We start from the raw sequence: 72,089 nt of genomic DNA, 5'->3' as shown, positions 1-72,089 counted from the left end.
TCATCGGGGTAGTACGCGAGTGAGAGGGCTTAGCCGTTATCTTAGCATATGTATGGATTCCCCGAGAAATCTTGACTTGAGTGTGAAAATTCTTCTTCAGCGAGAGGATTGAATCTATTTTGGAGTGGTGGCGTATAATCGCTTCTTATGGGAGTGTTTGACGTTGGACTTGGGGTGCTCATATTTGGAAAATTGACAAAGTCAAGCCTTGGATCGCCGGGCAGTTTAGCGCCCTTGACCTTTCTTCTAGCCTCTATATACGATATGTTTTCGGCGGCGGCCAGCGCATTTATTTGCTTTTGTTGCAAAATGATCGGACACTCGGTTGATGTAGCACGGTGCAGTCTGTCACAATTAATACATTTCGGGGGGGTTGTTCTTATGGGGGTACTCTTCGTCCTTGTCATGCTTGTCTTTGCCACAGAACAAACATCGTGGACGTCCCTTGCATTGATTGCCGATGTGGCCAGGTCTAAAGCAGAAATAACATATTCGAATTTTAGGGATGAATGGATATACCTTATATCTAACCTTAAATAAGCTAACCGAATTTGGGAGGATTTGACCCGCAAACTTAATTCTTAATGTACGGGACGGAAGGAACTGAAATTCTTCGCCTACTTTAACCCATCTATTTAGTCAATCTATACCTTGAATTTTTGCAGACGATTCGATGTAATCTGTAAGCGAATCCGTGGGAAATTTCTTAGGCACGTCTTTAATTATGCCTATTCTTTGCACCTTGAATGACGGAATATAGGCTTTGAGGTTAGCTGCTTTTAATATAGGATTATCAGCTAGATTGTTTGCGGCTTCACGACTGCGAAAGTCAACCGTGACTCTGCCGCGACCAGTTTTACGTACCTCTATGACATCTTTATACGCAAATTGCGAGATTAGTCTACTAACATTAAGGGGGTGTAGGGAGGGGTCGCCTCCTTCCTTATTGTTAGATGATTGGACGAACACCGAAAATGGCGCCTCATCTTTGTGGGAATATTTGAAAGTCGACTCACCGGGCAATTAAACACGTGCGTCGTCCGACGGCACACGTTTGTCCGACCCTTTCTTAATTATTTTAAGCATGTTACCTGAGTCGCTGGGCATTTCCGAGTCCGAGATGGCGACATTCTTTTACGGTCGTTGCCTGTGGAGGGGAGGGGGGGAAATTGTCTTTAGGGTTAGTTATGATAGGCGACAAGGGTGCAGTCTTGTCGCTTGTCGGCGACGTATCCATGTATTCGTCGCTATCGTCCTCATCCATGGGGAGAAGGTTGTCCCGTGGGTTGTCCTCTTTATTGTTTAAAAGCTGGTTGCGCAATTTGAGGAGGTTCGGCGCAGATGCACGGGGATGCGGGATTGTTATGTGTGAGTTTGAGTCCTCGCTCACATGTTGGGAAGCGAAACTTTCGAATTGACTTAGTGGGGCTGAGATATGTGCGGATGTTGTACGATTAATATCAGAATGGGGAGGGGTCCCAGGATGCTCCCTGGGACCCTCTGTGCTGGTGCAAGAGGCCGAAACCCCTCGCATTCTGTTTCGCGACACCAGAATCCGAAGAGTGTGGATGTCTAGTCGGATCAAAGAAATCTCACTACACGCTGGTAAATATAACCACAGAACGTATAAAGTAAACTTGTAGCCCGCGTATTATAACACAATCCAGCTACTAATAAAAGATTCGCGCGATCTTGACCGGGAACTGTCTCAAATGAAACTGTACGGGAAAGCTCTCGAACACGCAGGAGATAACACGTCCGCTCACTTCCGAAGTCCGCGCGCGAATCCGTGGTTAATCTATTTCTGCAAGTCAGGTAGAAAAACACAGAGAGACTCGTTTTATAGAACAGAAAAATACCATAGAATATATGATCAAGTTAGTTCAAGAAATTGACGATAGATCGCACTGTTCTCTACATTTTTCTCATATAACACCTTTCGACAACGAAATGAGAAATTATCTCTGTTCGACTTTAATTTATTATTGTACTTTGGACAATATATTTTGTTACTTATCACATTATGTTCTATTAAATAGTTTATTAATTTGTCTTTATCGTGAGTCAATGCCAAAAACTCGTGCAGCATTTTGGCACGATAACTTATGATAAAACAAAAGAATATAATTTCAAATTATGTTACACTTCTGACTTACCAACCAAACAGTTGTCACGTGACCTCTTGCATGCGCATGTGGTCGCGGGGCATGCTCGATCGTAGTCGTTACATCTTATCGGTATGACAGGTCTCATAACCTGATAGTCGTCAACTTTAACTGTTAATATCTCGCTTCGCGGAGCAGAGCGACACTTTTTTCTGTCAGATTCGGTCGTTTTGTGCAAAAGCGCGTCGATTAAGCCTAAGTTCAACGAAATCGGTGAGGAGGCCACTATTCTACATATTTACTTTTTTCAACAACTACAATGCAGATGCATAACGATGCAACGCTACAAGGAATCAAAAAGTTTATAATTGACTGGTTAAGACATGCTAAGGAAAGACATGCAAGACATTTAACAGGCAATGAGTAAACAGTGTGACCCATCAGCAACATTACTTTTATTTTATTTTTTTAAACATTTCATACATTTTTAACATTTTTGCTTTTTAAGTTTTTTTTTAGTTTCTTGAAAAATTGTGTTATATGAGAGATATGTACTAACACGTTAACATATATATATGTACAGTTATATTTTACAAATGTTAAAAAAGTACTATATATGTACCTCTATTTTTGTACGGTGTTGTTATGCCGCGTCGCCGGTTGGTGACGGCTTACGGCAAAACGTTTATTATTTTCGGGATCTCTTGACCTTACGAGTTGGGACTCGGTAGGCACAGGCGGGCAGACTAGGAAGCGGTCGGGTTCGCAGGTGGAACGGGGGTGTAGGCGTCGTTAAATGAACTTCACTTCGTTTTACTTTATATTGGAGCTTTATTTCAGCGCCCCTTTTACACTCACTAACTTACACTTGTATTTGCCTTTCACAATTACTATAACTCGCACGCGCTTTGTTATAATGTAAACCTTCGCGACACGACTTACGAGAACGGTCACGGGCAGAGTCTCCGGTGTATTACTCTCCGTCGCGGCTTCTTCGACGGTCCCTTATATTGCTTTGAGTTATGCCCTGTCGGCACTTTTCCGCCGGGTTCGACGGTCCCCCGAATGAGGTCGGTCAGTGACCGAGCGCATTCGCAATCTCGCTGTACTCCCGCGGTTCCGCGATTGTCGAAATGCGTTGTCGCACATTCCTATGCATCTCGCAATATTGTGTCGAAATGCGTTGTCGCACATTCTTATGCATATCGCAATAGTTCGATTGACGCGAAAGCTTGATGAACTTCCGCGTCCGCGTCAGCGTAAATTGAGAAGTCTTTCGAAAGACAATTTCCTCGAAGTCTTTCGAAAGGCTATTCTGTAATTTTATTATAAATAATTTAATAATTACCCGTTGTAATTTTAGATTACAACAGTGTACTAAATTTTTTTATCTTTAAAACTTAAAGTAGTTTATATGTATTTTTATTTTTACTCCTTGTAATTTTTTCCCCAAAAATTAGAGGTACTTTGTTTAAAAATTATTCTTTTAATAAATAAAGATTATTAATCTTTTAGTTTTAAGATATATCTTATGCAAAGCATAATATATCAATTCAAATTAATATGCAATGTATAAATATACTTATTTTTTCATGTACATCATAGACAGAAGTGTTAATTTTTTTGTTATACGTTTTGGAATGTGTTTGTTTAATTCTATAATTTATTTTCCAAACGAAGAATTATTTTATTGGACAAGACGAATGCATTCCGAAATTTATCACAAAAGAGGAACAATATTTCTGTCCACGATTGTACAATTATCCTCTTTCTGGTTAAACCGTAATTTCCGGCTCATTGTACATAGAATATCCATACAATATCGCAAGTGTTATATAATTGTGGCGGTCTACGCCACTCATCATGGTACACGCCCGCGCGATAACTCTACGGTACTTGTATTACCGGCGGCGACTTCGCATCAACGTCGCTAGGCGCCGCATCGCCTGTACCGTTTCGCGTATTTCAGATTCGACCACGACCTGTATATAAGGGGACCTCCTACGCCGCCTGACAGATCTTCTTAGGCGCTAGTCGCCTACGCACACCTATACCCAGATAGCCAAGCGTGATAGAACATACTGAGCAAACTAATACATTGCATGTGTTTTCATATATTTGCTGGTGACATTGAAATAGAACACGTTACAAATATACAGCTACATGACTGCTTATACATGCAATCAGTTGACGCAATTTCAAGAGCAAACGGTACGCAATATTGGTACGTTATGTTGTCTGCAACCTGTCAGCAACATGACAGCAATGAATGATTCATCGTTCCATCTTGAGCATCATGATGCAAACGTGACAGCAACAACATATATATAATGATTTCCATCCGTTATTGTGTATATGTCATCAAGCTGTGAAGTTTTTTAATTGTATCTCATATGAATATCTCATTGCTAACGAAGTGTTGACAATATGAAATTGTCACAAATCCCTCACAATTGATGCTGTCACGTTGCAATCAATTTCCTGTTAATAGAAATATAATTTATATGAGTTCAAACCGACAAGCATAATGCTGTCTCACCTCGTCCCGAATTTGTCAAAATTAGTTGCATTAACGACAAGCTGTTTGTTGGCAACATGGCAGCAAATTCACTGCATTTGGCTATCTGGGGCATATAATGTAAATATACGTTAATTGTTTAAAATACAAACATATGTCACCTTTCTTTTCTACTCTTTTGCGATTCACAATCCAATAAGGTAGATAATCGCTTAAATATAAAAGTAGCAGCGCCTATATAATTAATATCTTGCGACATTTTTCGACTTCTAAATAGTCGACTTATAGAAGTCGATTTTCCGTCGACTTTTAAATAGTCGACTTATAAAAAGACGGAAAACAGTCTAGCAGTCATTTTTATTTTATATTAAGCGCATCATGCATCATCAATATGGCGGCGAATCTCGAGGAGGAGCAGAGCTTATGCGAGTGCGAGGAATACGTGCCGCAAGACAGGACACGATAAGACGTCGTAAAGCGCCGCGCTATCGACCGCCGCCACGAAACGTCGTTGTTGTTGTCATTCACAGTCCTCATCATCATTGTCTTCCCGTTGACTTCCTCCGATACTTCCGATAGTTTCTCCAGCAGGGGGTCGATTGTGTATCTTGAAATGATGAGGTAAAAATTACAAAAGTGAGAAAATTCATTAGCGTTCTACAATTTTATTTATCAAAATCTAGTAAAATCTGTTCACTTTTGTAAATTTTACCTCGTTTCAAGATATATAATTGATCTCCAGACGTACGCGGCGGTTTATTTTATCGACGTTAAAAGTTGGCGGGAAGTCGATTTTTCGTCATGACGGGAAGTCGACTTTTAATCGGCGATTTTTGAGACATTCGCCGACTTCAAGTCGACTTGAAATCGACTTTCGTCCTTAAAAAAGTCGACTTCTCTGCCAAGTCAGTTTCGATAAAAGTCGACTTCAAGTCGATTTAAAGTCGACTTTTTGCTATTGTAGGGGAGGCCGGGGCTGGTTGTGACATTTTTTTTATAAAATGTCTCAACTCTTTGATTATGTTGTTCTTATAAATGAATCTAGACTTGCTAGATTCAGTAACTAATCGGGATTTAAATTTAATAATAATTTTATCTAACCGCTCATTAGAAATTATATAAATTAAAAAATTCTGAAAAAAGAAACATGTAACTTTTTATCCCACACCAGGGGCTGGTTGTTACAACACACGGGGTAAATTGTTTTAATTTTAAGATTAAATATTAAAACACAAATATTTGTAAAGTTTATAAAAGTAAGGTTTATTGTAAACAGAAGAAATTAGAGAGTATATACCACAACATACACATTTCTGCTTATTTAGATAACAAGTGCTAGACCAATAGACAAACCTGCGTTTTTGACGGCTGCTTGTCCTGTGACGGCTCCTCTCACAAGAACGCCAGCGCCACTAGCTCGCGCGGTATGTCTTCCGACACTGGCGTGATCATTTTCTCTTTCTAACGTTACTATAGCGTTCTCGGTTTAGCTACCGTTGGCACTGTAACAACCTACCCGTGTAACAACCAGCCCCAGTCTCCCCTACTCACGCTTATTAAAAACATGATGGCAAAAATAGACACAGATGCGGGCTTATATGTTGCTCAGAATGCAGACAAGTTATGAAATCTATAAAAGTTTACAAAATAGTGACATAATAAACACATAAATGTTCAATGAAATACTGCATATTGTGTGCATATAAAGCTCAAGAAATGACAACAATTTTAAATATTTCATGTTTGATAAAATTATTTAAAAACATGTAAATAAATAAGTAAGACGTATCCCAAAATTTATCAAAAATTGCTTCGCAGACCTCTGCACTATGTGATACCAGAGGTATCACTTAAGCTGATCTGCAGCAAAGAACATTGTAATTTAGGCTTCTCACAAGCTCGCCTCTTATACTAGCGCGTGATGATTTTTGATTACGAGAAAGCGACGCGTGGTATAGCCGCGTCGCGACAGCGTGCGGTACTAGCGCTCGCGGTAATTGTTGTGAAATTATTTCCACCAGGGTCAGCATGTGATTATCATGAGTTGGCTAAGTAACGTCATTATCTGAGCTCATATATTTCCTCATATACATGTTAACTTGTACTCATGATGTGTATTATCACAATATTGTAAACGTAGTCTAGGATCGCGCCTAGCATTCGAATTTCCCGCGCGACAGACGATATTACCGCCGCGCTCTGCGCATGCGCGCCTCGCGCCGAGAGACACCCAGAGCCTTAGGCCGGGTCTACATACAAGTCGGAAGACAGTTATCGGACGCCGCTACTCGTATTTCGTAACCGCTCGCAAAATCCCGTCTACAAGATTAGTCGTCTGTCAGAGTCGTCTATTGGCGCATGCGCACAACCTTGATTTTTACGTGTAGGCTACCGGAGAGTTGCGTGATGGCCACCGTAGCAAACACACGCGTTTTAACCTAGCTAGTGACCGCGAAAGTTTTTATTTAGTTTCGGGGTTCTTTAGTGGATACGGAGAGTAAATTAGGAGTTTCTTAGGCCCAGTTCAACAGTGGCCAGTTAGCTTAACTAGTAGTTAAGTAGTGATGCCAACCACTGAAACAAAAATCGGTGAGGGTTTTTCAGTCGCTCTCGGGTGAGAGCTGTTTACGAGGTTAGATTTTAACAAAAATCGGTGAGCTGTTTACGAGGTTAGATTTTAACAAAATTCGGTGAGCTGTTTACAAAGTTAGATTTTGACAAGTTGCATTTTTGCAAAATACATAAGTGAAATATTGACAATATACATATTAAACATATATATTGAACACTGAAATAATTAATTTCCAGCTTTGTTCTCATTACGATATTGCATCGTATAACAAAAATGGATATCAAAACAAACCGAATAAGAGCACCAAATTTTTCTCAAGATGAAAAACTGATACTTATATCATTAATAAAAAAATACAAATTGATAATAGAAAATAAGCGGACTGATGCTGTGAGTGTTAGAGACAAAGAAGAGGCTTGGCTCAAGATATTAGACGAGTATAATCAGCAAAGCAACTGTCGCCCTCGCGAATTAGGAAACATAAAAAACTTCTGGATCAATGCTAAGAAGGACGCCAAGAAGTTGTTTGCAAAAAATAAAAGAGAAACATATCTCACAGATAATTTAATTAACATTCAATTATTTAGGCGCTTTTGATTACGAGCAAGAATTTATTTTTATCACATATATTTGTTAGGTGGTGGATCCTCAAATATTGTGACTGATGTTGTGGCCGATGCCATTTATGAAATAATTGGACCATCCATCGATGGATTGATCAATCCGTTCGATTCTGACAAACCAACACCCAAATCAAATGATGTAGAAACACCATCAACTGTAATAAATCTACTAGATGATGATATGGAGAATGATGATCCAAATCACACAAGTGTTTTTCAGGTTTGTCAATATCATATAATATTTTTGTTTATTGTTGTTTTACATATAGAAACTTATACTATTTTAATGAGATACAACAATTTTCAGCATTTAGTAAAAAGCAGAGAATTAAACAGTTGGGCGGAATATAATCCTCAAAAATTGAAAACAATCATCAGTCCTCCGCTTTCCAATGCAAGAAAAGGTATCCAGTGTAAATATAGGCGCCCAAAAACGGTTCCAGTGGAGTCAAACAGTTCCAACGAAGAAACATTAAATCTTATGGAGACAAAAACAGCACTAGCAAAGTTAATGCTGAAGAACATTGAAGCTAAGCAGCGAATTGAAACAAAAATACTAAAAAAAAAACTCGAAAAAGAGCAACTTGCAGTTAAATTACTTAAAATAAAATGTAGAAAGGCGAATAGAGGAGAGCCTGTTTCTTCCTATTCAGATAGTATGTTGTCATCTGAATCTTCAGAAAAGATTCTTCTTTAACCTACGTGTACATATAAACGGGCAAAAAAGACATGATGGTGACAAGAGAAATTAACTTATGTTCAGTTTTTTGTTAATTTAGTATGTATTCCATGGCAATAATTGTGGGCTGTGTCAATAGAAAACAATGTGGCTATGCGATTAATGATGCATTAAGTTATTTTATTTTTTTTATTGTCATTGATTACGCATATACATATATTTCATGACAATAATTATGGGCTGTGTTAATAGAAACGTTAAAACGATGTGGCTATGCGATTAATGATGCATTAAGGTATTTTATTTTTTTATTGTCATTTATTACTCATATACATATATTTCATGACAATAATTGTAGGCTGTGTCAATAGAAACGTTAAAACGATGTGGCTATGCGATTAATGATGCATTAAGTTATTTTATTTTTATATTGTCATTGATTACGCATATACATATATTTCATGACAATAATTAGGAACTGTGTTAATAGAAATATAAAAACGACGTTTGTACGATCAATGACGTATATTAAGTTATTTTTTTTTATTCTTGTCATTGCGTGTATATATATATTTTTTAATAAATAAAAAATATGAGCTGTGTTAATAGAAACAGGTTTTCCATATGACTGCGTCTCCGTTTGTTCATTATAATAAGCTGCAAAATTATTAATACGTTATTTCACAATATATCTTTGATTAAACAAAAATAGAAATAAAAATATATACTTATGCTATATCAATTGTATAGTATGATTACCTCTGGAAATAATTGTTTATCATATGTTGTCTCGCATCATTCCTTTCGCCAGGCAAATCTATATCGCGAATCTGTGGTATCTCATCGTACACAATTCCATTGATCAGTGGATCTGGCGGCTTAGCTTGCCTTGCGATGTTATGTAGCACCGCGGTCGCTACAATTACTGGTAATGTTCGTTCAACAGTAAAGAAACGAGAACCGATGTTGAGTACGGCAAATGTTCGACTCCATATGCCGAATGTGCGTTCTACTACACACCGTGTGCGAATTTGAGCTTCATTGTATAATTGTTCAGCAGGTGTGATTGGATTATTCAGAGGTGTCATGAGATAGGGCAGATTTGGGTAACCGGAATCTCCAAGTAAAATTCCATCACCAAATCTCCTAGCTTCAAATAAAGTTTTTATTCGCGAATTATTGAATATGGTGGAGTCATGCGTTGCTCCAGGCCAGCGCGCTACAATGTCGATAAATTCTAATCGTGCATTTACCACAGCTTGCACATTTATCGAAAAATAGCCCTTTCTATTTCGATATAACTCTGCGTTTTCTCCACCTGATACAAATAAAACAAAAATTCAATTAAATGTATTAATCAAATATGAATCATTGTGCGATATATATATATATATTAATGTTTTTAGTTACCATATGATTCAACTCGTACGTGCTTACAATCTATAGCTCCTATGACTCGAATGAAGCCAGAAACTTCAAAAAATTCCTTTTGAGCTTGGCGTATTTGGTCAGGCTGTGCAGGAAATCTAATGAAATCCTCACTCAAAGTTGCAATTGCTGGGGAAACGCGATGTACAATCGTATAAGCCGAAACTTTACTTATTCCGCAGAAATCTCCCACCGTGATAAAAAATGATCCAGTTGCGTAGAATCTCAGTGCAACCAGTAACTGGATCATTGGAGAAATGGCATAATTCCTATACATATATATATAAGATAATAAATATCATTATTGAAAATAATGAATCATTAAGTCAAATACTTTTCAAGCATTTTATCATAGAACCATATTTTATAGTTTTATATACATACCAGCTAGTAAAATGTTCTAATTGGTGATGAATCCTATTGAGCAACATAGCAACACTCTGCTTTGATAATCGGAAACGATCAATAAATGCATTTTCATCTAATTCCTCAAAATAATTGATGCGCAGTCTTATCCTATGTTGTAATTGCAAAATTCTTGGAACTCTTGCGCCTTGCTCCATTTCCTCATCGTCATCCTCATATAATAAATCCCACAGTCTTTGCATGCTGATACTAAAAAATATAATACATTTTCAAATTTTTTGTTACAAATTAATTTTTACATCCATTCATGTTGTTTCTCCAAAATACAATTAAAACTGACTATTGACTTACATTTTAATATGACGTTATATTGCAGTACTTTTCAAAATGTTATTTCCTATTTTTATTAACAGCAAAAAACAATAATCAAACTATATATACCTTTGCTAATATAATAATGAAAAAACCACTTTGTGCAGGAATTCAAGAGGATGTACAAGAAGGACCTGAGCCCCAACAAGAGGGCCCTGAGACGCTTGAGGACCGCCTGCGAGAGGGCGAAGAGAACGTTGAGCTCGTCAACGCAAGCGAGCATTGAGATCGACTCGTTGTTCGAGGGTATCGACTTCTACACGTCCATTACTAGGGCTAGGTTCGAAGAACTCTGCGCAGATATGTTCAGAAGCACTCTCGAACCTGTAGAGAAGGCTCAGGGACGCGAAGATGGACAAGGCTCAAGTTCACAGCATTGTTCTAGTCGGTGGCTTTACTAGGATACCAAAGATTCAGAAGCTATACTTCAAGATTTCTTCAACGGCAAAGAACTGAACAAGTCTATCAATCTGAACTGGAATGGAATAAAAATATTAAATATAGTAAAAATAAATCACATTTATTTACAAAATTTATATATTTTCAATATTGTCAAAATCTAACCTTGTAAACTGCTCACCGATTCAATATTGTCAAAATCTAACCTTGTAAACTGTCACCGAATTTTCTTAAAATCTAACCTTGTAAACAGCTCACCGATTTTTGTTTCAGTGGTTGGCATCACTACTTAACTACTAGTTAAGCTAACTGGCCACTGTTGAACTGGGCCTTTAGGGGTTTACACGACCTTTAGGATAGCTAGACCGAAAGGGGAAAAAATAATTTCCCCCCGTGAAGGGGGGAATAAGGATAAACATAAGTTTAAAAAGATTAAGGACAAACAGAAAGCGAGAGAACGTCTGCCGATAAATGCTATAAAGAAAGCAGCAATGGAAAATGCAGCGGCTAAGCTAATAAACGAAAAGAAAAGAGCAGCCGAGGACGGAAATAATGAAGATGGAGAAGATGAAGATACACAGGGATTCTCACAGAAGGAAGGAGAATGGCAGATTGCAGGACAAAAAAAGATGGCAAAGGATAAGCGCGCCAAAATTTTACAAGAAATGACTACTATGAAGATAGGCAACAAGGAAGAGGGGACTAGCCAATCAGGTAACGATGACGTCAGCACGGAAGAGTCAATGCACGAATCAGGAGATATCACCACGGAAGATTCCAGGTATACATCGGCGAGTGAGATGGAGATAGATATGGAGGATATACAGCACGCAAATACCACGTGTACCGCTAACTCGAATCTGAACGCGAAAGTTAATAAGAACACAGGTATGGCTGAAAATAATAGAGGTATGGAGAGGACGGCACGAGAGGAATATATGAATCGTGCAGGAACACTGGAAAAAGTCAGTGAGTTAGACGCATCTGAATTGGCTAATCAGAAGCAGGTTAAATTTAACGAAGGGACCAATATAACATATAGATTAGTACTCAAATTAAATAAAGATAGAGTACAGACAAAAAGAGGTAAGAATCATTTTAAAATTTGGAAAATAGCTACAAGGGTTAAAATATTCCTTTACGGCTATTTGTAAATTTAAGAACTGTAATGACGCAAATATTTGTTTAGAAGCAATCAACAATATTACAGGAGAGACAGGGTTATCAGCAGAAATCGACCAAAGGAGATCGAAATTCGTAGGTGTGATCTCTGATGGGGAGATAGCATTATGGATTTATGGGACTCAATGGGACGACCACGAAGATGTTTTGAAGATCGGACGGATGTACAGGAAAAAGTGGGACAAAGAAAAAAAGACACTGATTGAAGAGGACACAGGAAATCTGATTATCACTTTTACGGGTGACAAAGTCCGTAAGAAGCTAGATTTATTTGGACGGAGAACTGCAATTAAAGTTAGGCCGTTTATTGCGTCGATCAAACAATGTTTTAAGTGTTTTAGGTTTGGCCACATAAAAGCGCTGTGTAAGAGTGAAGAGAGATGCATAATATGTGGAGAACTAGCACATGGAAACTGTACAAGAGTAGCGAAATGCAGAAATTGCGGAGGCAATCACAGATCTACTTGGAGAATGTGTAGAGAATATGAGAGAAACAAAAATATAAACCTTGCTATGGGATATAATAATGTTTCACGTAGGGAGGCAGAAAGAATATTGGCGGGAAAAGAACAAGATAAAGTACCAGAACAAACATACGATAGGTATGAAGCACCAGCACAATGGCCAAAACTTCCTCCGCCAAGAAAAGAGATGGAAGGAAGATGGTGTTGTGCCGGTGCCATGAGCTGCTCTCAGGGTCGGCACAGGATTCGGGAATCTCGGGTCGGAGAAGAAACACTCGTCACGATGTATAAAATTACAGCCCAATATATTTCTCTTCTAATCTTCAATACAATTCCTTTTATTTGAATTATGATACTCGCGAAATTACGACCTTTTATATACGCGACGCACGTTATTGTTTTATGGTTGACTGGCGACTGCCCGTCGCTCGTCGGAAAAGCGGGCGCTTTATCCACTCGGTATGGCTGACTTAGTTGTCAGCGTTTTTGATACCTTGATGTCCGGGATGACCATATTTGGTCATTCCCGAGACTGGTGCAGATCTTCGCGTCAGCGGTCTTTGTCGCTAGGGTCGGATTTCGTATCGGAGGCACTTGATGTTGCCAAGTGCATTCTTTATTCTTAACTACGATGTGCGCTCACAACAATGGGAAGAACCGCAGACATCTAGAAAGTTAATTACATATGAAGAGGACAGGGAGGATAAACAACGGAGAAAAATCAATACGTATAAAGACAAAGTGACTATTCAGAAAACTAAACAAGAGAATTATTATAAACAATTCGATAATAGAAGTGAAGAAATAACAAAGGACAAAAGAGGAATAGCCTTAAGACAAACGGATAAACAACCGGAAGAAGGATGGGACATCAGAGGAAGAATCGAATAATAATTCTCCAGAGGAAGAAAGACAAGGCCAGAAGGAAGAAGATTCAAATTTCCCGGAAGGTCTGAATAGGGAGCGAGATATTATCACAAGTTTGGCAGCTAAATTAATTTATTATACAAATCAGGATTGGGAATTTAGAAGAATTATACAAGAAATGATTCAAGGACCAGAACAAAAGAAACTTGAATGTGGCGGTCAGCTGCCCGCCTGCCGCCACGTGCGCGCGACCGTACATACGCTACACGAATAGTATGACGGGAGGCGCGCGGCGCGCAGCACGGATAGTAGCGTAATATCGATCGGCGCGCGGCATGAGATCGACCGGCAGAGTAGTTCGGCGCGCACCGCTGCGCGGCGTATCTCTCTCGTAAGTAAGGTTCGACATCGATCCTTATTTAAAGGGCAGCTCAGCGGGACCTCTCCAGCGATCTTCGAGAACGCCAGTCAGGGCGTGCTACCTTTCGGGGCCCCTGACATAAGTCTCTTTTACGAAGTGTTGCTCTACAGTGGGCCTTCGTAAAACACCTGCTTGGCAGGGCGTTAATACAGTAAGAGACAACCAGCATCCTGCCGCGGAAAGGTTTCCGGGGTCGTCGCGACCCGGCCCGTCGGGCGACTCCTTATCCGGCTCCTGAGTCCAAGACGTTGCCTGCAAACCTGACTCCGGCTCCTGAGTCCAAGACGTTGCCTCCTGCGAACCTGACTCCGGCTCCTGAGACCAAGGCGCTGCCTTCTACTACGGCCTCTGCTCCGAGTACTCCGGCTCTCGTGACTCCGACTCCTGCTCTTGTGAACCCGACTCCTGTTCCTGTATCCAAGACGAAGGATCGCATCGTGATCACAAAGGTAGAAACTCTACCACCTGGGAAACGTCTCCTACAGAACAAATCCAGGACTAAGTGGAGATTTACCCCGATTGCCAAGTGGGGTCATACTGACCCAGCAACACTACAATCGGTGGAAAACAGATCACCATCCATTTCGAGACCGACTCCAGACCAACCGAGCCCTACACCAGCTCCTGTTCCTGAGGCTACATCGAGAGATCCGAACTTGTCCTCCAAGGTAGAAACCTTTCTACCTTGGAAGCTCATACCTATCACAGTTCCGGCTCCCGAAGACGTATCGGCTCCTGAGATCCAGGCGAAGGACGCTATCCCGATCTCCAGGATAGAGACCTTTTTACCGTGGAAGCTCCATCCCATTGATTTACCACCAAGAGCTCCACGTGTCCGACGCCCATTGATTCAGAGAACTCTGTGGCGACTCAGACCGACCACCTCTTCAAGACGCCTACACGACCACGATTCCTGAAGATCCGACTGAGTCCTATTCCGTCAACCCCAATAGGCAAACCTAGGACTCCCGGACGGAACCTAGTGGTCCCGCTAGAGAATTTCTTCGAGAAGAAGAAATCCATTACGAAACAATTATTTAAAGAACCGTAATGCGTATATTACACTTCACAAAGATAACCTACACCAACACACACGACCATCTACACATTCACATAGAGGATATAATTATTTTGTACATAGAGCATGAATAAACATAGCGAGACTTTATCCAATTGAACATTTCGTTATTTGTGGGAACGACGCACCTTAACCTAATCCTGATCAACAACCCTACATTGAAGTAAGAAGTCAGGGAGATAAACATAATATCAAACAAGATATTTTACAAAAGAAGAAAGAATTGGAACTAGATGAAAAAATTAGAAGACAAAGAATGATAGTCGGCAATATCAAAAGAGATTTTTTGAGAGATCAAGGGAAACAAATAGCGCGTGCAAGTGTTCGTTCGGACACTTCACAGTGCTAACCAGATATCGGCACATTCAATATAAAAATAGTTAATTGGAACTGTAGAGGATTTCAAGGCAAGAAAAATGAGATAATCAAAAAAGCACAGGAATTCGATATAATTATATTAACAGAAACAAAGTGTAACAAAAATAATATATATATTCCAGGATTCAAATTGTATTGTAAACTGAGTAGAGGTAATAGTGGAGGAGTAGCAATCTGTGACAATGAAAATATAGAATTTGAAATTATAAATGGTTGGCAAAAAATAAATAATATATTTGATATCATAGGAGTAAAACTTATTAATACAAAAGAAAAAATTAATGTAGTTGCAGTATATAGAAGATCAGGAGATATAAAAGAAAGGATATGAAAAGATATATATAAATTCGAGACCAGAAATCTAGAGACTATTATTGCAGGAGACTTTAATGCACATCACACTCTATGGAATTGTTATGATATTGACAAACATGGAAAAGATTTATATAAAAACATGTACGATAATGAATATATATGTGTAAATGTAAATACATTAACGAGAACGGGAGCAATAGGACACAACATTCAAATAATCTAGATCTATTTTTTGCCACGTCGAGAATATGTGACGATATTGAATATGAACAAATCAATGATACTTGGGATTCAGATCATTATCCAATAAAAATTCGGCTGGCAACAGAAATAAAAAGTTATCTTAAGAAAACTAATAGATTCTCTACCAAAAAAACAAGATGGACAGAATACAAGAACACGATGGAGAAAATAATCAAGGAAAACATAGAAGAATATAGAGAGACATTATTTGGAAACAAGACCAATAAGGAAGAAAAATACTCTGCGTTTATTAATGTAATGAAAGCAACGATTAAAAACATCACGGAAGACGGAAGAAAAGAAAGAGGTCAGAATAAAGAAGATCAACAGAATAGAAAAACAATGGGAGATAAACCAAGAGGAAGAAAAGTTATGTGGTGGGATGCAGAATGTGATGAAGCGATGACAAGAAGACAAAGAGCACTAAAGAATTTTAAAAATAAGAAGGATTTACACTCATTAGTAGAATACAATAAGAGAAAAAAAGCGAAGAAGATTATCAACACTAAGAAAAGGGAAAGTTTTGATAAATTTTGTGCATCAATTAATAGATTTACGAGCCAGACATACGTATGGAATAAAATAAGAATTTTCAAAAGTGTAAAAAAGAAAATAAATTAGAATAGTTGGACTAACAAAAATAGAGAAGAAGAAATTAGAAAAGAAATTGATAAACTAGCTCCACCAAGTGTTCAAGTAGAAATGATGGATCAGGAGGGACTAAACAACACGGAAGACAGCTTGGAAGATAAGTTCACAAGAGAAGAACTGAAAAGAGCACTACAAATGATTAAGAAAAATTCGGCACCAGGAAGAGACGGAATAGAATATAGTATGCTGAAAGACATGACAGAAGAAATGGAGGAGGTGATGTTGGAAATATGTAATGAAGTGTGGACAACGGATTGGTTTCCGGAAGATTGGAGGAAATACCAGACGATGTTTATAGACAAAGTAGGCAAAGAGAAAGTCAGACCAATTGCATTATCATCGTGCGTAGGAAAGTTTATGGAAAGAATGGTGAATGAGCGCATGGTTTGGTGGGCGGAGCGAAACAACAAGCTAGCGAGAGACCAGAATGGATTTAGGAGAGGAAGGTCATGTGCAGAAAATCTAGTCAGGTTAACTACAGATATAAGGAACGGTATTTATACAAATCAATATATTTTGGCGGCCTTTTTAGATGTCTCATCAGCATACGATAACGTAATATACAATATATTAATGACAATTAAAGAAACTTAATTGTCCAAAAAATATTAGGAAATATATAGGTAAATGGCTATATTATAGGGATACGGAATTTATTATTAATGGTCAGGAATCGGAATATAGAAGAGTATATAGGGGATTACCTCAAGGGGCAGTACTTAGTCCACTATTGTATGCGTTATACACGTATAATGTAACTAACAAAGAACAGGTAGAATATGAATCGGTTCAATTTGCAGATGATATAGCAGCGTATATCAAGGGACATAATAGAGATGATAATAAACGAAAATTAGAAAAGGCTGTGAATAGTATTAACGAATAACTTACAGAGTTAGGACTTCAACTAGAACCAAAGAAAACAGTATTAGTACAATTTTCTAAACATGGTGGTTGTGATAATACTTATATAGAATTACAAAACACGAAAATATATGCACAAACAGAGGCTAAGTTTTTAGGAATATGGTTAGATAAGAAGTTAGAATTTCTAAAACAGGTACACGAAGTAAAAGGCAAAGTCAGCAAAGCGAAGTCATTAATGGTAAACTTGAATAACAAAATCTAAAGGTATGGAAGTGAACACAGCATTAATGTTACTTAAAAGCTTGATTAGATCAATTACAGACTATGGGAATTTTGTTTATTTTCCTAAAAAGGAAAATCAAAGATTAAAATGGAAAGAACACAAAATTTAAGAATTTGAACAGCGTTAGGATATAGAAACAGTACTCCAAATAATTTGATAATAGCTGAAGCAAAAGTCACTTTACTCAGGAATAGAGCAGAATTATTAGCTAGGAACTTTTTAAGTAAGATCAGGATATATGGAGAGGAGGATTTATGTATGTACAAAGATAGAAGAGTTAGTTCAAAATGAAGATTACACCAGATACAGACAACCGCGACATCAAAGAAGTATAATAGGAGAAGCTTGGAAAAGAATAAAATGGTGTAAAAAAAGAATGGGAGCAAGAAGAAAATTTGAAATATTCGATATGAAATATAAAACAGTAACGAAACAAATAAACGTAGATTTAAGCACGAGATATTGTCGGAAGAAAAAAGGAGTGACGGATGAACAGATGTTGGAGAAGATTAAAAGATTAAATAACACATGACATGGAAGCAGGATTCACAGTAATATACACAGATGGATCCAAGAAAAGGATGGGCAAATCGTTAGGTGCTAGTGTAATAATAGAAGAACAAGAATTGGCCTATATAATATTAGCATCCCGATGAACTGTTCCACTTTCACCGCGGAAGCAATAGCAGTCAAGGCAGCTTTAGAAATAATGGAAAATGAAGCGGATAGCAGACCAAGAGATATAGCGGTTTTGACAGATGCCAAGGCAGTATTACAAGCATTACGTAATAATCACCTAAGTGTATACAAAAAAAGGTATATAAATGAAATAAGAGAAAGACACTTTAGATTGATTAAAGAGAGGAAGAAAAGGATAGTCTATGTGTGGATCCCAGCTCACGTAGGAATAATTAGTAATGAGATGGCGGACAACTTAGCAAAGGAGGCGACAGAAGAGGAGGCTGATGAACATATAGAAGTACCATTTTTGGATTTCCGACAGGAATTTAAAAAGGAAATTTGGAACAAAACACAAGATTCATTAGTTAAAGATGCCAGTTACAAAGGAATTTATTATTTTAAAAATTTCTATAACAGAAAAAATGAGAAACCATGGTTTTACACAGAGGTCGAAAATAACAGTTATTTTAAAAATTTTTTGTAAAAAAGTCATTGAGTGTAAAAATTAATTTTTATTCAAATGGAAGCAAGTTATAATTAAATTTCAAAGAAATTTCTCAAAAAATGAAATGTAAAAAAATGTTGATTTTTAATTGTTCTGACTACGAATAACCATTATAAATGATTAAAATTGTATTTTGGTTACGAATAACAATTATCAATGACGGCAATTAATTTTGGTTATCAGTAACCATTATCGATGACCTGAATTTTATTTTGGTTACCGATAACCATAATCGACAGCAAAAAATTTTTTTTGTTACCGATAACCAATATCGACGGCAAAAATTCTTTCTGGTTACATTCATATTTTCAATTGTTATTAACATTACTAATAATTAGTATTCATTGACAACATAAAGAAAATTAATTATAAAACTTATACATTTTATTTTAAGCAAACAAACGGGATGAAAATAATATATAAAACAAAGAATAGAAAAGAAATATTAGTACAATATTTCTATTAACACTTGTATATATTATACATATATTAATATTTAATATTGAAATTCTGCATTTAATTTTACAAACATAAGTTTTTGCAAATTTTGTGCAGATAATTTGCATCGTCTGTCGTCTAGCATCACTTTAAGAGCTGAAAATGCACTTTCTACGCTAACTTGCGTGGCAGGTACCGCATGAACAATTGTAGCTAATTTTGCTATATGTGGTATCGCATACTTTTTCTCCTTCCAGTAGATCATTAATTCGGTGTCGATGCCGATACGCTTTTCCTTGTAATTTTCGATTTCATTGTACACCGATTGGAGTTCACGAGAATTATTTTCATTCACGAGATTCATCATTGGAAGAAGAGTCTTCTTCCATTTCGCTTATTGATTCTTCTAAGAGAGATAAAGAAGTACTACTTGTGCTTGGAATTGCTATATTATCAGTACAAGTAGCATTCACCTTTATTTCGTTAAGTGCCCTATCATCCTAAAAATTGAATGTTATTAATGAGAAAATTACATTATTTAACAGAATTAAATAACAACGATGTATGTACATACCTGTTTTAACGAAATCATTTGGTCAGCGACTTTTTTCAAATATCTCTTTGTTTTTGATTTTTGTTCTGACGATAACAAACGTTTAAGTCTGGGATCTAAAAAAAGTGCAGCATTAACTGCCTCATTATTTAAAAGCTGTGTTTCTCGTTTCTCTAAGCAATGGAGAACTACTCCAGCTGTATTTGTATTCTTTATTTTCAATTGCAATTTGAGATTTAACCACAATTTATAAAAATCTCCGAAAAACAATTGAGTTGTTTGTAGCTGTAATGTGGCTTCATTCAGCGGTAGTAATGTTTTTACTATATCTTCGATTAATATCCACTCCTCTTCTAGTAATGCCAGCGGTTTCTTCAAATTTTCATTACAAAAGTCTTTATATTTCAGAAGCCGCTGCAACATATCAAATGTTGAGTTCCACCGAGTGGAAACATCAATCCGTGGTTTTTTTAAATTAAGATGTTGCAGAGAGTATCTGAAAAAACAATATTATTGTTGGAGTAAGCGCTTCACTAACAGTTCGAATCGTTAGGCTACTATCCGGAAGCGTCAGGCGGCGCTTTCTATTCAATGGCGCTGTCCGCTCTATCTACACTTGCGCGCTACACACATATACAGAACTTCACTTCCTGTATTCTGTTCTCGTCGCTTGTCAGAAAAATATATAACCTGCATTATATTGACTAAGACTGGTTTGCCTGTATTTTACCTCCTCTCACATTACAATTCTTACAATTAGAAGAATGTCGAATGTAATCGAATGTAAATACCGAAGTATACAAAAAAAGTAATGCGAGATTGAGGATACGATGTCGAGGCTTAGCCTCGACGCTAATAGCCTCGACGCTGCTAGCCTCGACGCTGCTAGCCTCAATCTTGCATCACTTTTTTTGTATACTTCGGTATTTACGGTAAAGTAAGTTGACTTCGTTCACGATAGATTGTTGCTTTGAAGCAATTATAAATTATTAAAATATTATTGGTATATTCGGTGCCAGTGTAGATTATAAAATTATTAGTGACCACCATGGGTCGAAAAAGGAATATATATTTATACGCGAATTTTTTCACTTTGACGTGGAAAAAAATGAGTGCACGTGCAAAACGTGTGGATTGTAGTAGAACTTTGGGACTAGTCCAATTAAATTCGTGATTGCAAGAGGTCTTATGTTTGCTGACCAACGAGAAACATTTTAAAAAGAGAGAGATAGCCGAAATGGTGTTTATTAAGAAAAACAATAACACTATTAATTTACAAAAAGACACCGATAACCTTCCTGTCATTTATGACAAAATAATAAACTTAATGTGAGCGCTTTCGGTTACCTCTGCCTTTGTTTCTCACTCAGTCGTCTGTCGTCACCTATAGTGAACGCACCACCGAATTTCACGTCTGTTAAATATGTTACGACTCGCATATCTTTTATCGCCTTTGACACACAAAACATGTAAGCGTTGCTATTTTATTCCTGAGTTTACTCTTCGTACGTCATTTTAGTTTGTTAATTTATTATTTTACTTTTTTTGTATTTTAGTTCGTAGACTCATTGCTGCCACATTGTGTATAATGAAGTGTTTTGCAAGCGTTAATTTATTGTACGCACTTGAGAAGGACCGGAATCTCGGTTGAAACGCGTTGTGCTTGTTAAATAAATATTAGCCAGTTTGGTCGCAGCAAAGGATTTTTGTAAATATAATAAAAACATTACTACCGCTGAATGAAGCCACATTACAGCTACAAACAACTCAATTGTTTTTCGGAGATTTTTATAAATTGTGGTTAAATCTCATATTGCAATTAAAATAAAGAATACAAATACAGCTGGAGTAGTTCTCCATTGCTTAGAGAAACGAGAAACACAGCTTTTAAATAATGAGGCAGTTAATGCTGCACTTTTTTTAGATCCCAGACTTAAACGTTTGTTATCGTCAGAACAAAAATCAAAAACAAAGAGATATTTGAAAAAGGTCGCTGACCAAATGATTTCGTTAAAACAGGTATGTACATACATCGTTGTTATTTAATTCTGTTAAATAATGTAATTTTCTCATTAATAACATTCAATTTTTAGGATGATAGGGCACTTAACGAAATAAAGGTGGATGCTACTTGTACTGATAATATAGCAATTCCAAGCACAAGTAATACTTCTTTATCTCTCTTAGAAGAATCAATAAGCGAAATGGAAGAAGACTCTTCTTCCAATGATGAATCAGAAAATAATTCTCGTGAACTCCAATCGGTGTACAATGAAATCGAAAATTACAAGGAAAAGCGTATCGGCATCGACACCGAATTAATGATCTACTGGAAGGAGAAAAAGTATGCGATACCACATATAGCAAAATTAGCTACAATTGTTCATGCGGTACCTGCCACGCAAGTTAGCGTAGAAAGAGCATTTTCAGCTCTTAAAGTGATGCTAGACGACAGACGATGCAAATTATCTGCACAAAATTTGCAAAAACTTATGTTTGTAAAATTAAATGCAGAATTTCAATATTAAATATTAATATATGTATAATATATACAAGTGTTAATAGAAATATTGTACTAATATTTCTTTTCTATTCTTTGTTTCATATATTTTCATCCCGTTTGTTTGCTTAAAATAAAATGTATAAGTTTTATAATTAATTTTCTTTATGTTGTCAATGAATACTAATTTTATTAGTAATGTTAATAACAATTGAAAATTTGAATGTAACCAGAAAGAATTTTTGCCGTAGATATTGGTTATCGGTAACAAAAAAAATTTTTTCGCTGTTGATTATGGTTATCGGTAACCAAAATAAAAATTTGGTCATCGATAAAATGGTTACTGATAACTAAAATTAAATTTTGGTCATTTATATTGGTTACTGATAACCAAAATTTAATTGCCGTCATTGATCATTGTTATTCGTAACCAAAATACAATGTTAATCATTTATAATGGTTATTTGTAATCAAAATTTTTTAATTGAAGATATTAACTCTTATACGATAACTTTTAACATTTGTCTTATAACAGTTATGATGTCTGGTTTCACAAGAAGAATGAAGAGAGATACTTTGTAACTCTGATTAACCGACTGAGGAGTAACCATTACAACGTCAACGAGTCGCTAACACAAAAGAGGTACATAAATGACGCCAGGTGTGAATGTGGTAACGAGTGTGAAAGTATCGATCACGTGTTATGGAGGTGTAACAAATATGACGAGGAGAGGGAGAGACTGGATAGAGAGCTCAGACTGAGAGGAATAAATGAGGAAATAGACGTTACAAGGACACTCAGAAGAAAGGAATGGATTACAATTAGAAGTATATATAATTATATTAAAAGAATAGGAAGGATTATATAACTAAGAGGACAAATACAACATAGGTCAAGCATCGTTGTGCTATATGGCTCCAGGGTGGGGCCGAAGGCACTAAGTTCCTCTCAACCGAGGAAACAACTCCAAAAAAAAGTGTCGGCTACCGTGACGACCGGGCGTTGTTGTTCCCATATTTTTACAGCAACTTTACGACAACGATATACATACAAGATGACGGAAGAAAATATTACAATAGATGAGATCATTATTAATATTGTACGAGATAACAAATTTGTTTATGACAAAACGGACGTTAATTATAAAAATGGTAATAAAAAAAAGAATGTATGGAAAATGATTGCTTTTTCAATTAAAAGAAGTTTATAATGTGAATATGTCAGATAGGAAATATATGTTATTAAAATATAAATCAACTTGTTTTGTCAAATATATTAATCTTAAAACAATACTAATCTACGTGTTTTTTTATATAAGCCGAAAATATTGAGAAACGGTGGTCAGCACTTCGAGATATGAGGGATGAGAAAACGTGGAGACACTGGTTAGTTTTACACAAAATATCTTTTATTCTTCTCCTTGTCTTACACTGACAATGAGATGGAGGGCGTGAGTGTGCGTGTGTGTTTGTGTGTCGCTTCGCCGTGTAGGTGTGGGCGTTGACGCTGGCTCAGCCGATTCGCAGTTGATCGCGGATATGCTCGCAGACAGACGCGGAGGCGCGGAACAGTGTCACGACTCGTGTTTATACGGACTCGCAGACAAGTATCTATACGGACAAGTACGGCTTTATCTACGCGGACAGGTACGGCTTATATCTACGCGGACTTATATCTATACTGCCTTATACGGACGGTCAGGTGGTCAAGAGCTCAATCGGGGGCACCCGACTGAGCGGCCCGTACACCGGGGGCGGCCCGTCTTCCGTACGGCGGAAAGGATCGGGGGCACCCGACCCAGAGGCAGGAGAGGACAGGTAGAACCAACCGGGGTTACCCAGCTGGGGAGGCCCGTACCCTGGGGACATCCAAGTAAGAACGGGGGCGCCCGTTCTCTGTACGGAGGAAGAGGTTGGGGGCACCCAACCTAGTGAGCGGTCTCGGAGAGTGGTTGTGTCGGGAGCAGGAGCCGGACAGGACTGGTGACTCGAGTTTTTTTTTTTTTTTTTTTTCCGATGAGATTAGAGAACGCAGTTCCCAGGACTAGCCAAACCTGCATATAACATAATCAAGTAATACCGAAAAAACATAAAAGTTTCTGAAATCGGAAAGACGCTTAGTTCCAGAATGAAGCGTATGGGAAAAATTGCAAAAATACCATTGAGCATATAGCAGCAAAACATAAGGAAAAAGAAAAAGGAAAAGGAAAAGTGGATTATAGAAGGTAAAAATAGAAATAATATATAAATAAATAAGTGAGCAGAGAATATGTGTATGTAGTCAAAAATTAAGACGTGTGCGACAAAAATCACAATGAGCAGTACTCAATGCAAAAAAACATCCACCCATCAATTTATTTAGGAATACTGGGAGCAAAATGCTTAGGCAAGCGACATTTAATTTTCATAGGAATATCATTAATGTTATAATCACCAATACAGCTAATTAGAGGATTTAAATGATCATGCTTATAAGCATTAGTAAGCTGTCTAGCAATTACTTCATCAATGTATTCGATTTTTGCATTAGAATGTAGTTCAGGTATAGGAGTATCATATGGCATGCCGAGAATTAGACACAAAAATTTATTTTGTGTAATCTGTAAGCGTTTTAAATAACAGTGCAAGTGAACGCTCCCAGATCAGTGCAAGTGACCGCACTCGGGTCAGTATAGAACTACGCACTCCGAGCACGTGCGCGTAGTAACAAAAAGTTACTAGCCACTGGAACAGAGCGAGTGCACACCAATCGAATTCGCCATAAGATCGTGCAGCTGCCGCCCACACGGGGGCAGCGTAAAGCATTGCAGATCTAACACATATTTTATATAATAGAAGTTTAAGATTAATATGAAGCCCACTATTACTGTTTATAAGCGGATATAAAACTTTCAGTTTGCCGAGGGCCTTGCAGGCGCGATCATGAATGGCCTGGCCCCATCTGAGGCCAGAATCAATTGGTACATCCAGGTATCTAACACATTTAGACCATGGAATCTGATGATTCAAAACCCGAATCAATGGAGACCCAAAATTTAATTTGCGGGTAAATACAATGGCTTCTGTTTTTTGCGGGTTGATTGACATTTTCCATTCTGAAAAGAAGCGAACAATGTCATCAGTGTAACATTGCAATCTTGACGCGAGTAGAGCTGCGCTCCACGAAAATGTGTACACAGCTGTATCATAGGCATAAACTGCAAGACTTGTATTAGGATGTTTAGGCAAATCATTGATGTGGACATTGAACAAGATCGGGCCCAAGATAGACCCTTGGGGGACACCCGTTAAGATATCAAAAAGAAGAGAGAGTTCTCCCTGAAAAGAGACCAGAAACGATCGCCCCACAAAGTAACTACTAAGCAATTTAACAATAAAAGTGGGCAAACTAATTGAATTTAATTTATATAGCAAACCGGCATGCCATACCGAGTCAAAAGCTTTTTGCAAGTCCAATAAAACCATAACCGAACTCCGATTCTTGTTTAACTCCATGGAGAAGTATTCCGAGACTCTAAGCAATTGCAAAACAGTAGAGTGGCCTCTCCTAAATCCAAATTGTTCATTAATAATATCATTGTTACTATTCAAAGAAGAATTGATCTGAAGCAAAATAATTTTTTCAAAAACCTTGCTAAAAGAGCTCAGCAGGCTAATTGGTCTGTAGTTTGAAGGCAAAGATTGAGATTTGCCTGGTTTAGGAAAAGCCAATATTAATGCAGTTTTTCAGACTTTGGGAAAATAAAATAATTTGAATAAATAAAACTTTAAAAATATAATAAAATTGCAGAATAATCTTAAAAACAGATTTTTTAAGCATGATATTAGTGATCTTATCCTTGCCAGGAGCTTTATTATTCGGCAATTTATTGATTACAAAGGCAACCAAGTTTTGAGTTAAAAAACTCAAATCCACAGGAGGATTTGATTCATCCAGAGACACAATAAAATCTTTCACTTTCGTATCATGCGGGGAGGCAAGACTTAAAGATGACGAAAAGTTTGAATAAAAACTCTTTGCAAGCGCCGCTGACTTATCAGCCGGGTCGTAGATAATACTTTGATCCTCCAAAATAAACGGAGGTGCAGGAACGCTTATTCGCTTTCGGGATTTTAATGTATTCCAAAAAGACTTATCTTTAATATTAACATCTTTAAGTTTATTAAGGGGGTAGCCTGGTGTAGCGGCTTCAAAAAATCGAATTTTTTTGCTTAAATCGATAGTATTCTATCTCTAGAATACGCTCCCTAAATCCTAAGCATGAACTTAGATTTTAGCGGGCTAAAATGAGCTCGATTGGTGCGCAAGGTCGAGCGCTCCGAGGAGCAGGATGCTGGGGGAGAGCTCTCAACGGTCTTTGAAAAGGCTCGTTGCCGGCTAATTTGTGAAGATTTGACGAAGAAAGAGCTGCTCAAAAGGTGTTTGGGTGGGCATATCCAAAATGCGAACGAGAGTTTCAACTCTACTGTTTGGCGGTTTGCTCCAAAACACCTCCACTGCAGCCGGAAGATCATAGAGATTGCTGCTTACATAGCAGCTGGAATATTTAACGAAGGCTATCTGTCAGTGCTAAACATAATGTCAGATTTGGAAATAGTTATTGGGACAGCATGCAGAGATTATGCCGACAAAATTAATAACAGCCGTACGACCGTTCGACCAGAATTGTCGAAGTAAAAGCATTGCTCGCGAACTAAAAAATATACATAAACAACGGCTGTTGGAGCAAAACGAGCTGTATGAAGAAGTTGAGGGGATATTATATGGAGCAGGGATAGCAGATTGACCAAAAAGTATAGGTAAATCAACAATAATAAGCTTTTATCAACCTTCTTTCTTATTCGAAAACTTTAAACGCGTTTTTCTCAAAACCATGTTTTTGAAATTGGCGTACACGATAACTCAAAATATTCTTGATGAATCCAGATTATTTTTTTCTTTTAAATTAAAGGTAATTAAATTGCCTTAAACTTATACCTATAATATGTACTAAAAATTTTGTTCAAAAAAAGTTATAAACAAAAAAAAGTGCGAAATTCATGCAAAAAAAATTTTTTTTCAAACCACTTTTTTTAAAATTTTTTATGATAAAACAAATCATGTTTTAGGTATAACTAGAAACTACGCTCATAAACTTTACAAAAAAATTTTTTTTTTGTTTCAGATCGTTCTACGGGATGCTAGAGTGTACGCCATTCAGAAAGAATTTTCGAAGCCACCTTCGTATTTGATCGCATAACTCCTGTGTACTTACATATATTTATTCAAAAAAATTAATTTAAATATTTTAATATGTACACAATAAATGGTGTTAATTGCAAAAATATATATTAAGTAGTTTTTTTTTAATCCAGAAAAAGAGCTTGTTTTTGACGTTCTACACCAAGCTACCCCCTTAAACCAATAAGCATCCTTAGCCTCCTGTAGAAGATTTTTGATATGTGAATTCAAATGTTGCGAAAGATTTTATAGCGTGAAAAACCCGGCCTCTGATATTTCCTGCGGAAATAATTACGAAGTTTAACCAAGAAATCATGTCGCTCGGAATATAATGGCTCTAAAGAATGATAATGATATCCAAATTTATTAATAGTTGAGGCTGATTTAAGAGATCTATGTAAAAACTTCTGAAGTTCCTCAATACATGAGTCTACATCATTATCACTCCTGAGATCAAAATTAATTTTCCATTTATTAGTTGCCTCTCTAAAGCTTTCCTAATCAGTTTTATAATATGCTTTGTCTTTTTTAATTACAGAAGTATTTTCCAGGTCTAAAATTATAGGAAAATGATTAGAGGATAAGTCCTCCTTCGTATAGCAATTATTATCAAAAGAAATATTCTTAGCCAGGAAGATATCAATATTAGAAGGGTTTCTACGCGGAATTTTGTGAAAAAAAGTGGAACTATAAATAATAGAAATATTAGATTTATTTAAATAATTGTATAAATACACCCCTCTCGTATTATTAGAAAGATTATTCCAAAGTCTATGCTTAGCATTAAAATCTCCGCCAATGATCACTCTTAAATGAGCATAAAAAAAAAACATTTAAAGAATCAAAGAAAAAATCAGATTTAGGAGAGGCATACGCAACACCTACCATAAATCTCAGACCCGCACAGACCTCGAGCAGGAGTAACTCACAGCCCTGCAAAATGTAGGGAGGTAAAACGACATATTTAATTGACCTGCTGATAATAATCGCTAGTCCCCCTGCAATAACCTTGTCGGAATCCTGGCAAACAACATCATAACCAGCGAAAGAAAAATTAAAATTTGGGTGCAGCCATGTTTCACTGACTAAAGCGATATCAATTTTATTGTCAGCCAAAAATTGACCCAGCTCCAGCACTTTATTCTTAAGACTTGTGGCATTCCACAAGCACAATTTAAGATTTGTTAACATTTGCGAGTTGAAGGCTAATAAATTAAATCAGCTGCCTCAATGAAAGCTTGCAGTTTACTAAGACCATCGTTACAAGAGGCAAGATTAATATTAAGTTGTTTGATAACACTGAGCATGTTCGGAATATCAACCAACTGCCTCAGCTTACTAATTTCCGAAAACAAGTTATTAACGTTGTCAATATCTTCCGATCTATTATTTGTGAAGGCATTTCTGTTTACATTTGTAACCGCTTCCGCATAAGATCTAGCAGGCGATCTCATACGAACAGATGTTGTTTGTTTACTGTAAAGACGAGAAGTAACTGGAGCCGAATTCAAATTTAGCTGACTATTGAAGACAAAACTACGGTTAGAATTAGAGGCTACTTTTGCGTGCAAGCGCTCCGGATCATGCACAAAATTTGATAAAGCGTTCGAAACAGGTTTGACAAATCTTTTCTCCAAGAATTTTAAATAAGCGGAACATAGAGTGAAACTAGCCGGGGATTTTTTTGGCAGTTACAACATTTGGCCGGAGTGTCAGGAGACTTTTTACATTCCGTGGTTAAATGATCCGCAGCACACTTGACACAGCGAGGTGACTTGAAACAGTTAGTTGACGTGTGTCCAAAAGCTTGACATCGAAAACATTGCAGAATCTTCTTGGTGTTGTTGTATGGCGAAAGTCACCGCTCCCTAATTGCGACACCTAGCTGTCAGCGTTACTTCTGGATTTTGCCAAACTCACCTGAGGCGGCATTCCGGGTTTTGCAAGTGGCTTCCAGGGCACTCACCCGGAAGCAAAAGCGCTGACAGCTAAGTCAGCATCGCGGAAGCTAATGCGCAAGTGATAAAATCCCGCCCTTTCGAGAAGCGGCGGGCAGTCTAGACCGAAAGGCGATATCGCGCACGACCGAACGTAAACTACTCTATTGTGAACGCCCGCAAGTCAGGGCAGTGAAATAAGAAGATATCTGTATCAGTCTAACAATAAGTTTATTAAAAGTTGCTCAAACAAGAATCTGGCAACGTCTTTCTCCCTCCTCCCGGCGGATCCTAAAGAACCCTCCGTGCCGACCCTGCGATCCAAGGTACGGCACAACAAATTGGTGGCAGCGGTGGGATCTGTCAACCGGACGAGAGGACATCCTGCCAGTTCTGCGCCTGCAATACGGGATCTTTAGACGGCGGTACATCCCGGAGAGGAACCGCCAGACAAATGCCGAGTGAGTGTGTGAAACAACGGTAGCAGCCGCCGAGTGCCCCATATCAGCGACACCGGAGAGATCCCAACCTACCGCACGGACTCGCCAGCCCGAGCCAGCGCCACACGGACGCACCGAGCTAGCGAAGCAGCGCAGCAGGGACACAGCGAAGCAGAGACGACACAAAGCAGCGGAGCGGCCCTGCAGGACTCCGACACAGCAGAAAGCGGACACCATGCGCTGCGCGGCGGTACTGTAAGTCCGAAACACTCTGTAAGCCGACCACGGCACGCGCCGAGCGTAGAAATAGCGAGCGTCCCCCGCGTTTGAACGCCAAGAATTAATTTCGCGTTTACAGGAAATACAACCGCGAACGCCGAAAGAAATTTCGCAATTACATGGTATACAAGCGTGAGCGCCGATAGATGTCGGACGACTTACCCCGGCATCCCCCTATCAGCAACGCGTCCTTCGTGTTGAGCGAGCGCGCGCAGCAAGCAATAGAAAATAGCATCCGAAACCGTTTTCGCGCCGCACGACGTACCGACCACGATTCCCTAGACCGCGTGCGACGAAACTTAGACGCGCAACTCGCCGACGACGATAACACGCCAGTGCTCGAATTACACCCCAACGTCGTAGTAAAACGCGAATTCGAGTTTTTAGACGCTAGCCTCTGTAACGCGAACGAAAACCCGCGAGATAATACAGCGAACCAAAGCGGTGACGAAAATAGCGACAATCACGACAGTGACGCACACCGATTGCCCTCGACCGACGGTGACGTACGATCGGACACCTCGGCCGATACTCAGAGCGAGAACGCAGGGAGAGGAGAATTCTCCCTGACATCGTACGAAAGCGATATATTCGACCCCGAGGAAGAGGATTATACTCCCCCGGGCTAACACGATGAGCCAGCCACGGGCTGCCGCGACCATTGCGCCGCGTGAGGACATATCCCCTGCGCAAATTAGCGCCGAAATAGAGCGGCTCAGACCCGCGAAAAATGGGCAACCGTCCAAAACCAACCAAAGTCGAGCCCCCGAGCCGACGCAAGTAAGCCCAAGAGCAATAAGCTCCGTGCTCAGCGACGTACTACGCATGATGCGCGACATGCAGGAACGCATGGACCGCACGGACAGTGGCCATGCGTCCATGCGTCTTCGGTGAAAAACTCCACCTTGTCAAAAATGCTTTCCCAGCGAGCAAAACACAGTCATAAATAACAAGCGAAAAAGAGACACCACCGCCGTCGGCGCCCTGAAAAGGGCGGAATCCGACACGCCGTCAGCGCCCTGAACAGGGCGGAATCCGACGCACGTTACTCTTGGCTCGCGCTCGCTAATTCCGTCGTCAACACCAGGCGGTCCAAACTCCCTCTTGGAAAAGTGGGGGACACTTTCAGCGCCGTCTATGACATGCACCCAGAGATATGAACTAAAATAAGTAGTGGGGGAATTGGCGGTACTTTAAACTGTACATGCGCGTGCATATACCTTATAGCAAGTAATTTCATATACAATTTTATAATATATATAAAATTTAATGCAAATGTAATTAATAACTAATATTATTTCATTATTATTTTACCTATATTGATATTTTAAACATATTTTTTTCCATAAATACATACATGCAATGCATTACATTTTTCCGTCCCACTTTAAACAGACTGCGGACTGTCGGATATCAATATCAAAAAATATTAAATATCCGGTGTGGTTAAAAAAGGTGATGCAATACACATATGTGTCCCACACATCACTTATATACAAGCACACACAGATTCATACATTACAAGAAATATACAATGAAATAAACACTATGAATAATACATATAAAACACAAATACAATAAAATACAAAATGAATACATGCATATACACACATAAATATTAAACACCCTATATTCTTCATTCATTCCACTACATTTCTTCTCAGATGCTACCATTTTGCTTTCGCTAAAACTTCACATCTTTCTTCCGATCTTATCTCCACCCCTAGCCACCCACAACCTGAAGGCATGCCTTCCTGTAGGGAAAACATGACTTCTTCAGGTAGATAATTGATCGGAATAGAAGGACCTACCTATGTTAAATTAAACTACTCATACTCGCTCACACTATACAATAATAATTATTAAGTAATACATTGTTTTTGTTTCACAAATTCTTAACATTTTTAAAATGAACTTTTTTTTTATTTTTAATATTTTATCATTTTTATTAATTTTATTATTTTTATTATTTTTATTATTTGTACGCATTCGTCTACTTTCCAATATATCATTTAGAACATCGCGTTGTACAATTTCAATATCACAATTATTTAATAATCTATTCTTCTTATCACACCACAATACAATAGTTTTCAATGTAATTATACGCATTACAATTTTTGATATATCATTATAATGTTCAATACATACGTGCCAATCTGTATTGAAAGTACATGTTTCCAAATAATTTAATATAATTTGCAAAATATTTCGTTGATGACTTCTCGTTCTTAATAACTTATTAACTAAACATATTACTTGTCTTATATAAACTGGAAATTCACTACTTCTTAAATCATGTTCACATTCGATACAAAAGTTAACTTCTTTCAAAATTAAACGTAAAATTTCTTCCCGATTATCTAATGACGATGCAATAATAGAGTCATCGCATACATTTATATTTGAAATTAATTCTGATTCTTCATTTTCAAATGTATTACAAATTTTATGTTTTTCTTGTAAATATTTTTCTAATGTAGATAATATTCCACTATCAGATTCTTCGCAATTACCACGTGTTAAGGAAACTGATTTCATGTTATTAACTAATAAAGTGAGAAATGACTCTTGAAATTGTTTAGGTGTCGGATTAACATTACGTATAGCATGGCTTCTAATTTGTCCAAAAAAATTTTCCAACGGAAAATTCTTGATTACAATAACGCGTATTTAATTTATGAAAATTATATTGATCATGAAGTACTTTCCAAAGTTTTTCAAAACCATTAACCGTAAATAACCAGTTTTTTAAAGACGGCACTGATGTAATAATTTTATGTGACATTTTTTCTACATATCCCATATTATGTAATTTATTTTTCGCACTCACCCAGAACGCGTGATGTTGACTGTTATCGGTTACTGGACGTCGCAGTTCATTGCTGTTGTCATTTTTGGCATCTCCATTCACAGAATCAAAAAGATTATTGAAGAAATCGACGGCTTCCAACGTTGCTAATCCTTCTTCTTCTTTGATGTTAATATCTTCGTTATCTATATTCACAGTTACTGCACATACAAACACATGTATTTACATATAATTTGCATATAATTCTTATTACGTTATTTGTGACAAAATGAAATATATTGTGTAGATTCATGTTATATTCTCAAGGAGAACAGAAAAATCAAAACAATGGCAATTTGACCCTCATATTGATCAAATTTTTTTATCACGATTTGATCAATATAAGATCAAATTAACATATTTTGACTTTTCTGTTTTCCTTGAATATGTATTTTGTACCTTCTTGATAATTTAAATATGTATTTATTATAAAAAAACTTACATTTCGATCTTACAAACGTTTCGATGACGCTGGCCATTGTACCGCTTAGAACTTGTACTGCGTGTTTTACACGCATTTTTTAAATTTTATTTTCAATAATGTGTTCCGGTGTGATTTTTCTTAAATGTGGACGGGTTACATGTAACGCTTTATCCATAATCCATGCAGTTTTTATTATATCCCACGATGCTATTTCTGTCGCATTATTATTTGTAACTTTCATAGCCAGGTCTTTCGTTAACAAATTATTTCTAATGCCTTTGATGAGATGCGGTGGGTCGAATAACGGTATAATTTCATTATCCCCTATTTCAAAAGTTTCACCTAGTAACAGAGTAAACATTTATAGAAATGCATTTTATTTTTGCTAACATAATTACTGTGTATCCATATGACTACGTGCATGTATGTATGTGTATTATACTTACGCTCTGATCTATTTTCCAATTTTCGCTTTTTATTGCTAACAGATATTAATTCTTTTATCGCTGCTGTATTGGAAGATCCTTGGTCACAGACACTAGCAACAATGAAGAAGCCTGCTTGTTGTAATTTTAATATGTGTTCTTTGATACATCTAACTAATTGTGCGGTATTTGTCTGCTTATCACAAAAATTAAATGAAACCGGCATTTTCCAACCTGAATATAATCCTCGTAGCATAAAAACTAAAGAATGATCCGCAAATTTTTGCGTACGATTGTTACCCCAATCCTCAAAACCACATATGATATCCTTTCGGCGATCATAAGTAAGTTTGGGTTGGATAGATACCTCGTCCCACATAAGAATGCACACTTTCTCCTTCCTTGACATTTTTGGAGCTAAACTCTTCAAATGTCTCAGGATGAAAGGGTTCAATCCAGGAATCAAAGGTATTTTATGTAACACCGACTGCAAAGTTTGAATAGATGGAATTTGTTTAAAAATTGTTCTTAAAGAGGTATAAGCATGCTTCCCCATTGTCTTGTATAAAGTTAATGCAAACGCTTTGTGTTTTGCATTATATCGTTGTCCCTAAAAAATATTCAACATTATTAATAGCTAAATATTCAAGTTAATACTACATGCAAGTGCAAGATTAGATATAAATGATTAGAAACTAGTATTTTTAAATTCACACTTAAATCAAATCTTTAGAAATTAAAATTTAATCCGTCATATTGTTGTGTCTGTTTTAATTTATGTTCTTACGCGTATTATATAAATACGATTAAATTATTAAAATTTTAGACTATATACAATAACCTTAATTATATAAGCACAAGCTAAAAATACAAAATATTAAGCACGAGTGTATGTACGTAATTTAGCGTGCACATGCATTATTGGCCAGTGAACAGGCGCGGATGTATTATATGTAAGTTTAGAAATTTGTAGAATCAGAAAAACCATCCAAACTATTCAAGAGAATATTTTTATAAAGAAAATGCACTACTTTGTTTTAGTCATTATTAGTTACAAGCAATGTCTTTTTGTTTTTTTCGATCATATAATCACACCAGTAATAGAATAGTAAAGTAAAGAAAGATTCATATACATATGTAATATGCATATGTATTATACATATGTACATGCAATATAAATATAAAAACTTGCAAAAAAATCTTGGCAGCAATCACATCCCATTTCATTGTACATCATATGTGCTGTCAACTTACTTGTACTGTCATATCACATATATTAATGTTATATGTGATTATATAACTGCTATTTTTCTTTGTATTTCCTGTGATATACTCTTTTTCTTCAGTTTGACCCCCCTTGAAATTCAATATTGGCCTTTATATTAATTTAAAAGTAATAAATAAACAAAATAAAAATAAGAAATGAATTAAAAATAATACTAAGAAGTGACAAAAATAAAAAACCTAATTATTTACATGTAACAAGTAACATTACTTTTTTAAACTTACATAATTACATCTAAAAGTATTATGTATGTGTGCGCGTGCGCACGTATCTGAAAATGATGACAAAAATATAGAATGTTAAGAAAAGACCGTCCATTAAGTACAAAGCGTTACTCCTCACGAAAAATTGTGTCGAAAACTTCTGAACCATTATACATCTAATAAAGCAGAAATTATTATATAAAAACAATCCAATTAACGTTGTCCTTTAACCAGTACGTCGATGAACCGCTTTTAATAGTGGCGAACTTAGCAACAAATCGCTCACGCATACTATTAGGCGCGTGGTTCATTGATGTACTCCCGGCTAAAGGACGACATCGATTGGATAATTTTTTCAATAATTACTATTTTATTAAGCGATAAGGAAAAAAACGGTTCAGAACTGTTTGACTTAATGTTCGTGATAAATAATGCTATATGCCTAGGAAACGATCTTTACTTAACATCCTGTATAAATAACATACCTCTGGTTTACAATGCAAATTTTTTAATATTATTTCCATGAAAATTTTTTGTGTACTTGTCACATCCTTCATTAGGTCCTCCCATTTATTTTTGTTGCACAATTCCTTCATTTTCTTACGTTGCAGCTGGATGTACTTTCTCTTCTTGTATAATTGTTTTTGCGTTTTTTTCAATTTCTTTTTCATTATATTTTCAAACGATTTCATTGCGCTGTAGTTTCTCTTCTCTCCTTGTATTTCTCTTGTTTCTTCAATTGTGTTACTTATTTCCTCTTCTTGTATTTCTTCTGTTTCTTCCAAAATTGGTATTAAATTAGATTCACATCCAACATTTTTCGCGATCTGTACATTTGGATTTTCTTCGTAATTGCAACATGGCTGTTCATGTATTTCTGGTACATTAATATCTGGTGTATCAATGGCTGCTATATTAATATTAGGAACTGCAATTTCTTTTAAAATTCGCCGTTTTGTGTAATCACAAATTAGATCGTCAGAAAAATGTAGGGTGCAAATTCTTAATTTATCCAATCTTTGTTTTGGTGCATCTGTAACAGAAGTACATATTTTATACATTAATTTATGTACTACAATGTATATCTTTTATCATAGGCCGGTATTCATAGTCGGTTTTTATATTTAAGACCGTCTTAAGTTCAATCATAAGATGTCATGAACCAATCACAGAGCCGTATTAGCGTCTTAAGACATTACTTAAGACGGTCTTGAAATAAGATCTGACTATGAATACCGGCCTAATAGAGAACTGATCGTGGAGATAAAGCTCGGATTTTATGTTCTCTTAGACAGGAACACAATGCTTACGTAATCCTGTAATCCACTCAGTAATTACAAAACGTTATTTTAGAATGAAGAAGAAATTTCAAAAGTTCTGATCAATTTTTTCCATGCTTAATTAAGAAATTATTAAATAAAATCCATCTAATTGGTATAGTTTTTCAAATGGACATACATCCGTAACCCATCTCACTGGTGAAAATCATAATACTTAACGAACGTATATTTGTTTAAAGATTGGCACTAATTGGATAGACTTACTAAATAATTACTTCTTTATTAAATATCGGGAAAAAATGTTTCATTTTTAAGACTTTTATCTAAAAATAATATAATTAAAGATAAATGAACACAAAATCTAAAGCAAATACGAAATAATATCAAGAATAGAGCTCTCGAAAACAATAATAGATAAAGTCATAAAGGCAATTGAGAGCCGTTTCGCACGATGGACGGGCGACAATAACAACAAAATTATAAAATTAATATATATAATATAACGCAAACGTTTCGGTCCTTAGTTTGGACCCTCCTCAGTACATACAGATGGTCATCAGAGTAAATGCAGTGGTCAAAAGTGTAAAGCAGTGGTCACAGTAATATAATGCAGTCACTGTCAGGTAACTTTTACGATTTAATTTTAATGTTTGACCATTTATATTTATTTAATTTTCTTTTGACGGAATTAAGGTAACAGTCGGATTGGAGATTCGAGATGCATACTCTCATAAAATCTTGGAGAGCGGAATGTGACTGCATTATATTACTGTGACCACTGCTTTACACTTTTGACCACTGCATTTACTCTGATGACCATCTGTATGTACTGAGGAGGGTCCAAACTAAGGACCGAAACGTTTGCGTTATATTATATATATTAATTTTATAATTTTGTTGTTATTGTCGCCCGTCCATCGTGCGAAACGGCTCTCAAATACGAAATGTATTAAGCATATATATTTTCTCTCTCTCTTTCTCGTGTGTGTGTGTGTGTGTATGTGTGTGTGTGCGTGCGTGCGTGCGTGTTTATCTGTCTCTTTGTCTGTTTGCCAGTCTATCATAGAAAATGAGAAACAGTAGGACATATATATATATATATTTAACTTTTTTGACATTTCTGTTAATTCTGTTAATAAACTTACCAATTAAATCAATTCTTTGAATTGCTATTAACCAACTTCTTCTTCTTTGTTCATCCTTCGGAAATACGTGCAAGGGAATTTGTTTATTTGACGTGCACTTAGGCACGCAACATTTATAAACCATGGTCTGAAAAATAATTTATGGTTATAAAATAAGAAAGGAAGTATATAATATATAAACAATATGTAATAAATAAATAAATAAAATTTTCTTCTTTTCACTTATCAGGAAGTTGTCACACCACACACACACGAACGTCAATAAATATATTACACAAATTTCACACAGAATCACAGGAGTGTTTGCACTAATTAATTATCACTAAAAACACTAAGAAACACCGTAAATGGTTTATAATAACGTAAAATTAGCGAAATCAGCAACACCATATACTGCATAACCATAACGACATTTAGCGCGGTTTGGCAGCTAACGAGTTTGGTGAGCAAGCGGGAAGAGAGGTAAGGAGAAAGCAGATTGTGCTGCCGCCTGGAACATGCACCCAGTAACTAAAGCTCGGTCGCCATACAACTCGCGGAGTTTGATCCCCCTGGTCAACACGTCCGCTCCGCTCAAAGCCTCAGGACTCTCCTCTTCTCTTGTCGGTGACTCGAGCCGGCTCGAGTCCCCTATTTATACCCCGAGCGCGAGTGTGGTGGGGGCTGCCCCACCGCTCGGGCATAGGGCCGCACGCTGAACATGTGCTAGGCGGCCGTCAGAGCCGTAGCGCTGGTGACGAATACGCGTATCGTCACAACTATTTTACTTTATTCTTAGGACACAAGAATTGCTCATAAGAAAACCGTCAGAAGATTCGAGATTCCAACCAGTGCGCTTCCAGCAGGCTTGTTCCCAGCCAGTTGAGCCATGAAAAGAGCAGGAAGCTACTGTGGAAAAAGAGATATCGCAGGAGATATGGAATTCTTCAGAAATTGATCATACTTGCGATAAATCACAAATTATGGGTAAAATGTTTTTTTTTTTAATTTGTTACTCGTGAAACACAAAACGACATTATTTAAATTTTAAAAATTCTAGACAATGATGCTCAATCTCTTCTTGAGTCTGTAACAAGACCATGCAGTAGCTCCAGCTCACAACTTCACAATTTCAACTTCAAGAGCATAACTTCAAGAGCATTAATTTCAAAGATAAAGCCAACGAGAACAATTGTGCCTCTAATGGACGATTTCGCAAATCGAAAAAATATGAAAAATGCCCTCTTAGACGAACACCTTGTAGAGGCAGGTACTAAAATATCTGATGCGATGAATACCGTATCAACACTGATTGCCAGTACAACAAATAAAGATAAAGAAAAGGATGGGTATATGCTTGCAATAGAAGAAGGATTGAAACATGTCCTCGTAAAAAGTAGAACCCAATGCATTATTGAGGTTCTTCAGGTTATTGGAAAACATGAAATTAGAGAGTAAGATTACTAAGAACTTAGAGAGTAAGTTTTTTTTTTACCAAAAGTACAAAACTAAAGAATTAGATTGTTGATGCTTGTGTCCACGATGCTAAAACTTGGTCCAAATTCTTGGACCGAGAAATTTGTAGCTAATCAATTTGCAGCTTTTACGGAAAAGCGGCAATTTTATTGGCTACACGTTTCTCGGAACGAGAACTTATGTTAGAACTCAAGCTCTAGCATCGTGAACTAAGGTTTTAAGAATTTAAGAATAAGTATTTGTACCAAAGAGTTATTAATAATTTAACTAAGTTTTTTTTACCAAAAGTACAAAACTAAAGTAAGATTGTTGAGCTTTGTGTCCACAATGCTAGAACTTGATCCAAGTTCTCGGACCGAGAAATTTGTAGCCAATCAGTTTGCAGCTTTACAGAGAAGCGGCAATTTTATTGGCTACACGTAGTACGAGTAACACTGAAATAGAAACTTTATTAAAGTTGCATTTTTACATTATTAATGCACACTGAAACGAAATAACAAAGCAAATTTCAAATTCTTATTGCATGATGTGATTATATAAAAACAATTTTTTTTTTTAAATTTAAATAAGAAACGTAACCTCGGCCAAAAAAATTTTAAGAATTTTACGAAAATATTTATATAAGTTAAGTAAAGTTTTACTCATCTTGAGTGCCTTATGAATCGTTCGATGTATAATGCCATTTAACACTGTTGACTAGACAAGTTTTTATTTCGACCGAGCCCAATAATTCTCTTTTACATTTCGACTCATTTACGTTAGTCAATTAAAATCTAGAATAAAAAAATGTTCGTAACAGACTTCGAAAGCCTGACGTGTCCCGGGGATAATCAACGCGGGTTGCTTGTGTGTCTGAAATTCTGAGCGGTATGATGTATTTATTTATCATCGTTTTGTCGGACGGCAAAATTATAACTTGATATTCATTAGATTTAAATAGCACAACGCGTTGTGCTTCCGATCGAGCTTCTAGATAACGTGTGATTACGCAATCGCGCCGTCTTTACGGCATGACATAGACCGGTCGTGTGATTTCCCAGTAAAGTTACACGCACGCACGCAAATGGGCGCGAGCACGTAGTACGGTGGGCGCGGGCGAAAAACTACACACCGTGTGATATTCAAATGAACGCCACTTACGACCGACAATCGCGCTGCCATAAACAACGTTTCGCGGTTTCACAGGCGTGTCTCCTTATTCCGGTCGAAATTCTCCGTGTGATTTTTACGGTTTTTACACGAAACAAACTGGAATTATCGGCAGAGTCATCTCGATAGGCCCTACAGTTAATTAGCGACGATATTACTTATATTAACACGCCATTAACACCTTGGGGTTACACGACATTTTCCTCAAAAAAAAGAGGGGATAATGTTGGTACTAAAGAAAATCCCTAGGCGATACAATTAAGTTGTAAAGCGAGATCCACACCTGCCTACCGGCGGAGGTGGGTGCGGGAGAGGGGGCCGCAGGCCCCCCCTTGCATTAGTAGGTAAGCTATGGGCGTTCTAACTAGGGAGCAATGAGGGGGGGGTGAGGGGCGGGGGAACCGCGGGGGGGACCGCGGGGGAGGGGGAGGGGGTACCGTGTTTTGGGCGCCGCGGGGGAGGAGGAAAGGGTACCGTGTTTCGAACGCCGCGGGGGAAGGGAAGGGGGGAACCGCGTTCTTCGGGCGTCGTGGGGGAAGGGGGAGGGGGGAATGCGTTTTTCGGGCGTCGCGGGGGAGGGGGGGAGGGAACCGCGTTCTTCGGGCGTCGCGGGGAGGGAGAGGGGGGAACCGCGTTTTCCGGCGTCGCGGGGCGAGAGGGGAATCGCGTTTTCCGGCGCCGCGAGGTGAGGGGACCCACGTTTTTACCGCGCCGCGGAGTCCGCGTGACGTCACACGACACGCTCGCGTTATCTCTCCCTCGTAGATGTTTCCCCCGTCCCCCGGTTGCGCGCGTCTTCTCGTTCGCGCGGTCTCTTTCGCTCCCGTTCGCGTTCTCGCTCACGATCGCGTTTAAATAAATTTATATTATACATAGAAAATTTGCTTACCACCGCAGGATTTGAACCAGAAATCCCTAACTCTTGAGTCAGTCACCTTCAGAATTCAGGCCATTGTCTCTTAATTTACACAATAACATGTATACACTAAAATACTGCAGGCTATTTACACAGGCTATTTACACAGTTAAAATTTACACAAAAACACACATAGGACACAGATTACACGGTGAAATCAGATATAATAGGTCTCCACAAGATGAACAAAAGAGACCATCTATGAGGATATACGGACATGTGTCATGTCTGCGAACAGCGTATAACATCGAGAACAATCCGTGTATTCTGACAATGCATGACGCACAAAACTTCATATGTCCTGGAGTAAAATAAGAGTATATGCAACACATCTTTGTCAGAGGGTGTAACATATTTACTTCTGCTTGATTCAACACTCTGAAAATTTCGTCCGGAATATCCTCATCAGCCATTTCACTATCATAACACAAATCGTCCGACAATAATGCTTCATCAACTTCCATTTCTTCCTCGTCATTCACTTCCATTTCTTCAACGTTTGCTTCAACTTCCATTTCATGTCCTTCAAACTGCAATTCTTCAAAATCCATTTTACAGAACGTTGTATGCCTCAAAAGGCGCAATACACGGTGCTGTTAAAATCACACAGTGCAGACAGTACAAACAGTCGCGACACTTGAAATTTTTCGACAAGACAAACACGTCCGAACACTATCATACATGCCAATCGACTCTTACTTCCAGTCCTCGACTACTGAGCGTACCTTCAAATTCATCCTTTTACATCTCACTATTGTCACATCGTTTGCTTATCATATCTAATTTTATCATAATCTCAGCATCCATACAATTGCGCCTTCCGAAAAATCTATAATGTGCAGTTTTGCACGTGTGCGATGAAGTCACCGCGAGACACGTATGTTCTCGAAAACGATATCGCGCCATTGACTTTCGGTGATTTGATCTGTAAAACTGTTATTGAACCGCGATCAAACAGCTATCAAACAGGTATTGAACCGCGATCAAACAGCTATCAAACAGGTATTGAACCGCTATGAAACAGCTATCAAACAGCTACTGAACCGCTATGAAACAGCTAAAAACAGCTATCAAACAGCTCTTGAACAGCTATTGAACCGCTATCAAACAGCTAAAAACAGCTAAAAACAGCTGTTTGCACAAGCTCGCGCACAAGCCTGAACTCTAGAATTAGATGAGGAAGGAACAAATCATAAGAATCCGTTTATTGAGAGAGAGATTGCATTTAATAAATTTAAGTAATTTAAAATGACTCGAATGGGCAGAACTAGACAAAGAATACCACCATTTGTTGCATAGGAGAAGGGAAACTGCCCGAAAACCTTCCCAGTATTCGTGAACAAATTATTACATAGATTATATGACATACAATGAAAATACAATAAATGTATAAAACATATAAAAGAAACAAATCAATAATTCTTATAGTACAGTCCGTTCCTTGTATTGATGACAAAATAAAAGTTGAATTCACTGATGCATTTCTTTGCTATATAATCAAGTTAATCATAAAGGAAATATTTATAGTATGTAATCTCAGAGTTTCTATTGACGTAGTTAAAATAAATCAGATCATTTAATATAAAGAAAGGACTGTTTAACAAGTAAATCAAATCAATAAGAATATAAAATTCAATAATTCAGAATTCGCAAAATACGTAGTAGAATAATTATCAAGTCCATGAGAAATAATTCGCAGAATACTTATGAGAATAATCATTAAATCAATGAGAAACAAGTCGCAGAATATTTAGTATAACAATTATTAAATCAAGGAAAAACAATTCTTATAGAAACGCACGGAAATGAATAATCAGTAGTTTGATAATAACGCAAGAGACGATTTATATGTTTCGCAAGAAACGCAGTTTCATTGAATACTTATTTCAAGTGAATGTAAAGAATGTTCGCAAACTAACGTAATAAATAATAAGAGATATTTTCTGGTTAATGAGAAAGAAACAATCGTATAAAGAATAAATAAAGTCTTTCTTTTACTTGTCACGAAAATGGTTGCAACCGTACGATTAATGATTTTACTTTAGACTGAGCTCAATGTTACGATTTAACTGGATATGTAAGCTTAATGAAAGATTAATTAATCGGGAATTCCTTGTAAAGCATTAGACGGGATCTAATGTAAAAGAATCGGGAATTCTTTGTAATATGTTAGACGGGATCTAACTGTCTCTCTCGTACAGATTAAAGGCGGTACCTTATAATTGCGGCTTTGACATTACGGTAATGGTTGAAAGTTGCAATGATAAAACCAAAAAGACGGTGTCTCGAACGTTACTGAAAATGGCTTCCTTCCTTCAGACTTCGAAAGGGCTCGTGCTTCCTATCGAAAAGGCTCTCTCGAACGTTGCAGCAAATGGCTGCCTTCCTTCGTTCCACGTGCCGGCATGGCTCGCCGGGACGGATATCCCTGGATTCCTCTCGGTGACGATCGCGGTATAATGTATATCTCGTTGAGTAAAATATTTAAAGTAATCAATCACAATACGAAACACGTAGAGATAATTCACAACTTAATGACTCGAGAATAAAAGTATGACGCAATTCTATCGAACTTAGCAATAGTGCACGAAGCATCGTGCACGAGATCTGGGTAACGAATGCTCGCTCGGCCGGGCTGCGCGCCCCTCCTAACATGCTCGAGCATGCGCGGCACACGTGTGCCTCGCCGCCTGGGACGCAACGTTGTCGGCGCGCTCGCGCGCTTTTTCCGAGAACTACGCAGAATGCGCGGCAACCTATTGTATTACAACCGCCGCAAAAAAGAATAACACAATCTCTCTCTTTCTTTCTCTTTCAACTTCAAACAACAGCTATCAAATAGCTATTGAACCGCTATGAAACAGCTAAAAACAGCTATCAAACAGCTTTTGAACAGCTATCAAACAACTAAAACAGCTCTTGAACCGCTATGAAACAGCTAAAAACAGCTATCAAACAGCTCTTGAACAACTATCAAACAACTAAAACAGCTCTTGAACCGCTATGAAACAGCTAAAAACAGCTAAAAACAGCCATCAAACAACTAAAAACAACTAAAAAACAGCTAAAAACAGCTCTTGAACAGCTAAAAACAGCTATCAAACAGCTCTTGAACAGCTATCAAACAACTAAAACAGCTATCTGTATAACAGCGATCTGTATAACTGCGATCTGTATAACTGCTATTGAACCGCTATCAAACTTCTTTTAAACAACTAAAAACAGCTTTTAAACAGCTATCAAACAACTAAAACAGTTATCTGTATAACAGCGATCTGTAGAACTGCTATTGAACCGCTATCAAACTTCTTTTAAACAACTAAAAACAGCTTTTAAACAGCTATCAAACAACTAAAACAGTTATCTGTATAACAGCGATCTGTATAACTGCTATTGAACCGCTATCAAACTTTTTTTAAACAACTAAAAACAGCTTTTAAACAGCTATCAAACAACTAAAACAGTTATCTGTATAACAGCGATCTGTATAACTGCGATCTGTATAACTGCTATTGAACCGCTATCAAACTTCTTTTAAACAACTAAAAACAGCTCTTGAACAGCTAAAACATCTATATTATACTACAAAGTATGTGGGAAAAGGAAATAAAACGTTTATATATACATATATAGTTTATTTCAAAAATCATAATTTTTTCAGGTGTCGCGACCACCAGTTAAATATTTTTAATACATTTTGTGAGGGACGATCACGTTTGCGTTTTCAGGCGCGCCGCGGGGTCCACGTGACGTCACACGCTCCCGCTCGCGTTATCTCTTTTTCGCGCGCGGTCTCTCGCTCCCGGGCCCCCCCCCCCCCGTTCGCGCGGTCTCTCTCCCCCGTTCGCGCGTTCTCGCTCACGATCACGTATCTTTTCTTCGCCAACGATATTTAATCGTTTAGATCTTCGCGATATTTAATTTTAATATTACATTTAAGTAAACGATAAACGAAGACAGCTTAACGACAAGGAACGGTAAATGAAAAGGAAATTTTTTTTAACCATATTATATACTTATTTATTTCTCATGTAGCGCAATATACACAATAGTATCTAAAGCGTAGGCTAATAATTCGCAATCAATAATCGAATTTTTATCATAAAATTCACGCAAGATTTTAACGGCATTACATTTATCGATGATCCAATTTTGGCGTAAAATTGTTACAAACTGTTTGAATTTTTCACTTACGCCATGAACATTTTGACATAGTCGAAAATACACATTTTCAACGCAATGTTCTAGTTCAAACAGGAAGAGTACGGTTGACGGTTTCATGTACAAGCTGGTGTCGTACGATGTCAATTTTACAATATCTGCGTCGCGTATTTTAATAAGTATAGTTGTTTAAAGTTGAAAGAGAAAGAGAGAGAGAGATTGTGTTATTCTTTTTTGGCGGCCATCAGTGTTGATTGTAATACAATAGGTTGCCGCGCATTCTACGTAGTTCTCGGAAAAAGCGCGCGAACGGCGCCGACAACGTTGCGTCCCAGACGGCGAGGCACGTGTTTACCGCGCATGCTTGAGCATGTTAGGAGGGGCGCGCAGCCCGGCCGAACGAGCATTCGTTTCGCAGACATCGAGCGCGATACATCGTGTGTTATTATCTAAATTTCGTTGTCCAGATTTCGAGCGCGACACATCGTGCATCGTTGCTAAGTTCGATAGAATTGCGTCATACTTTTAATATCGAGTCATTAAGTTGTTAAATTATCTCTACGTGTTTCGTATTGTGATTGATTACTTTAAATATTTTACTCAACGAGATATACATTATACTGCGATCGTCACCGAGTGGAATCCAGGGATATCCGGCCCGGCGAGCCACGCCGGCACGTGGAACGAAGGAAGGCAGCCATTTGCTGCAACGTTCGAGAGAGCCCTTTCTAAAGGAATCACGACCCGTTTCGAAGGCTGAAGGAAGGAAGCCATTTTCAAGAACGTTCGAGGAATCCTGCTCAGGCTGAATACGAGCAGCTACTTATACATCGAGAGGAAATTTATCTCTTGCGCGGTCTGTAAGACTAGCTCTAAGTTTTCATCTGGTTTTTCTCACAAGGTAACCAATTATCTCATAATTCTGAGGAGGGACGTTAGAATTTCATCTAACGTTACAATGAGGATCCTGATCAAAGGATCCTAAGCTCATCTGGTGGTTATCCTTGCTAGTCTGAGTAGATATATTAAGTTTCGCGTTGAGAGGAAAACATCCTCTCTTATCTCAGGTTTGTGCACAATTAAATTCGAGTCAAATTATAATATTTAGCTCAGTATAAAGTAAAATCATTAATCGTACGGTTGCAACCATTTTCGTGAAAAGTAAAAGAAAGACTTTATTACTTATTTGTTCGATTGTTTCTTTCTCATTGATCAGACAATTTTTCTTATTGTGTATTATGTTATTTTGCGAACATTCTTTACATTCACTTTGAATAAGTATTCAATGAAACTGCGTTCCGTGCAAAACATATAAATCGTCTCTTGCGTTATTATCAAACTACATATTATTCATTTACGTGCGTTTCTATAAGAATGATTTCTCATTAATTTGATAATTGTTCTACTAAGTATTTTGCGAATTCTGACTGATCAAATATTTCGTTTATGCGAATATGAATTAATGTGTCGATCCAAACTATAAGGCCTATGAATAATATATTGAGAAATGCTTATACTTTATCCCTTTTGTATTGAATACATGATTTTGCTGAAAGAGAATAATTTGTTCTAGAATCAATTTTAATATATGGTAAATTGTAAAAGGCCAATGAAAGTAATTGATATTCAGAACTCAAAGATTGATACATTGATTCAATAACTATTTCAATTATGTATGAACTGAACTTATATTCTGATTGATTTGCTTTACTTGTTGAACAGTCCTTTCTTTATATTAAGTGATCGGTTTTATTTTGACTAAGTCAATAGAAACTCTGAGATTCCGTACCATAAATATTTCCTTTATAATTAACATGATTTTATATCAAGGCAAGGCTTCAGTGAATTCAACTTTTATTTCATTATCAACACCAGGAAAGGACTGTACTATAATAATTATTGACTTATTTCTTTTGTGTGTTTTAAGCATTTATTGTATTCTCATTATATGTTCTATAATCTATGTAATAACTTGTTCACGAATACTGGGAAGGTTTTCGGGCAGTTTCCCTTCTCCTATGCAACAAATGTTGGTATTCTTTGTTTAGTTCTGCCCATTCGAGTCATTTCAAATTACTTAAATCTATTAAACGCAATCTCTCTCTCAATAAACGGATTCTTATGATTTGTCCCTTCCTCATCTAATTCTAGAGTTCAGGCTTGTGCGCGAGCTTGTGCAAACAATAGTAATTTGTAATAAAAATGATAGGTTGGTAGCTCTGCTTCTATAGTCCTAAAAACCGTATTCGCGCGGACTTCTTTCATTATCTTTTGTCCATCGGCACACACCTTTGTAAAACCTCGATAGCCGATTAACGTATTAAGGTGGTCCTTTCGCGGACCCAGCTAGTCAAGTAACAGTCCGTCATGAGGTAATTGAAAACAACATATTGACAAACATTACACAACATCCCAATAATTATAATAATATAATATGATTTTACACGCACGATTTAATTGTATTTAATTATTTACTAATTAAAAAAATATCACAATAGTAGTGCGGTTGGACTCGATTTAGATTAGGTTGTGACCGAACGATACATAATCGGGCCACGGGGTACGCAATTTTGTCCTATTAGTCATCGGTCGCCACTCGGTTTAACCTTTATGTACCGAGAAGGTAGGTATTCGTAATGAAAATCAGCCAAAATGTGAACAATTTGTTTAAACAATTTTATTTTTTCAATCCCGCCACAACTGCTCAGTAAGCATCGCCTGAGCTCTGGATACCGCTAGGTATGACCTCGATCGGCCAGTCAGGGATGCCTGTCATCCGGACAGCGGCTTGATCAGGTAATATCTCCTTAACCCTTTCACTTTTCAGATTCCCACCACGGTTGCCTCCTCTGGGATGCTCTGCCAGTCACCTCCACTATCGATCATTCATCTACCTCATCCGTGGAACCATGATAGCCGGACAACCGCTTGATCGGCTAAGTCCCGACATTAATATAAGTAAAACGCTACTAATTCTCTTTTATTTTCAGGTTTCGTCGACGGATGCTTCATCACAATCGCCGATGTCGTGGATCACCGCTGCTCACCGATGTCCAGGATCAACGCGTCTGGGAGATAGCCGGACAACCAGGTAAGTATGAGAACTGTCCGCGTAACTACAACTAATATCGCTTTTTTTTAGGTTTCCGCCACGGTTTCCTCATCAATGGCCTTCCCTGAAGAAGAATCTGTGATGACCTTGAAGATCGGACCACGCTATCACCAAGATGGCCGGACAGCCGCTTGTTCAGGTAAGTTATGGGTAAGTAATTGATATTTTCGTCTGGATTTTTTGCAAATAATTATTGCTTTTATTGTTAACTCTTGTTGCACAATGTTGGTGGTTCACAATTAACGATTGCCACACAAGATGGCGGTCGCACGTCTCGCAAAGTGCGATTTCGCGATTCAGGTACACAAAAACCCGTACGCCTTTCGTATCGGCGTCACGTAACGCTGTTGGCGGGCGTTCCCGTTTGTTTCGGACACTGCGGTAGGCTTGATTAATCGTATTCCGTTTCGCGTTCGCGAATATTCTCAACGATACGCCGGTATAATACGCGCGAGATTGCTATCGTACGAGCGCCCACGAGAGACTGCCTCGAGAAACGTTGCTCTCTCGGGCTCCTTACCACCGAGGTTTTTCCCCTTCCATGGGGTCTCGGCCGCTTTCTCCTCTCTGGAAATTTCCATACTACGCCGTTACAATAGGTGTTTACGCGTTTCGGCACACCAGGTGTGCGCCAGATGTTCGCGATGGAAATTTCCAACGCTAGTACACTATTTGCGTCGCGCTCTTTTAACTTCCGGGTAGCAACAATTCAACTTTTACAATTTTGAACTTTGGACGGCGCCGACCTGTGCGCAAGGTCTCTCGGACGTCCCCGATCTCGATTCCGCGTCGACTTCCTGGAGAAGACGTCCAGGTCGCGTTTTAAACGTCCGCCAATGGCGGCGACCTATCTGCCTACTCTGTTGACCCTTAGCAACCGTATTTCGGCCCTACTTCCTGTAGCCGACGTCTAGAAAGACCAGTTGTCCGGACTGTCCGGGCAACCCCCTGTTAGGATGGTCGGATTTTGATCGCGATTCGTCTCTCGGGTGTACCAGGTGTCCTCGAGGACGCAGTTCGAATCTCTAATATCTGTCCGGCAAACCGGGTGTTTGCGCGGTCAGATCGCGCTCGCGATTGGCTCATATGCCCTATCGACCTTTCCTGAGTGCGCATATTCAATTTCAGTCCTGTCCGACGCTCGGTTCAAGATATCGTATCTGTCCGGCAAACCGGGTGTTTGCGCGGTCAGATCGCGTTCGCGTTCGGTCCCTGGGGTTTGTTCGCACCCCCTAAGCGTGCAGATTCCGTGTCGTGACGCCACGACGCTCTGTTCGCGATATTGCCCCCTGTCCGGCAAACCGGGTGTTTGCGCGGGCGGATCGCGTTCGCGATAGTTTCCGGAGGTTGGTGAAGCCTTCCTCTGGCGGCAGTTTCAGCCTTTTGGCGCTGCGTCGACGCGCTCGCCTTTTCGTGACGTGTCCGGCAAACCTGGGGTTCGCGCGATCGGATCGTGCTCGCGATTGTTTCCAGAGGTCGGTGAAGCCTTCCTCTGCCAGCAGTTTCAGCCGTTTGGCGCTACGTCGCTCCATTAGTGTACTTTGCCGGTTGTCCGGCAAACCCCATGTTTGCGCGGTCGGATCGCGTTGGTTTTCGCAGGATCCCCTTTTGAGGATACTAGGAGTCGGCATCTCGACTCTCGTTCGCCTGACGCGCGCGTTACCTGTTTTACGTGTTCGCGCGTTGAAGATTGTGTGTGGCTCGACCAAACATTGTCCTGGTGCTATTGCGGATCCACGCACCTGTCAAAATTAAATGAAACCCATGGTCGGGCCAGGCATCTCGTGCCGAAAGAACTAAAAGAAATATGTGGATCGCGAAAACTGATAGTAGGTAAGCTAGGCCGGTTCTACCCCAGGGGCTCCGAGGGGGGGTGAGGGGCGGGGGGGGGGGGAACCGCGGGCGGGGGGGACCGCGGGCGGGGGGGGACCGCGGGGGAGGGGAAACCGCGTTTTCAGGCGCCGCGGGGGAGGGGGAGGGGGGACCCGCGCGTTTCGGCGCCGCGGGGGAGGGGGGGGGACCGCGTGTTTCGCCGTCGCGGGGGGGGGGGGGGAACCGCGTTTTCCGGCGCCGCGGGGAGAGGGGGGGGACCGCGTTTTCGGGCGCCGCGGGGTGAGGGGGGGGGGGTACAGCGTTTACGAGCGTCGCGGGAAGAGGAGGGGGGTCTTCGTGCACCGCGGGGTGAGGGGGGTACCGCGTTTTCCGGTGCGGCGGGGGCGGGCGGACCGCATTATCCGGCGGTTTACCGCGTTTTCCAGCGCCGCGAAAGACCGCGTTTCGGGCGCCGCGGGGAAGGGGTCGGTCCGCGTCACACGGCGCGCTCCCGCTCGCGTCATCTCCCCCTCCCTCTCGCGCCCGCGGCCCTGTTCGCGCGCGGTCCCTCCCTCTCGCGCCCGCGGCCCTGTTCGCGCACGGTGTCTCTCTCTGTTCACCTCTTCTTACCTATCCTCTCTCACTTGCATCATCATCATATCTCACTTGCTATCCCCATCATTCGCCTATCTATTCGCGTATTATTTGTCCGAAAAATGCAAAATTTGCAGTTTTGCACGTGTGCGATGAAGTCACCGCGAGACACGTACGTTCACGAAAACGCGCCATTGACTTTTGGTGATTTGATCTGTAATACTGCTATTGAACAGCTATCAAACAACTAAAACAGCTATCAGTATAACTGCGATCTGTATAACCGCTATTGAACCGCCATCAAACTTCTTTTAAACAGCTAAAGACAGCTATCAAACAGCTCTTGAACCGCTATGAAACAGCTAAAAACAGCTAAAAACAGCTATCAAACAGCTATCAAACAGCTCTTGAACCGCTATAAAACAGCTAAAAACAGCTATCAAACAGCTTTTGAACAGCCATGAAACAGCTAAAAACAGCTACCAAACAGCTCTTGAACCGCTATGAAACAGCTAAAAACAGCTATCAAACAGCTCTTGAACAGCTATCAAACAACTAAAAACAGCTAAAACAGCTATTGAACTGCTATGAAACAGCTAAAAACAGCTATCAAACAGCTATTGAACTGCTATGAAACAGCTAAAAACAGCTATTGAACTGCTATAAAACAGCTAAAAACAGCTAAAAACAGCTATCAAACAGCTAAAAACAGCTATAAAACAACTAAAACAGCTATCAGTATAACTGCGATCTGTATAACTGCTATTGAATCGCTATTGAACCGCTATGAAACAGCTAAAAAGAGCCATCAAACAACTAAAAACAACTAAAAAAACAGCTCTTGAACAGCTAAAACATCTATATTATACCACAAAGTATGTAGGAAAAGGAAATAAAACATTTATATATACATATATAGTTTATTTAAAAAAAATCATAATTTTTTCTGGTGTCGCGACCACCATTTAAATATTTTTAATACATTTTGTAATGCGCAATTCTTAACATGTTTTTCACATCTTATAGTATTAGTAACATCTAGATTATTTAAAGATTCGATATCTTCGTAATCTGCATCCAAAGTCTCAATTTTTAGATGTTTTCTCGCTTTATTCTCAAGCAGATCCACCAGCCATTCTCGTTTCTGGCATCCCTTGACGTACACAAGAGTCGACGTCTCGTCGCCCTCTCCAAGTACAGCCGATGTAATTAGATGTTTCGCCATGCTGTAGGGCACGTTTCCGTCCTCCCATCGTAGTTCATGGTGATTCGCAATCAACCAGGAAGCGCATGATCTGTCGGATTTCGTGAGGAGACTCCATGGCATGGGACATGTAAAAATGTAATGCGCCAAAACGGTTCCGTTTCTCAGAACCGCCACCTCTTTCACGACAAATTTCATCCCGACGGTGAATCCCTGCAGATCGACAAACGTCGGTACGATCATGACGAAACGACGGAGCAATCTGTATCTTATCGCGGTACATCAGTGTATCTTATATCGCAATATCTGCTGATATTGCAATTTACATGAGTTTGCGCACTACATTAGACAGCGGGCAGTATTCGATTACGCGATCATGCAAGATGAGACAATAGGCGGTAGTATTTGCAGGTACATTTTCTTTACAATCAAATTCTATTCGCACATCCACGGTGGCGCTCTTGACAGATTCGTTTTGTCGCGAGCAATCGATGACAACAAAAGGTCCTTCCATCAGGAATGTATACAAGCTGCAAAGCGTATCGAAGGAATCGTATCCGTAATAAGTTTTACGAAAACGCGCATACATATCGAAAAGAACGGCGTATCGATTTTTACCAAAATCCAGATTCATGTCATCGTACGGATAAAATTCGGAGTTTAGATAAAGTTTCACGTTGGTCAAATTACAGTCATCGAATACGCTAACATTTTGAGACATGATATTCTTGCGGCCGGTCTGCAGCGCAAAGATAACGTACCGCGGCTTCTCCAGCTGAGTCGCCGTTTTGACGGCCCACGAATGCTTGGTCGTGCTCTGCAACATGGGATACTCATACAGATCCCACGAACGGAAACTGACACTAAGATATCGCCCGCTTTCCAAGGCCCGTAACATAGAAAGCTTATTAACCTCGTTTAACGTAACGTGAGGCATTCGCCACTGTATTTTAAACAATTCGATTTCCGGCTCCGTCGCAGGATTTCCTACAATGCAATTGTTATCGCTACGCGCTCGTATCAAAATTAATTCGTGACGAGCGTTAACAACCACGCGTTTGTAATCTTCGCAAAAGCCCAGCAACAACTTGAGCGGTACGCAAAAGTTGAAGTATCCTTCCGGTATGCTCGATGTAACGTCCCAGCCAGCATTCCGCATGAGTTGAGAATCATTATACGATAGCGATACGTAGTTCTTGATGGTACTGGTTATGCCAACGTTTCTGTTGCGATCAATCTCCACACCGTTGAGCTCGTATCGAATTTCATCAAACATGAACGCCACGCAATTATTCGCAAGCGTTGTCACAGACTCGTCATTTTTTCTCTTTATTACCAATCGTCCTTCAACGTAGAGAAAGCTCTCGCACGGCAACGTGTATAAATCCTGCTGTTGTATGGGTATTCTTATCTCATCGTTATGTCCAAACGTTGTGTTGGCGTACGGATTGTACGTGTGTGTCTCAATCTTGACGACGCTATCGTCAAAGATCGGTTCACCTCCAATGTTTAAGATATTAGCCATTTCGTACGACAAAACCCAATGATTTCAAAAATTCAATGTTCGACGCAGTGAGTTTCTTCTTTGGCGATCGGATTGTCTTTTTGTTTCTCGTCTGTTGCACCTGCTCAGCTTCGTTCAGTACGAGCATCTCACGTTATCGCTGTCGTCTTCGTACATGCAGTCTAACGGTGATCTCTTCTCCGCGAAAATCAATCAATCGACCGGCCTGATCCACGACGCGAAGCGTCAAGTCCGAAATGCTCCGTACGATGATCGGAAGGTAAATGATCTGTGCCGGCGTTTCCGATATCTTATATCCTGGTGGCACGCTCGGTGAAAACTCGTGTATCGTGTGCACGTATTTGTCGTTGCTGTACGCACCCGCGGTCACATTACACTCTATGCGAATGATGTTTACGTTGATGATATTTAGCGGAACATCCGATTCGTGCAATTGTCGCGGCTCCAGCACGCGATTCGCTGAAAATCCCAGCAGCGATCCAATGTTGTTCGGTTTTGTGAAATTTATCCGATAAGCGCACTTGATCTCGCTCTTCATCGTATTGTTATTAGCATGAATAATAATCAATGGGTGCGGTTCATCTTCGTTTGTCGAGACATTATTGGATTGGTCCCATAAAAGAGCGCGTTTCAGATACATGTCTATATCACTCAGTTCATACGATCCTTCGGGAATGGTAATCTCCTTGTCGTCGTCGTCATAGTAGAATTTATTGTTCGACGAATTTACATTCGGTATCGTGTGATAGGTTTCAAAATCTGTTAGACCGAGCTCGTAATCGCCATCGCTCAAATCCACGGCGGGAAAGTAGCTTACCGCGAGGATGCTGCTCTTGCCGGTGAGCGTAAATGTCAGTGACATGTTTGAATGAATACTGAGATTAAACAGCGTAACGCCGGTCTTTAAATTGATTGTCAACCGACTGTAGAAAACGCAGACACAGTTGTCCGCAATTGCTCTGATCGTATCGCTGATAAGGTGTGCGATTGTACTCTATTACATTGTTCTCTAGATACTGCGTCAATTCTCTCGGTGGTCGAAGATTGCCAAAACTGTCGAAATATATGGCACGATCTCCCCTCTTCGCGTACGCCACCCAGTGAGTACCCGGTCCCTCAGTATTATCCAAATTCACGATACCGCTCTCGTTTCGACGTATACCGCCGATCGGTAACGAGTCGCGCATGAAAATACCTCTAAAATATGGAATGCGCATACGTTTTGCCAATTGTTGCAGTTGTACATTGGTAGTTACACCCTTGGGGATTTTTAGCGTCTCTTCGACGTTTTTTTTTTTCTCGAGACTCCCTGTCCGCGTTTGTACGGAGCGAGATAAAGTCCGTGACCTTCCATGGCGCGATTGTGACGTTGCATCTCTTCCAGCTGACGTCGCGCGGCTTTGTTATCATTCACGGCCTTTGCGACTCCCGCCGCTCCGCCGACCAACGAGCCAAGAACCCCTAATAACGGCAGGATCGGTAGGATACCGCCGCGTTTCGCTACCGGAAGTATTCGCTTGGTCTTCTTCTTTTTCTTCGTTTTCAAACCCATACCGAGTTTCGTTTTAGCCTTCATGGCCGCCCAAACGGCTGTAGCCGCAGCTCTCTCTCCGAGAGTCGAATCGTTCGCGGTGACACGTTTTCGCGCTTCCGCGGCGAGTATATTGTCTGCCACGTGTCGTTCTGCGAGATCGTTGCTACGCGAGTAGGCTATGTCGTGCTCGCGACACGCCGCGTCCAATGGATTAATACCCCGATCACCTCTTGCCAATCGTGTTTCTAAACGAGTTCCCGGTCCGCAAAATTGATAGCCGGGGATATGTAATTCAATCGGAAGCGCGTTTATCGCACGATTCAGCAGACCTCGACCTATCTTCGGCGGCATTCGCCGCAGTTTTTTATCAACGGCGGCGGACCGTCGATGTGCGTTTGCTGACACGGCAAATTATAATGTATTAAACAGCGCCGATATTGCTGAACCTCCGAATCTGCCTTGATATGTTCGGGAAGCTTATCCCACAAATAATCTATGTGATTATAAAACTGTCGCAGTAGAATGACCTTTGGTATATACTTTAACTGCTCGGCGGTTAAATCGTAAATATCGCTGTTATCCGACACGAGCAAAAACATTTTAAAGACTGAGCATCTCAGCTCCACGCGTCTCTATAAATAGGCCAGTTTTCTCGATATTGTTATTCATTCGTTGTGGAGGGGAGGTAAAATGCGGTTCGTACGACAATCGCGGACGATCAAAGTGACAAACTTTGACGATAGGATGCCGTTAACGAAAGAGGTACGCAAACATGGAGGCATGCTACCGATTTCTATACGCGGTATCATCTGCGGTCCGTCGAATTGCGGCAAAACAAACGTCTTGATAAGCTTGCTGGAAAGTCCGCACGGTGTACGTTTCGAGAACGTGTATGTATACTCGAAATCGTTGCAACAATCGAAATATCGATATTTGGAGAATATACTAACACCGATAGAAGAGATTGGCTACTTTACGTTCTCGAATAACAGTGACGTCATTCCGCCGAGCGAGGCGCTCCCGAATTCTATTTTTATCTTTGATGACGTGGCGTGCGACAAGCAGGATACGATAAGAGAATACTTTGCAATGGGTCGGCACGCGGACGTTGACTCTTTCTATCTTTGTCAGACGTATGCGAAGATACCGAAGCATCTTATACGCGACAACGCGAATTTATTGATTCTGTTTAAACAGGATGGTACCAATCTGAAACACATATACAACGATCACGTAAACACAGATATGTCTTACGATGATTTCAGTAAATTGTGTCATACGTGTTGGCAACAAAAGTACGGATTCGTGGTGATAGACAAGGACAGCGCGATTTCGAATGGTCGATACAGAAAAGGATTTAACGACTTTGCGATACCGAAACGTGGTTAGTTGTTGTCGACGCGTCGATTGAACAACGTTGGCGCAACATGGACAGCAGCGAGGAGATTAGAGAGCGCGAGAGGATAGCAAATCAAATTGTGAAAACGAGCAATTCGATTCGCAAAAAATATCACGCCTTGAAAACTGGTAAAGTGGAGGAAGATATCGCGTTGGAGAGACACTTTAAGCCCATCATCGAGCCTCTAAGGCAGATTGCCGAAAACACCGTTGCTGGCAAAGAATCTGACGTGTCAAAGATTGAGAATGAAACGGCGTGGGAAGACGAAGAGCCGAAGCTCAAACGACAACGACCAAACGCCTCGTTTAACGACTCTGTAATGGCTTCAACTCCGGTTACGTTGAAACGATCGATAAATGTGCCATCTAATTTGAGCGAAATAACAAAAATTTTTAAACCGCGTAAACCGAAACGATCGAAAGGTCCATTGAATGAACCACCGATAACCTCTGCACCTTCCGTACAACCCACAGTGCTCGCAAACGAAGATGTTTTCGAAACCACGAATGACCCACTCGTGACGTCCGTTCGACAGCAGTTGCAAACACCTGAGGGTCAAGAAACGTTGCGAGATGAATTGGGTCCATTGAGCCAAAAGTATGTCGGGGCAGTTCTGAGCGGCGATCAAGAAAGCGGTATGGACATCGCGTATGGTGTTAAATTCACCAACGATGGAATGATGCTCGGTAATAAACGTTTTGACGTGAACTACGCGGACAAGATAATTATCGACGGCATACGATACAATGGCACACGCGGTCTTTTCGAATTAATCTTTAAGAAATATCCCGATCATGATATCTACACAGAGGACGATATGCAAACATACAAGAGCATTCTGTTGATGACGAGTGCTCATAAACGCAATTATGATGCTCACGCTCAAATAAAGGGCAACGGGGGATACAAGTACACACATATAATCGGGCCGTTGATTTCGGGTAAAAAAGCTGGAAAAGGTATACCGCGTGCCATGACAGGCAACAAGATCGACCATATAATTGCATCGTCGATTTCGGGTAAAAAAGCTGGAAAAGGTATACCGCGTGCCATGACATTAAACGACAACAAGATCGATTATGTTCATTGGGACGATCCCAACGAGCTTGTAGATCGTCTCAGATTGCTCGAAGCTTCGCGCCTAGCGGGTCACACCGGTCACGATAACGAAATCCTGTCGATTATCGAGGAACTTCGTGAGGCTGGACTTATTATAAATTAAGTGGCGCGACAGCGAGTCATTCAATCAACATCGAAATGCCGATCAACAAGTTTGGTATATCGCTCGGAAGAGGCGGTGCGGAACCGTACTATCAATGGAGAGGATTAATCAGAAATTACGTGCGCGATAACGCTCTTTGCATGGTCGCCACCGACTTTGACGCGAAATCGCGCAAGATTCGACGGATAGCGCCGCCTGTAGATGATGGCGATGCAGCCAATAAACGTTACGTGCAGCAGAGCGTGCAAATTTTGAAAGATCGACAGGATGAAATGGAGAGAAAGATGGTCGCATTCCAGAATAACGTGCAAATTACCCTAAACGAACTTCAAAAGATGATTCATGATGTAATTGCGAATCATCGCGAATAGATAAGAACGTACATCTGATATCTGCGTCAGTTGCGCGTCATGGCTGGTAAGAAGCAATCAACTGAGAAACGGAGGCTTGTGGAAGAATTACACGCTCCTGCGAGAAGAAATTTTTCTCGAAGACGCGTCATAGTGCGCGGATACGATGACCTGTGGCAGGCGGATGTGGTCGAGATGCGCCCATACACGCGATTTAACAGAGGCTACCACTACATACTCACCGTTATCGACGTGCTGAGCAAGCACGCATGGGCCGTACCGCTCAAGGCCAAGAGCGGACCCGAGGTTACTGCAGCGATCGCGAAAATAATTCGAGACGGCGGAAGATGCCCGAAAAATCTGCAGACTGACAAGGGAAAAGAATTTTACAACGCAAACGTGCAGAAACTCTTGAAGAAACATAATATCAATCACTATTCGACATATTCCGTAATGAAGGCATCGGTCGTCGAACGATTCAATCGCACGCTCAAGAACGGCATGTGGAAAATGTTTACGCGCAATGGAAATTACAAATGGATCGACTCGCTGCCAGGTCTCGTATCGGATTACAACGCGCGAAAGCATCGAACTATCGGCATGCGACCAATCGATGTTACCCCCGCGATCGCCGACAAGCTCCTAACAACGGTGTACAGCCACGTAAAGATCGCTGCTCCCGCGCGATTCAAAGTGGGCGATTCGGTACGCGTGAGTAAATTCAAGACAATCTTCGAAAAAGGATACACGCCAAACTGGACCACTGAGGTGTTTAGAATCGTCAAAGTGCAGAAAACTAATCCTGTGACGTATCTGTTGGAAGATTCCTGCGGAAAACCCGTCGCCGGCGGCTTCTACGAATACGAGTTACATCGCGTTGCTAATCCCGACGTGTATCTCGTTGAAAAAGTTTTGCGCAAAAGAGGGGATGAGGTTTATGTAAAGTGGTTAGGATTTGATAATTCACACAATTCATGGATACACAAGAATAATGTATTGTAAAAATTTATTACAGTATAAAAATATACATATATACATATGAGTCATTTATTTTCCTAAATATCTAAATGTAATTACAATATATTTACAGCGGTATTTACAATATATTTACAATAGTATTTACAATATATTTACAATGGTATTTTATAATGTCCCCATGGCAGCGTTTCGGTAGAACCGGGTATAATGTACCGCTTATCATCGTACGGACTTAGAGCTATTTTTGTTTCAGACACGGTGTATACCTCGTGTTTTTTGGATCTTATGCAGGTTTGCTGTCGCGTCATTTCAATTTCGTCGCGCAGACACCGCGTGTAATCGTCGAACGTTATCGACCTGGCTACGACGTTACTCTTAACACCTTTAGCCTTTTTCGTATCTTTCTTACCGTCCACTCGCAAGGCGTACATCTTTGCTCTAAGCCCGACGAATTCGGTCATTATCGCACCGTTATTTTCGTCTTTCATTAAGCCCGGAACTTTTTTATTGACGAGTGGGATACCGTACGTATTATCAATCGCGTAATCGCTAGTGTCAAATCTATGAATGTGGCGCTTCATGATATCATACACATCGTCGCACTCGATGTGATAAATGAGACTGTCAGTATCGGTGTACGTGACTTTACACTTGTCGCGATACAACGGTAACATGTACTCGTGATGAAATTCGTACAAACATGTCTTGGATATATCGAGGATGCACATACCCACATAGATTGGTTTGTCGAATTTCACCTCGAGTTTTCGCATTTCTATTGCTACTAAATTCTCCGAAAAGACGCTTCGGCTATGAAAATTTGGTTTCGCAATCATAGCCTCCGCGCCGTACCTACCCTCCCAATGAGTCACGAGTCGCACGTCAACGTGATTGCGCACATTCTCCATGGTTTTGCCAAACACGGCATTGTTCATCAATTTGTATAAATTTTTCTCGAAATCATTGTTGGCCAACGTTCTAAATTTCGTATTGAGGTCTATATAATCGCGAAGCCATGGAGATTGCGCGAATTTCAGTATACGGTGAATTTTTGATATACGGAGACCGTGACGAGTACACTGCTGCAGGTTGCGATAATGTATTACATAACGTTTCTTATCGTATAATGTTGCGAGGAGCTTGTCCTGCCGCTTGCCGGGTGGTTTATCGCGCGTCGGACAGAACGGTAGGTCAGTGTGCGCGTCGTGAAGATGTTGCGGATACTCCAAGTCAACTTCGAGAATGTAGCCTATCGAGGAATCCAACGCGACATCCATAACATTAAAATCGGTTACGTCGTCGACCCATTTAAAATCTGCGTATGGCAATGGTTGACTCATTGCCCAGCCGTATAAGTTATTTACATCAAAATACATGAGGTACGACGACGGTTTCGATGGATCGTACGACTGCATGTACTTGTTGTTGGCCAGCGCGTATCTGTTTGAACATTGACTCAAACCGCCGCGTATACCGCGTTCGATAAACATGACCATGTCAATGTCGGTGAGCAATTCGAAATTGATGTGTGTATGCTTCAACATAGCATCCCACGTAAAACCCGGTAGAGTATAATAATACGCCGGATCGAGTCCATAACTCGCGACGCAACTATCGCGAAAATTTTCAAAGATATCGGCCAACAGCAAGACATCGGTCTTGAGATATAAATCGCTGTAATCACCGAGCGTTCGAATGGAGAACCGCTGCCAGACGTCGACGGCGTGCGCGTAATCGCTCTCGGATACGGTGTCACCTGTCAATGAACTGTAAAACGAGTCGCGCGGTGGTAAACACAAGTCCTCCAATTTTTCGACGCAGTCAATGTATTCATATGGAAATACGCCTTTTCGTGTCAGCAAATTAAAATTTTCTGCGGATAATTCACAAAATTCGCGTTGCAATATTCGCAGTTTATCTTTGCTGAGATAAGATGCCAATTTGTCGAGACTAGCGGTGAGAAACTTGTACGAATCGATAAATCGCAATTTGACGCATGTTTTCTTATCTTTATCTTCGGTGCTTTGAACGTTTTTTGTAAACGAAATATATTTTTCTTTTGTGATCGGGAGTAAATCTACATGTCCTTCGTATGCTGTTGCTATTTCAGTTATAATAAAATGTGCATCGTATCCCGATAAATTGTGAAAAACTATGGGTATGCAATGCGAATCTTTATAATTTAAGTTACAATTCGAATGCGCGGGACCTCTGTATCGACCGGTCAGGTGACAATGGTCGCGTACTCGCACGTCGTCTGGCTCGAACGGTTCTTCGCACACGTGACAGTGCGTTGCGCTGTTAAACTTTTCCCACTCGTCTCGCGTGAAATCTGCCATGGGTACATTAGTGGACAAAATGGTCTTTACGTCGTGAGCTAAACGTCTTAGCTCCTCGGCGAACCACGCGACGCAATCCTTATCGCGACGAAACCGATACATAGATAACGACTCGTCGTACGAGCAACGCACGTAGTACCCTATGCTAAACACGCGATGATGTTGATATGTGTACCTGGACGTTTCCGGATCCGCTTCCATCTTCTCCAGGGTACACTCCAGGTCGGCGTATACGACAAACGGAACTCGTTCCTTCCTGTTGTGATTTTTAAAGGCCAACCACTTGTCGTTATCGCTCGGTAACTTGATCGCGCAGTCATTCATCTCCTGACAGTCGACGGTGTGGGCAGCCAATTTCTCGTTGGAGCTGAAGTAGTGCAAACATCTGCAAAAAAATAAACGCAAATATTATAAATTTTTTATACACAAAATATTCTATATTATTAAAAGAACTATAGGTACTTACCGATCGCAAATGTATTTCCTGTGCTCTTTTTTACTGATTTGCGAGCTCACGAGGCGGGACAGGTTCTTGATCCACGCAAAATGTCCCACGTTGTCGTTATGCACGTACAGCAGATTTACGTGTCTGTCCATCTTTCGGTCAGTAACGCGTATTGGTAGGATTGCAAGTTCCTTGTTTTTTTTCTCGATGCTGTACACGTTGATGGAGATGTTGTTGTAATTTTCAAACCGTTTAATTTGATTCAACGTCATCGGAAACTCAATGTCTGTAAGATCTAGCACCGACGTGTAATGTGGATACGACGATTCCCGTTCTGCATGTCTCTCGGCTGGATGTAGAGCAGCCGTCACTGACCATGCGAAACATGCATTGTCCATTGATTGCACGTTTATCACCGCCTTCTTCTTTTTAATTTCTCGCGGTATTTCCACAAAACACCCCGCGTGCAATGGGTTGTATTTGTTCGCGTTTACCATTAAATTGAGTATACGCGACAACGCCCATCCGCTATCACGTTCCTGGAATTCCTCCAGCTTTGCTAGGGTAGGCTCGATAACGCGCGACACGTACCATTCTTGCAGATTGGACTCACGAAATAGTTCACAGTTTCTCGTAGCGATACTTTTATTCGCGCGTTTGTCGCCCGCAACAAATTCACCATTAAACACTGTGTTAATTTTTACATTGTCATGTCGTTGCATGACGTTCCGCACACGATCGAGTACAATTTCTTCCGCATCTTTAAGAAATTGACGAGGGTCGATGTGTTTGGAATTTATCACCGCACCAGTCAATATACGGCTTTCAAAAGCCGTATCTATCTCGCGCCATCTGAGTCCTGTCTCACTTGCACTGTATCCCGCACCTACATGTACGAAACGTTGACGTACCGAGTCTTTCAAACCTTCGAGTCTTGCGATACAAGCGATCAATGACTGTTTGAGACCGATCGATGACTGATCGATTGATAATCGTGGCCGTTTAATTCGGCTTTGTTCTTCCAACGATTCGATAAACTCGTCGCATCGTTGCTCCCACGCGGTAAATTCTTCCCGCGAATTTAACAGGGTGGATTGCTCCAACAACTCTTGCTCCATGTTATTGCACGATCCTCTTGCTAACGCCATTTGTTGCACTCACGACTTCCAGTTCTCGACTATTGAGCGTACCCCCAGATTCGTCATTTTATATTCTACTAATGATGCATCGTTTGCTTATCATATCTAATTTCATCTCAGCAGCCATACATCGGCGCTATTTGCAAAATTTGCAGTTTTGCACGTGTTCGATGAAATCATTGCGAGACACGTACGTTCACGAAAACGCGCCATTGACTTTTGGTGATTTGATCTGTATCAATGCAGCGGCCGTACATCGGCGCTATTTGCAGTTTTGCACGTGTTCGATGAAATCATCGCGAGACATGTCGCGACATGTTCTTCAAAACAATAACGCTCCATCGAATTATGCGAAATTGCAAATTTTGCAGTTTTGCACGTGTTCGATAAAATCATCGCGAGACATGTCGCGACATGTTCTTGAAAACAATAACGCTCCATTGACTTATGCGAAATTGCAAAATTTGCAGTTTTGCACGTGTTCGATGAAATCATCGCGAGACACGTCGCGACATGTTCTTGAAAACAATAACGCTCCATTGACTTATGCGAAATTGCAAAATTTGCAGTTTTGCACGTGTTCGATGAAATCATCGCGAGACACGTATGCTCTTGAAAAGAAATCATATTTGATGCCCGATGAGGTGATCTCATCGCGAATGTTCTTGACAAAGATATCACATTTAACGTATATGTGGATTGTGGTGGTGGTCACCATGCAGCAGCCGTGCATTGGCGCTATTTTTGCAAGATTTGCAGTTTTCGGTATGTATAAATGGTCTACGAGGATTCTAGAGCGCAGTCGAGAGTTCGATACGGTTCGAGTACGTCGCAAACAGCCTCCAGATACGATGAACACTCACGGTGCGAATTATTACGTTCCGATTGAAAATGAGTCGTGTACGAAACAGCATAATGAGTAAGTACCGTTATTTTGTATATAATTGTGCATAAACTGTTTACATACCTTTGCTTATTTATTTGTATTTTTTCAGTTTTGATAAACCCCGTTGTATGCCACGTATTTTGGGAAGGAGATTTGCCTTGACATCTACAGCTTACAAATATTTGGATGTGGGAATCAACGTGGGACCTATGTCCTCTGCGGATATACTTATTGGCGATAATCGAGGAAATCAGATAGTGTTACCCCATGCGACGTGGACGGCGCTCATCGAAAGACGTATGGATATTGAACAACTTTTGGAGTCAACTATCGGTTCTTCGTTATCGATTCACGATGCTGTTATAGAACTCGTAAAAATGCGCGATGCGAGTGTAGTAAAATTGACATCGTGCAACACCAGCTTGTACATGAAACCGTCAACTATGCTTTTCATATTCGAGCTCGGACAATGTGTCAAACATGAATATTTCAAGCTGTATCAAAATACGCATGAAGTAAATATGAAATTTAATCAATTTGTAACTATTTTACGGCGGAAATGTATCATCGACAGATGTAATGCGGCAAATATTTTGCGTGAAATTTATGATGAAAATTCAATTATTGATTGTGAATTATTAGCCTACGCTTTAGATACTATTGTGTATAATGCGCTACATGACAAATAAATAAGTATATTATAGTAAAAAAAAATTTAAATTATTTTTCCTTTTCGTTTACCGTTCCTCCTATTCTATGTCATTAGAATTACGCTGCGATATTGTCCTCAGGTTTATTTAAATAAATTAATGAGAATTATTCGAGAATTAAGATACTGTTGAGAGAGAGGACATGAATATGAGCTACGAAGAGGAATGACCGCGAGCGGGAGACAAATAATACGCGAATAGATAGGCGAATGATGGGGATAGCAAGTGAGATATGATGATGATGCAAGTGAGAGAGGATAGGTAAGAAGAGGTGAACAGAGAGAGACACCGTGCGCGAACAGGGCCGCGGGCGCGAGAGGGAGGGACCGCGCGCGAACAGGGCCGCGGGCGCGAGAGGGAGGGGGAGATGACGCGAGCGGGAGCGCGCCGTGTGACGCGGACCGACCCCTTCCCCGCGGCGCCCGAAACGCGGTCTTTCGCGGCGCTGGAAAACGCGGTAAACCGCCGGAAAATGCGGTCCGCCCGCCCCCGCCGCACCGGAAAACGCGGTACCCCCCTCACCCCGCGGTGCACGAAGACCCCCCCCTCTCCCCGCGACGCTCGTAAACGCTGTACCCCCCCCTCACCCCGCGGCGCCCGAAAACGCGGTACCCCCCTCTCCCCGCGGCGCCGGAAAACGCGGTTCTCCCTCCCCCTTCCCCGCGACGCCGAAACACGCGGTCCCCCCCCTCCCCCGCGGCGCCGAAACGCGCGGGTCCCCCCTCCCCCTCCCCCGCGGCGCCTGAAAACGCGGTTTCCCCCTCCCCCGCGGTCCCCCCCGCCCGCGGTCCCCCCCCGCCCGCGGTTCCCCCCCCCGCCCCTCACCCCCCCTCGGAGCCCCTGGGGTAGAACCGGCCTAGCTTACCTACTACTGATAATTCCTATGTCCTAAATGAGCCGCTGCCCAGCGACCGCTGTCGCATATCTTATAATCTATAACGCCGGACGGGTGGGCTCAATGATTTTATTATTAAAAAAGAGGAAATATATACAGGTTTCCCTGACTCCGTCCTCGGAACGTTCGTGTAACTTAAAATCTAATTGGGGATCTCCCCCTCGTCAGCCGACTCGCCTTCCCCGCTGGATGGACTGACAAAGTCCTCCTCCTCCTCCGGCTGCTCCCACGGCTGCGTTGGCAAGGCGGTAATGGTGACCGTGTCGGTGACAGTGACACGGGTCATCTCGATCCGATACGCGCTGTCGAATGCTTCGGCAGCGCGCCTGATTGTTTCGAGTTCGGCGGGAGAGCCCCATAGACGCGCGTCTCCCACCAATTGCACAGAGTGCTGGACCATTTGGCGACTTACCACCGGCGATGGCGTGCTTCGCCGGCTCCCCTCAGCTACTCGCCGCGGCTGCGGCGTCGCCCGTCGCTCTGCTTGCCTTATCTGCTCGGGCGTCAGACGGGTAATCACTACCCTCGGTTGGCTCAGGAGCTGGCCGCGCACCGTCTTAGTGCACGGCTTCAAGGTCAGGCATGACAGTACGAGTAAAGCAATATGCGATTGGACCACTACTTATTTAACCTCATATATCAGAGCAAAACATTCGGCAATCCCTTATTTTCAAGGTATGTACAAAATCCGGAAACTTCAGGGAATATTTTAAGACATGAATAATGTATTCATCTGATCGCTAAGTACATGTATTATTCGTTGAAAACCTCGGACGTGGCGATTTGCATCATTCTATCTTTCTCGTTCATTAGATGTAAACAAGGATAGAATGACAATGGCACGCTCCGCGAACGCACATTTAGAATGACTTATTTCTTGTAAAGTGTCGGTAACCTTACTTGATTTTTCGTACACATGCCCCTTATTACTGTATATTTAACATATATCAAATTTAGGTACCTATCTAATACTTGTTCTCACGAAAGGACCACCTTAAAGGCATTGCTACTCGATCAAGATACTGGCGTCTTTTTTCTCATCCTGCACGCAATATCCTCTGGTGTGACTGCACGCTCTGCGATTACAGCATAGTTTCTTAGGTTATGGGCCCAGGAGCTGAACACAAGTTAAGAGAAGATAACCTAACCTCGAGGATTCTCTTGTGAGGAATTGCGTGGCGTTACGAGATTGAGTAAAGGAAAGTTTATATCTTGAGATACGCGAAAATGACTGAGCACGCTACAGTTATTAAAATACCGCAATTTGATGGTACTAATTTTAGTAATTGGAAATATTGCGTAGGTATTCTGCTCGATGAAAGAGGTTTACGGAAATACATTGAGGAGAGTCTGGATGACATTTTGACGAATTCATCGCCCAACGAGCATGGTGGAATTAGACTCGAAGAAAAGAAATGTATCTCGATCCTGGTGCAAACGATTCACGATGGACAACTGGAATATGTGAAGGAGAAGAGGACAGCAAAGGAAATGTTTGACACGTTATGTAGCATTTTCGAGCGGAAGAGCATTGCAAGCCAGCTATTGCTACGAAAACAGTTGCTGATGATGAAGTATAGCGAAAGCGATAACATCACCGATTATTTCCTACGTTTCGACACAATGATCCGCGAATTAAAGTCAACCGGTGCGAAGATGGAAGAATTAGACATTGTTGTGCACTTATTACTCACATTGCCGAAAAGCTACGACAATTTAGTTACGGCACTGGAAACGATTGACCAAGAGAAACTAACCTTGGAATTCGTGAAGACACATTTGATGGACGAGCATAATAAGCGAAATAGCGGAAGCAGTTCAAGCAAATCAAATGAATTTCATGCAATGAGTACCAAAGGAAAAAGTAAACGACTTACCTGTTATGGCTGTGGTAAAGTAGGTCATGTAAAGGCTAAATGCAAGGCTAAAAAGGATCACAATTCAAAGAACGATCAGAAAAATAGTAGCAGTGCGAACAAAGCATCGGAGGAAAAGCAAGAAACGATGTGTGCATTTAAAGATGAAGAAGCAAATGCGTGCGATGACAAGCGAACACATCACGACACGAATACAAAGGCACAAAGCGATAATATGATGCAAATAAAATTTGTATTGGATTCTGGTGCAACACAGCATATGGTAAATGATAAACGGTATTTCGACAAGTTGGAAGACATTGACGAGGTACAGATTTCAGTCGCAAAAAGGAATCAGAGCATCGTAGCGAAGCAACAGGGCGAAATCTTAGTAAAAACTTTTCACGACGGTGATTCATCTGTGAAGGCGATTCAAGACGTTTTACTAGTCAAGGATTTGAAATGCAACTTAATGTCGATTCGAAGTTTAACAAAGAAAGGCTATCGCATTGCCTTCGAAGGAGACTACGCATATGCATCAATCAACGGACAAACGAAGTTTGTGGCTCACGCCAGTGGAAGATTATATGAGGTTGTATTGCTTGTCGATAGTAATATTTTTGCTGGTATTTCAGGAGAGAACAATGTACATAGAGTATCGCAAAGCCTGTGGCATTTCAGGTTGGGTCACCTGAACGCATTCGACATGAAGAGATTGATTGATCATCAAATGGCTGACGGAATAAGCAAAGTAAACGTGGATACCGAGTCGAGATTCTGCGAGTCGTGCATCATGGGAAAGCAGACGCGATCATCGTTTCCGAAGAATAAGAACATACGTTCATCCCGCATTTTGGAGCTAATACATAGTGATGTATGTGGACCGATGCCAACGACTGCATATGATGGTTCGAGGTATTTTGTTACTTTTACCGATGATTATTCAAGAGCCTCAATGATTTACTGCATTCAACACAAGAGTGAAACACTGGAGAAATTTAAGGAGTTTGTTGCGATGGCTGAAGCGTTGCACGGCAAGAAAATTGCAAAATTGAGAACTGACAACGGTGGAGAATACACATCGAGCGAGTTCAAGCACTTCTGTAAAAGCAAGGGTATCCAAATGATTTATACCGTTCCTTATAATCCAGAAATGAATTCGGTGGCTGAGCGGCTGAATCGAACACTGCAAGAAAAAGCAACGACCATGCTTTTGGCGAGTGGTTTGGAGTCGAAGTTTTGGAATGAGGCGATTGTCACGGCAAATTATGTTAAGAATCGATCACCGATGAGTGCAGTTGGAGAACAATTCAAGAACAAAACTCCAGCTGAAAGGTTCCAGAAGAAGCCTGATTTGTCACATCTTCGAATCTTTGGATCGGAATGCTACAATCACGTTCCAGCAAATAAACAAAATAAGTTGGAAAAGAAATCCACGAAATGCATTATGCTCGGCTACACTGCATCAATGGGTTCATATCGACTTTGGGATGTAGAGCAGAGCAGAATGGTTGTAGGACGAAATGTGACATTCAACGAAGCATCAATATTAAATCGAATGAATTTAGTTGAGATATCAAATTCAGAGGCGGCAAAGGCGGCAACGACACCAAATGAAGTGACTCGTGACAATAAGTTGGTGGATGAACTGGAGTCAACATATGAAGATGCTGACGACACTTCGATGAACCACGATGCAAACAAAGAATGCGTTGATGACAGCGATAGGACTACTTTACGAAGAAGCGAGCGAATTCGACGAGCACCAGACAGATATGGTGAATGGGAAATGAATGAAGCTCATTACGCATTATCGGCTGAACAATTTGTTGAAGATGATCCACTGACGATTGAAGAAGCGAAAAAGCGAGACGATTGGCCTGAATGGAAGAAAGCAATTGAAGATAAATATTGATCATTAATTAAAAACAAAACCTGGACACTGTGTGATCTACCCAAGGATCGGAAAGCGATTACAAACAAATGGGTATTTAAACTGAAACGCAGGGCTGACGGCAAGATCGACAAATACAAGGCGCGGTTGGTGGTACGTGGTTTCTCACAGCGAATAGGATACGACTACAACGAAACCTATGCTCCAGTCGCGAAGTTGGTAACTCTCAGAACCTTGCTTGCAGTTGCTAACGAAATAGATATGCACATTCATCAGATGGACGTCAAATGTGCATTTCTCAATGGCGAACTATCAGAGGAGATTTATATGCAGCAGCCGGACGGTTTCGCGAATGGAACTAAAGTGTGCAAACTACTCAAGGCACTCTATGGTCTCAGGCAGGCTTCGAGGGTATGGAACGAAAGGTTCGACGAATTTATGAATCGAATTGGTTTCAGACGCTGCGAATCAGATCCGTGCCTGTACGTGAGAGTGAAAAATGGAGTCACTTGCTACATTCTGCTGTATGTGGATGACCTTTTGTTGCTGTGCAAGGATATAAATACGATCAACACAGTGAAACGACTTCTATCAAAAGAATTCGAGATGACAGACATCGGAAGGCAGATAAGTTCCTTGGCATGCACATTGAGCAAGACATCAAGAACGGAACAATTGGTTTAAGTCAAGCTCAATACCTGAGGAATGTATTGAGAAAGTTTGACATGGAGAATTGCAAACCAAAATCAACTCCAATGGAAAAGGGCTTGCATTTGGAAAAGGGCGATGCAGATAGCTGTTCCAAGCAACCGTATCGAGAATTGATTGGCTGTCTGACATATGCTACGATCACCACAAGACCTGATTTGTGTGCTGCAACTGGCTACTTCAGTAGGTTTCAAAGCTGTTTCAACGAAAGTCACTATGCACATGCGAAACACATTTTGAGATATGTTCGTGGAACAACGGACTTGAGACTGCTGTATCGCAGACAAGAAGCAGTTGAACCATTGGTCGGCTACAGTGATGCAGATTGGAGCGGCGATAAGAACGATGAAAAGTCAACATCGGGCTATGTATTCAAGGTATTCGGCAACACCGTGAGTTGGTCATCACGAAAACAGAAGACGGTCAGTCTATCATCAACCGAGGCTGAATATGTGGCGCTAACCGAGGCAGTTTGCGAGGCAAAGTGGATCCGAAAACTTCTGATTGAACTGGGCATCGATTGTAACGGACCAATCTCAATATTCGAGGACAATCAATCATGCATCGTAATCGCCGAGGAACCGCGTGAACATAGGCGAATAAAGCACATTAACATTAAATATAACTTTATTCGCGAGGCAATTATAAACAACGAAGTAAAAATTGAGTACAAGGCATCGAACGAGCAAGTCGCTAACATCATGACAAAAGGACTCGGAAGAAACCTTTTCGTTAAGCATCGACGCGATTTGAGTTTGGTTTAAAGTACAATTTGATGTTTTATTTCAAATTAAGAGGCGGTAATAAGTATAATAATTTGTAATAAAAATGATAGGTTGGTAGCTCTGCTTCTATAGTCCTAAAAACCGTATTCGCGCGGACTTCTTTCATTATCTTTTGTCCATCGGCACACACCTTTGTAAAACCTCGATAGCCGATTAACGTATTAAAGGCATTGCTACTCGATCAAGATACTGGCGTCTTTCTTCTCATCCTGCACGCAATATCCTCTGGTGTGACTGCACGCTCTGCGATTACAGTATAGCTTCTTATATTTTAACGAGTTCCAAATCTCGAAACGCTAGCGATGATGGTGCCGGCGACTGCACGAGTCGCTGAATACCTGCACGTTTTTCGATGAATGTCACCCATGTTGCATAAGGCAGAATTATCCGATTGCCTCGGTTATCGCTTAATAAGTATATCCACAGAGGACATAGGTCCAGCGTTGATTCCAACATCCAAAAATTTATATGCGGTCGATGTCAAGGCAAATCTCTTTCCCAAAACACGAGGCGTGTAGCGGGGTTTACCAAAACTGAAAAAAATACAATTATGTTTATAAAAATTTTTTTTTGCACAAGTATATACGAAAATTAGCGGTACTTACTCATTGTGCTGTTTCTCACACGTTTCGTCCTGAATCGGAACGTAGTAGTTTGCACCGTGAGTGTTCATCGTATCTGGAGGCTGTTTATTGCAACGTACTCGAACCGTATCGAACTCTCGACTGCGCGCTAATATTCGCCCAAGGTAGCGATTTGGTTGGATCCTTCCACCAGGTCGCGTTCCGTTTCATCGAGATGTTCCATGTTTTTATACTGTCTTTTTTCACACACTATTTTTAAATCACGCCACAATCTTCGAAGGAGCACTTGCACGTGACTCGATCACACGCTGAACAATATCATGTGCAATGTTGAACGTGATTGTGCATGCATGTATATACCCGATATCAAGTATTTGTATAATGTTGAACGTGATTGTGCATGCATGTATATACCCGATATCAAGTATTTGTATAATGCTGTATGAAACCATTGAATAT

At 40.2% G+C, this 72,089-nt stretch overlaps 4 protein-coding genes, 1 long non-coding RNA gene and 1 pseudogene across 6 annotated transcripts; 2 read left to right on the top strand and 4 right to left on the bottom strand.

The window, feature by feature from the left end:
* The first annotated feature begins 6,931 nt into the window (after positions 1-6,931).
* On the top strand, positions 6,932-9,141 carry LOC139813225 (uncharacterized). 2 transcript variants are annotated; one of them, XR_011732085.1, is made up of 3 exons: positions 6,932-7,292; positions 7,432-8,038; positions 8,126-9,141. It is a non-coding gene; the product is annotated as an uncharacterized lncRNA (long non-coding RNA). The 2 variants fall into 2 exon arrangements; XR_011732084.1 differs by having other exon boundaries at positions 6,932-7,313.
* Positions 9,142-9,151: 10 nt separating this feature from the next.
* Positions 9,152-10,528, bottom strand: LOC139813224 (putative nuclease HARBI1). The gene is made up of 3 exons (XM_071778594.1): positions 10,310-10,528; positions 9,908-10,194; positions 9,152-9,815 (listed from the first exon to the last, which is right to left on the bottom strand). The coding sequence occupies exons 1-3, from the start codon at positions 10,486-10,488 to the stop codon at positions 9,253-9,255; spliced, it is 1,029 nt and encodes a 342-aa protein (XP_071634695.1). The 5' UTR covers positions 10,489-10,528; the 3' UTR covers positions 9,152-9,252.
* Positions 10,529-35,418: 24,890 nt separating this feature from the next.
* On the bottom strand, positions 35,419-38,493 carry LOC139813190 (uncharacterized). The gene is made up of 3 exons (XM_071778544.1): positions 37,979-38,493; positions 36,039-36,586; positions 35,419-35,621 (listed from the first exon to the last, which is right to left on the bottom strand). The coding sequence occupies exons 1-3, from the start codon at positions 38,100-38,102 to the stop codon at positions 35,571-35,573; spliced, it is 723 nt and encodes a 240-aa protein (XP_071634645.1). The 5' UTR covers positions 38,103-38,493; the 3' UTR covers positions 35,419-35,570.
* Positions 38,494-45,518: 7,025 nt separating this feature from the next.
* LOC139813470 (uncharacterized) lies at positions 45,519-71,719 on the bottom strand (annotated as a pseudogene).
* Positions 55,803-58,062, top strand: LOC139813571 (uncharacterized). Its single transcript, XM_071779154.1, has one exon. It carries the CDS (start codon positions 56,868-56,870, stop codon positions 58,059-58,061), a length of 1,194 nt encoding a protein of 397 aa, XP_071635255.1. The 5' UTR covers positions 55,803-56,867; the 3' UTR covers position 58,062.
* LOC139813573 (uncharacterized) lies at positions 62,060-64,995 on the bottom strand. The gene has a single exon (XM_071779157.1). The coding sequence runs from the start codon at positions 63,319-63,321 to the stop codon at positions 62,191-62,193; it is 1,131 nt and encodes a 376-aa protein (XP_071635258.1). The 5' UTR covers positions 63,322-64,995; the 3' UTR covers positions 62,060-62,190.
* Positions 71,720-72,089: the final 370 nt, after the last annotated feature.

This window comes from Temnothorax longispinosus, chromosome 5, assembly GCF_030848805.1.
Source record: "Temnothorax longispinosus isolate EJ_2023e chromosome 5, Tlon_JGU_v1, whole genome shotgun sequence".
NCBI lineage: Eukaryota > Metazoa > Arthropoda > Insecta > Hymenoptera > Formicidae > Temnothorax > Temnothorax longispinosus.
Note: the sequence above shows the minus strand (reverse complement) of the source record. Positions and strands in the feature narration are given on the sequence as shown.

What these genes read in the sequence shown, in the direction of transcription:
- LOC139813224 (XM_071778594.1), bottom strand. Translation starts at nt 10,488, where the DNA reads ATGGAGCAAGGCGCAAGAGTTCCAAGAATTTTGCAATTACAACATAGG. An exon ending in TTAGAACATTTTACTAGCTG is followed by an intron (nt 10,195 to 10,309) that starts GTATGTATATAA and finishes ATATATGTATAG; the next exon opens with GAATTATGCCATTTCTCCAA. An exon ending in CGTACGAGTTGAATCATATG is followed by an intron (nt 9,816 to 9,907) that starts GTAACTAAAAAC and finishes TATTTGTATCAG; the next exon opens with GTGGAGAAAACGCAGAGTTA.
- LOC139813190 (XM_071778544.1), bottom strand. Translation starts at nt 38,102, where the DNA reads ATGGTTTATAAATGTTGCGTGCCTAAGTGCACGTCAAATAAACAAATT. An exon ending in TCAAAGAATTGATTTAATTG is followed by an intron (nt 36,587 to 37,978) that starts GTAAGTTTATTA and finishes CTTCTGTTACAG; the next exon opens with ATGCACCAAAACAAAGATTG. An exon ending in ATTTGCATTGTAAACCAGAG is followed by an intron (nt 35,622 to 36,038) that starts GTATGTTATTTA and finishes CATCATTTTCAG; the next exon opens with ATACGTGCGCACGCGCACAC.
- LOC139813571 (XM_071779154.1), top strand. Translation starts at nt 56,868, where the DNA reads ATGGACAGCAGCGAGGAGATTAGAGAGCGCGAGAGGATAGCAAATCAA.
- LOC139813573 (XM_071779157.1), bottom strand. Translation starts at nt 63,321, where the DNA reads ATGGCGTTAGCAAGAGGATCGTGCAATAACATGGAGCAAGAGTTGTTG.